Below are 72,089 nucleotides of genomic sequence, written 5' to 3'. Positions count from 1 at the left end.
CAAACAGAACTCAGAAAGTAATAAATAATGTATTATTAGCATAACAATATTATCTTTCACCACGTTTCGAGCCAATGCCCTGGAGTAACCCTTCGAAAAAATGTGGGAAAAAGTTTTATACGAGTACTATTTATCAGATTTAATACAAAATAGGCTGTCCATCAAGCTGTCAGTATGAAATTACATCAGGCCATATTCAGATCGACTGTATCTAACTCGGCCCGGGTGTGTGGCAAACGGTGGATTAGCATAAATGAATTATTGACACCATGCAAAATAAGCGGGTCTCTAAGAAAAAATGTATTATTCAGAAAGGTAAGCCGCGAGTTGCGGATAAAAAGCGAGGTAAATGGTGTGTGGAGTACACTAAAGAGAGTTTGAAGCCTTCGAAAGTTCCGAGTCTACTGATATTCCAACACTTTTGCGATGTGAACTGTATTCTTCGAGTGGCCCATACCGCATTGCTGAGTACACTCGTATGAGTGTTTTTAAGTATATCTTTGATGTGAAATTGCGGGTAAAATTGCAGACTGCACGCTTTTATCTTGCAAAGAGCAGCCTGTGGCAATTTAATAAAGTTGGCAGAGTTTTTAAATGGAGCTGTGTAGCTCAGCAACAAATGCACATTCTGCATCTGATGCACGTAGCAAGAAAGAACCAAGTCTTAATGAGGACTAAAAAAACTGTTCTTAGTTTTATTTTTTCATAACCATCGTTTATTTTTTCATAACGTTTCTTCGCAAAAGTTGAAACAAATCGCACTAAAGTAACATTGCCATTGACTTATGATTAGGGGCTGTAAAATATCGCAATGAACTAAGAAAATAATACGGACAATTAAAATGTAAACGGTCAATGGAAACAATGGTGATAATGTGATATTATTGTTAGGTAATAAGTCTGTATAATTTCAAGCAAAAAGATGACAAAATACAATACTTGCTGGCTTCTAAAGCAATTCTGACAGTCAATAACCTATCTCAACACTATAATTTGAATTTGATCTATAGAGACGTTAGCGTAAGCAGTTCAGGCTTGGGTTTGCGTTCCACTTGGTTTATTAGCGCAGCATACAAATCCCAGCGCAAACTGAGACCACTTGATGCAGAGGGTTGATATAATTGAACAAACAATATTAATAATAGCATAACTCAGCGATAATGTAGATGAAATGTAGCACTTTCAAAAGCTGATTTAGCTTTTAACTTAATCAATTAGTACGATATACCTATAAAATATAGTTAAGAGTGTTTTTCATAAATGCTACTTTTGCCATTTTAGTAGCATAGATTACTCCCCGGTTCAATTTCAGATTTTTCGAAGAAAACTGCTCTATTGCACTATTTAAAAGCTAGTCAGTACGAAACTATGTAAAAATGTTGTTCAAAGTACCTAGCTACGCAAAGGTTCGTTGAGCCTCTAAAAAGGTGACTGTGAAACTAACAACGAAAAAATACTCAAACACTTATGTAAAAGAAACAAAAGCTTTAGAGATTAGCATCGCTGGAATAACACAGGGGAGATTGTACAAAATACGGAGCTTCCACATTGGCAAGTTGGCATGCACGCTGGCGATATGATAACGCCTGAATAAAAATAACAGGCAAAAACACGTTGGGAAAGAGCGAGAGCGTTCTCACCATTCTCACAGGCGCTTATAAAACCCGTATGAGATTTTTTTAATTAAACATGTGTATGCACTTCTAACGTGCACTGAATTGAATTTCAGTGGCAAATTGCTTTTCCGACCGGTAAAAAGCCATGTTCCCGTACGGGTGTTGCTGAAGGATCTTTTCAGTGGATTTTTCTAGTCGTTTAGAGCTCTTTCGAAAAAAGTTCTTTGATCGTGTTGATCGTCGCACAGTGCAACCACAAACCCGGTAGTGACGTTTAAGAAGCAACAGGTGTAGTTTACATTTTACAACGATATTACCCAACATTTAAGTCCGAAAAACCTCTCTCATAAATACGGAAGCGATTAATTCAGCTTTCTGTTCGTCTCCACCTCATTTACGAGAATAAATTCAATATGCTTGAGTCTAGATCATTATAATAATATTTGGATCGCAAAAACACGTCATTAGAGACAATCCATTCATGTTAGCATAACGACCATCGTCATGTTTGTCGCCGAGATAACTCGCAAAAAGTATCCTGTTCACTTAGAGAGGCGACAGCGAAAATGACTCCGACACATCAATGTTACACGCCATTAACATTTGGAATGTCTCTTTTAATATTTTACTCGAAGGTTAAAGAGATAGTATTTCAAAGGAATGTTTTTATATTACTATAATGAACCTGAAATCCCAATTGTACTTATGTTTTACTTTGTAGTAAAATATTTTCAGTTAAATAGTTTTCCCGATAAAGCAACAAATACTCTACTTATTTTTACAGGGTGTTAGGTAAATGGGTATATGAGCCGACACTAACCCATGTTAACATGGGCATATAAATGGTATGATGAAGTCAGAAAATTGATATCTTCATTTTAATTATTTTAATTTTCATACAAATCGGATTTTATAAAATTTATTTTGAATGAAAATTAAAAAAAATAAAATGATAATATCAGATTTCTGACTTCACCATACCATTTATATGACCATGTTAACATGGGCTAGTATCGGCTCATATAGGTACCCATTTACCTAACACCCTGTATATTACAAGATAATTATGTGATCGTATTCAGGTAGGACAGTTTTAATTAAAAACTTAACGTTAAAAATGTAATAAGAATAGAACTCCTATCTTATTATTTATATATATATATTTATCTTCCAATATTTAACAGCTTTAAGCCCAAAAACTCCACTTCAGCTGCTCTCATTTTGCAGATAAAAATAACGAATAGCAACGAACTGCTTATAAATTAAACTCAGGTGTTGCCATAGCCTAAAAAATGCACTGTTACCGTAACATTTTTAATTAAATTTTCACATGTCATTCCGTTCCGTGCTCGGCTAAAAGGGTTCATAAAGGCAAGGGTTGATAAATTACTACCCGACCGCTTTATTTAGTTACTAGTAAAATATAAGGGCAGTAGGGTCGACATCTTACCGCCCCCGTATATTAAAAGCATCCTGGTACGTTTATTGCTCCATGACAGGTAAACACAAAAAGTTGCTTGACTCGACAGATTTTATTCGTGCCTTTGATGAAATCTAAACTCATTCTTTTTGTTTTGGACGCCTTTACCTTTGAGCTTTAATAAAATATATTCGGGTTTTGAGGGCGTAGTAGGTATTTAGGTGAGGATCAGGGACAGATATTAGGTTTATTTCGAGGTAGGCAGTTTCAGGCAGTTTGTAATCAATAATTGCAATTATAACGCTGCCTAATTAATTGTATTCTCTACTCATACGCATGCCCTTAGTAGGGGCTTATGCTTTTGTAAAATGGAAAATTCGTAGGTAATAACGAGTACCTACATAAGTTAGATTTGAAACTGCGCAAACTGTGTCAGTGTTAAAAATGAACTAAAACTGTTTAAAGCCTTATTAAAATTAAATTCCTTTAACAACCTTACTTAAAAAAAAATTGCTAATGTGACGCTATTAACCCTAATTTATGAGTAGTTAATTCACACAATTTTCAAATTGGAAGCAATTTGCAAAATCCTGCATCAATCAGCTTAATTTATGCATAATTTAATTTTAACTAGCCATTGCAAAAGTAGAGTTAGCTATATAAGATCTAGACTTTTACAGTCTTACGTAATACTTATGGAGAGTTTAACGAACAGAAACCTACAATTTACTTTCCGTACATCATTGAAGCTTCCTAATTAAAAAATCTCGTAACAACTATTCCCAAACCGTCAAACTTTGAAAGAGTTCCGAATTACAACGCGAAAGCGCCCTGGAGGCCCATTTGCAGAAACAAACAATACGAATGTAAATTAGGCATCTATATTTAATAATACATCACTAGTCTCGGTGGGAATTTGTAAAGGACAGACGCAGGCCCTCCAATTTACGGGGTATAAAATATTGCAGTGTTTTATTATCGAAACAGTTTCCTGGGTAATGCGAGTACGCGAGCGTGAGGCGCGGAAAAGCACTTGAGAATAGATTTGAGGCCACTAAACACGTATTTAAAGACGAGTGAACTAAAAATTACTTATACGTCAAAGAAAATCACAAAAATTAGAAGAAAGAAAGAAAGATACATTTATTACATTGGACATCACACAAATACAGGCAATTACATAGACATGACAGTGGCACATAATAATGGAAGAAAAAAAATAAAAATAAAAACAAGAGTAAACTGAGCAGTGCCACCCATTGACCAACATATTATGCCCACTCAGCATATTATTATGCCGTGGCCCACAGTGAGGAAGGCCACGGCGCTGGTTTTCAGTATGCCCCATGCCGAGGGAGGGTCACGGACCATTGGTAAAATTAATAAAATATTATTTAAATGACTCAAATGCTACTGCTGAACACAGGCCTCCTCCAAGGACTTAATTAATAACCGGTTAGTATGTTCAGCAGTAGACGTCCTATGGCTGAAATGATGATGATGATGACTCAAAATTTGTGAGGACATTACAAACTTATCGTTGCAACTTTGCAAAGTAACACTTTGTCGTTTAACTTTTGCAAAATTTAATATCGCATAATTTTACTACAATATAATGATTAGGATAATTGTATTAAATTACTGGTATACAAATAACTTATAAGTCCTTTCTTTACTGTAAGAACTAATTGTACTCGTTTAACATAAAAGTACTATAGCGATATAGCAAAACGGTCCTGTTATATTTTAACTTAGGTGTAGAGTTTATTAAGTTATTTAACAAGCTTGACTCTACATGAGATGATAATATATCATTGCCACCACTTTTAAAGTTGTAACATTTTTAAATCGCTGGTTTTGAGGCCACTAAACTAGCTCCATATTGTGCTTTACATGCGGCGGTAAGATGCGGTCTCTGCCACGACGCTATATTTTAAATCAATTTCAAATCGAGTGCAATGTCGCTTGATAGCGTTTTTGCATTTCTTTACTTCGATAGGATGTCTTAATCAGTTGATAAGTTAGTTGTAGTAAGGTGCTGTTAAGTTCGAAGCCAGTTGAGGTCAAATGTTAGTGTGAGAAGTTCGAACATTCATTCCCGAAGCTTTGGAAGACTTTAATTTTTAAGTGTGTCTTATCAGTTATCCAGTTATCATAGAGCTCTACTTAGTAATTGGTGTGATATTTCATGTACATAATTTATCCTAATTTTTTAGCTTTATTTGAGTTGAGTATTTTTTAGTTCAATTTAGTGTTAATTCATTCCACTATCTTTAATCGTCGTGCTAATTTATTCAACTATAGCAGACATTAATGGATTGAATAACATACGAACACTTTCACATCTAAGATTAGTATTAAAATCTACCTAACATAATATATCACAAATTATCACCCTATTCACAAACGATGCTTGCTTAAGTGCAGCAGCAACGCTGTGTGAAGTAAAACGCACAGTGTTGAATAGAGCTCTGTGATTGGTTCGTGTGTCACTCAACCACTCAAGTATTGTCTATGAATAGGTCTTGGGACCCTGTGCGTCCACGCGCACTGTGAGGCCTCATAGTAATGTTTGTGAATACGGGTGTACCTATGTGTTTCCTCCATTACATGTTGATAGCCGGCTCGCAACTCCAGCTGTCAGGATCATCTTCAATACTAAAATATTAAAAATAGTAGTTCCAATTTTATACTTCTTCCAGACAAATAGTCAAGGCTCTTAAAATACATAGTTACTATTTATAGTGTCGCAATTGAAACTTTCATATGAGCAGGGTAATCTGGCACAAACCTAATTTACCGGCCTGCATCCTTCGTTATTTATTACGTCCACTATTGCATTTTGCGGGAGTGTGCAAGGCGTAAGCGACAGCGGGTATAAAGCAAATGTGTGCCAGGCAAGGAGATTTGACTTGGTCCTATGTCCCCTAGATGGGGCAGAGGGCGTCCACAACAGTCCTCCATCTCGTTCGGTCTTGAGCTTCGCGCTTGATCTCGCTCCAAGTCTTGCCGATCTTCTTCGTCTCGTCCGCTACAGTGCGCCGCCAAGTTTGCCTGGGGCGACCAAGTTTGCCTGGGGGGCAAGTAGGGTAGGACCCGCAAAAGGTTCCGAGTGTCAATTTTGTTGTTGCATAGGTTTAATATTAATTATAATTTAATTATTTCTTTTGTTTTAAACTTTCATGGTCACTAACATAATCTCATCTGCAAGTCTGCTCAGTTACTCCGTGACCATGGCGCTTGCAACAGTGCCGAAATGTCGGAAAGTCGGAAAGTCGAAATTAAGGTGCATGGTAGCAATCCCGTCAATAATACCTAATTATTATAATTATTTCTTTTTAAAGTGAACATACAATTCAATATTTTGTTATTATTTTAAGCGCATGTAACAGCTTTTAGTCTGAAAAGCTTCTCTCTTTAGGAACTTAGAACGGCTTAAAATTACTTATAACCGCTTAAGTCAATGCTTTGGACCACATGTAAACTTTTACCTGGCGAGCCACTTTCCTTGTGAGGGCGTAATATAGGCCTTGTCATAAAGCCAAGAGGTCATATTATTATTTTGTTGATCACGTGTTAATTTACTACCCTAGAACAATAATATGGCACGAATATTCTAATAATTGCACCTAAGCATGTAATTCAAAATTACTTAGCAAAGGGGGCCTTTTCATATTGTTAAAATTGTACGTGTGACACTTAACTCTAATGTGCTTTATTATTTCCTACTTTTGTATAACATTTATGAAATCGTCCATAAATAAAATGGTGTAGCAATGCAACACTTACTAACTTAGAATAAGAAAATAATGCTAGTGGAATATACGCTTTAAGACTCTGCTGTAAGGGTATTAAGTAACGTATTAATCTTTCTAACGTAAAATCTCCATACATAAATTTCGCGCCAAAGTTAAACACTTGGAAATAATTAGTTTCCAGGGCAGAGAAAAAGGCAAAGCGAACGTGAATTGTAAAATTAGTTTCGCCTGGAACGGGTCGGAAAAAGGCGGGATAGCCTTAACACCGTTGTGTAACAATTAATTAGAATGTGACTTATACAATTTACACTTTAGACGCCTCTCTTGGTTTTTATTAGACGACATTTGCTTATTATGAGATAGATAGGTATTCTTCTACGATTGCGCAAAATTTTAACGGCAACATTGGAAAAGCTCTATAGCAAGGACGCAATCTCTTTCAACCAACAGTTAATTTGAGTACTGTGGATGACCTAGTAATACTAGAAGATATGATTTCGTAACAAAAATGTAAGTATAATCTGATGATTGGTCATACTTATAAGAAGCCTATGTCCAAGGATTAAAATTTCAGTATGATCGTTTTATGGCTTAGGCGTGAACACGGATCTATACAAGCAAACAAAATGACTATTTTACAATACCCTAACTAGTTACTTAATGAATTACTCTCTCTGTATAATATTGCGGCGTCTCTGACACTGCTTAGTCTAAGAGCAATTAAAGCTAAGTTGAGTCGCTATATTTTTAAGTTCCACATTTTTTCTCAGCGACTGCGAGTTCACATTGCTTAATTTATGTAAATACAAACTGAGGGAGCTTGTAAAAGTTAGTTCTTTCCGAAACAACGTGACGCAAAAAACGCAAGCTCAAATAAGATTAAACTGCAGTTTATCAAGGAAAGTTTAGCAGAAAATAAATAGAGATTAGCAACGAAATACTTTGAATGCAGTCAAATTGGTAAATATTGGTAATTTCCCGTTGGCTCTATCTGCACATCTTTCATACTACAGTCAGCGTCAAGTATTTCGTGACACTCAAAGTAATCAAAGAGTTCGCAACACGTCATCTTTGTTTCAAATTGGAATAAGATACTATCAACTATTTGGTCACTTTTGATGTCGCGAACTATTTGACGCTGACTGTACAAGCGTTTCAAATCCCAACGTTCTTCTTCAATCCAATAAATATAAACTATCTTTTATCAAGTGTTCTTATATCGCAATTTTAATGCATACTCAAGATTTCGTAATCACTTTACTGAAAGTTAAAACACATTGAAATCATCAAGTCAGTCACATTGAAGTATTGACTTTTTATTTCCATAATCCGATTCAACTCTCATAGTCAATACATTCCCACCTCACACGTAACACTGGACTAGTTGCACCACAAATCTAATTGGCAGCGGGATCAGAAAGGTCTCCGGACCAGTAAGATCTCAATTTAGGTCCGTGGCATTTCGCATTACGACACTGTTAACATACAAAAGCACGCATGTGGGCACATGGCTGCCACGCCTTGCAGGAAATGTGTATGGTACGTGCGGTGGGGTGGCCAAACGATCTAGATTTTATAGGACAAAACAAAAGTTCGTACGTTCGTTCGTTTCAACGGCCATCGTCTCTACGAGCTATGTGAGCAGGTAGAGACTGTACATTTCTGTGTATTAAATTATTAAATGCCGATCAATTTTAAATAATTCATTCAAACCAGAGGGTCTGCAGCATGTATTGCGAGCAATACATGCTGTTATCACAAAGACAAGAGAGTTGCTAAGAAAAAATTTAAAAAATACATAGTTAATTGCCGCCATGTTAAAAACAATAAATTAATTATTGAACTTGGCTTGACACGCTACCGCGAGTCTAGATGTGTGTACGTAATTTCTTGCATAGATAATTAAAAACATTTTCTAAATTACAATATTGTGGTTACCAGAATATGCTATATTTAAACACATTTGCAAAACTAAACTGGATTTTATATAACTGACTAGACAGGACTAATGGACATTATAGCGTCGATTTATACATCTTTTAGTGCATAATCATTGTTACTTTACATTATTAACAACTTTTCGTTAATGAACACATACAGAAAAATGCAAAAAGATGCATGAGATCGGTGGGTCTTTTTTCATATTTTTAACTTTGTAAGAAAGGCTATTAAAATTTAAAATTCAGCTCCATCAAAACTATAAACTTACTAAGGCGGTTAATATCAGTGGTTTTCATCTAATTTTGACAGGATTAATAATCCCGTGTTAACTAATGTAGTTTAAATACCTAGTACCTACCCCTAGTACTAAAACTAGTTCAGTAAGTACGAATACTAGCCATTATCTGGAGCATGTGAGCTCCCCGTGTGCTAACCACAACATTTTCAAGCTCTAAGACCGCGCAATGTTCTACTCAATTTCAGGGTCTACGTAGGTTAAACGTTCGTGAAGGTACATTTACTTTTTAAGTGTATAATTTCGCAAAATACAAATTATACCAAACTTTAGTAACTTATAAGTCACAAATTAATTTACTATTTTATTGAGAGTCAATAGGTACGAGTACCTACATGTTTTACTTAAAATCTTTATTTACAATGAGTAAGTATCTATAAAAGCGAAAGGTCACTGACTCACTCACTCACTCATCACGAAATCTCAGAAACTACAAGTGCTAGGAGTTTCAAATTTTGCATGGATACTTTTAGAACGTAGGTGCTCACTAAGACGGGATTTTGCAAAATTCAAACCCTGAAGTGGTAAAACGGGATCCACGCGTACGAACGGGATACACGCCGCTAGTTTTCTATAAATTTATGGTATCGATATCGATTTATTGCTTTAAGATAATATATAGATGCAACTAAGTCCGTGACTGACCTCAATCTCCCCGTAATTGTAGGTTTTAAGATGAATCACGCCTGCCCAGTAAGAACCTAAGAATTTACTCGAGATGCATAGATGATAGTTATTAAAGGAATGCGAAAAGCATGAAACTGTTAATAAACTACTGTATTTTCAATGCTTTTCTGTTTCCTTTCCTTGACACCATTCTTAACTTCTCATATTACTTCTCATACAGATATAAAAATTCATCAAACTTACAAAACATGCCAGAAATGGGTACGGGAACGAGTAGTGCAGAACTTTCCATTATTTTAATTTATTTAGAATCTTAGTATAATCTGCAGACCCTTTTTTTAGTTTAAGAATTTTTGAAGCTTAGATTGTTACATAACACTTCGCTCCTTAGGTGGTTACAGAGATGGTGGTTTGTAAATCTATCACAAGGGTATAAATCGCCTTTTTGTTTTTTTTAACAATGTCAGCTTAAGAACTTTCCATTTCAGCAGCAAAAACACCAGCTTTAAATCCAGTTCCCATAATCAACCCTAAGTTACCCTGTGAAGTGTCTATAAACAATTCCAAACACTAACATACGACTCTCGTTCGCTAGAGCCCGTTATAATTTTACGGACGATAAGCCCAGGGCCACTTTATGAGACAACTCCAAGTGCGAGCTTACTCCCGAATTATGCCCCCAATTATACCAACAACTACACTTTATTGTTGTTACGATACCTCTTAAGATGTGTATATTATATGCATATGGCGAACGACGTCTTAGTGCCTGTAGAGTCAGTAGTGTGGTATACACACTGGATTAGCGTGACACACCTGAAAGTATGGTCCTGCTTTCATAAGTTTATAGAGATAAATATTGTTTTAAACTTTCATGGTCACTATCATAATTATTATTACTGATGGGATTGCTACCATGTACCTTAATTTTTTCGTGACCATGGCACTTGCAACAGTGCCGAAATATCGGAAACTCAAAATTAAGGTAATACCTAATCCCGTCAGTAATAATAATTAAGTTTATAGAGAGTTTCACAGTAGTCTGGAATATAGACTAGTGATTTTCTCTCTGCACTCTGTACCTAGTCCTATATTAAATAAGGTCAAAAGAGTAACTAAATACCTATAACCTTCTAACAATAGGATTAGCTGAAATTACATTTTTGATTAATAAGAAACACAGTACTAAGCTGTAAATTGAAACAATAACTTAATTGGAAAAACTAGTTATTTTTTCAATTATTAATGTTCTAATAGGTAGCTACTACCATATACCACTTGAAAAACGGTCATAATTATACCACTTGTGATTAGTGTAGAAAATTCTGTAGCACATTTTCAATATCTATATCTATACTTATAATAAATCTGTAGAGAGGTCAATAATTCTGTACATGAAATATATTTTCAAAATAACTATCAGGGGGTGATTAGTGATCGATATTGATGCCAAAAATGCAATCGGTAAAATTTTTGTCTGTCTGTATGTTCCTTATAGAAACAAAAACTACTCGACGGATTTTAACGAAACTTGGTACATTTGTATGAAAAACTAGCTGACCCGGCGAACTTTGTTCCGCCTTAATGGCAATAAATAAGCAGACTTTTTTTTTTAATTTCGAACGGGATAAAAAGTATCCTATGTCCTTCTCCTGGCTCTAAACTACCTCCCTGAAAATTTTCAGCTAAATTGGTTCAGCCGTTCTTGAGTTATAAGTGGAGTAACTAACACGACTTTATTTTATATATATAGATCTAAACCGCTTAAGTTAGACGCTTGAAATTTGGCATGCAGGTATCTTAGTAAACTTAAAGCTTAGTTAAAACAGGATATTGCAAAATTCCCACGGGAACGGGAGTTAGCGGGGCAAAACATTTGTATGGAAAAATCTAAACCGCGTAAGACAGATGAAGTGGTTAAAACGGGATCCACGCGTACGAAGTCGCGGGCGGCCGCTAGTAAAACATAATTGTTGTAGGTAAGTATATTGTGTTTGCGACACTACACCGAAGATATCCCGGACGTCAGCCTGTACGAGATTAGAATGGCTCTCAAACAGCTGAAAAACAACAAGGCACCGGGTGATGATGGAATCACGGCTGAGCTTCTGAAAGCAGGCGGAACGCCGGTACTAAAGGCTCTTCAGAGGCTGTTCGATTTCGTCATACTTGAGGGAAAAACGCCTACGGCATGGCACAGAAGTGTGGTGATACTTTTTTTCAAAAAAGGCGACAAAACCCTGTTGAAAAATTATAGACCCATCTCACTTCTGAGCCATGTCTACAAGCTCTTTTTTCGAGAGTCATTACGAATCGTCTCGCTCGCAGGCTCGACGACTTCCAGCCTCCCGAACAAGCCGGTTTCCGAAAAGGCTTTAGTACCATAGACCACATACATACGCTACGGCAGATTATACAGAAGACCGAGGAGTATAATCAGCCACTTTGTCTGGCGTTTGTGGACTATGAAAAAGCCTTCGACTCGATCGAGACCTGGGCAGTGCTACAGTCTCTCCAACGGTGCCAAATTGACTATAGATACATCGAAGCGCTGAAGGGCTTGTACGAAAACGCCACAATGTCGGTCCGCCTCCAGGATCAGAACTCGAAACCTATCCAGTTGCAGCGAGGGGTGAGACAGGGAGATGTCATATCTCCGAAACTGTTCACCACCGCCCTGGAAGATGTTTTCAAGCTTCTGGACTGGAGCGGATTCGGCATAAATATCAACGGCGAGTATATCACCCACCTTCGTTTCGCGGACGATATCGTAGTCATGGCTGAGACCGTGGAGGACCTAAACACAATGCTCGATGGCCTCAGTAGAGCCTCTCAACAAGTGGGTCTTAAAATGAACATGGACAAGACAAAAATTATGTCAAATGCCCGTGTTGTACCCACTCCTCTGAAGGTTGGAGACACTACACTCGAAGTTGTTGACAATTATGTATACCTGGGACAAACAGTCCAGTTAGGTAGGTCCAACTTCGAGAAAGAGGTTAATCGTCGAATCCAACTCGGCTGGGCAGCGTTCGGGAAGCTTCGCGAAATTCTCACGTCCGAAATACCGCAGTGTCTCAAGTCAAAAGTATTTGACCAGTGTGTGTTGCCAGTGATGGTGTATGGCTCTGAGACGTGGTCGCTTACTATGGGCCTCATAAGAAGGCTCAAGGTCACCCAAAGAGCGATGGAGCGTGCTATGCTCGGAGTTTCCCTGCGTGATCGAATCAGAAATGAGGAGATCCGTAGGAGAACCAGAGTGACTGACATAGCCCGCAGAATCGCTAAAATCAAGTGGCAGTGGGCGGGGCACATAGCTCGAAGAGCTGATGGCCGCTGGGGCAGAAAACTTCTTGAGTGGCGACCACGAGCTGGAAGACGTAGCGTGGGCAGGCCTCCCACTAGGTGGACCGACAATCTGGTGAAGGTCGCGGGAAGTACCTGGATGCAAGCGGCGCAGGACCGGTCTTTGTGGAAATCCTTGAGGGAGGCCTTTGTCCAGCAGTGGGCGTCTTTCGGCTGAAACGAACGATATTGTGTTAGGCTTACACGCTATCTCATAACAAAAATGTATTAAACAATATACAAATTGAAGAATCCTTGAAAAAATATATTATGTTATGTTACCTGTGGTGTCCTTGTGGACAAACAAAATTAGAAACGTAATGATCATAAAGTTTTTAACACCACCCTCAATCACTTAGAACTCCAAAAAACTAATTCCATTTTTCGTTAGAATTTTTAATTTTCAATTGAAAAAGTGTCCCTTTGGTGTAATAATTTTCTACAAATTTATAAAAGAGAGAAATCTATAACACTCTTTAGATTAGATTTTGAAGTTCAATGGAGACTTTCTTTCGTCCTGAAAATAATAAGAAGGCTAAAGTAACGACCGAAATTATTGAGATTGACAAGAGTGACAGGGTCAAAGAATGTAATAACTTATTGCTACATTGAGAGTTAATAAAAAATGACATTTAATTTTAAGATTTTAATAATACTATGATTGTAAGGAACAGTTAATGTAAAAAAAGAAACAAAGCTAGTAAAATACTTGTGCAAACAGACAGCACGTTTGAGCTAATCACTATGATAACTAAATAAGCAGTAAAAATATTCAAATATTTACTAGGTAAGTACTTCATTCTGAACCGCAATCACAGTCAATTTATTGTCCTGCCAAATGCGTAGAGATTGTGATTAATAGATACCCAATACCATGACCACAATACCAATTAACAAATTAGGGTTTTGACAGACAGCTATCTTTCCCACTGGTATCTGAGCAGGCAGTTTCATAATTTTAATAAGTTATCAACTAGATCCTAAATAAGCAATATCATAAATTTTTGTTATCTTTGTATCATGGTAGTCTAAACGAACAGCATTACTAGATCCATTACCAAAGTATCAATTTCCGCGAAAAACTAAAACAAAAGGCCCACTTGAAAACAATTACACGGGTCATAAGAAACTGATTATCGACATGCGCAATGCTCTTTCCAGAAAACAAAGCGACTTACACAAGAACGAGAAAAATGAAGTGTAGATTTCTGATTTTACCTCTGAAAAGGCTGTTTTATATGGACATTTTAAAGGAGCTTTATTTTCAGTAGGTACAAATATTTAGGTATACTTATGAATATTTGCTTACTTTTTGCTATCCAAAGCTTAAAAAACTGAGTGTATAAGGTGTATAAGATGTATAAGATGAGGTAGGATTGACTATAACTTTAACCTGTGCTTCCTTTATGTATGTAACCTAACGTAAACGCATGGTAAGCACACTGTATTTTATTTTTCCCAATACCTAGTGTATTTCGAACGTGCGTGGCTGAGCCGACCGCAGAGATACCGAATCAAATTCCACAGTTAAAGAGAGTTATACAATCCTTTGCCTGAAGTTCAGGCCTACAACAAAAAGGTTCAATATTGGGTCGAGAAGCTTCAATCATGGTAGCGTTTCATCCTATGAATATTTTTGCATAGGGCAGACTTTGGCTGAAAGAAATAGCTTTCAATATGATATCCAAGTACCTTAAGGGGGAAGAAAGCGGGAAGATTGGGAAAATATGTGCGATAATATTTAGATCATCTGTCTATAAATTCATGCCAAAGGCTTCACACGAGTGTTGCTTTCCAACACTAGTATGATCCTACTTCCTACTAATATCCTTCCTACTAATATTATAAATGCAAAAGTATATGAATGTCTGGATGTTTATAACTCTTTCACGCAAAAACTACTGAACGGGTTTTGATGAAACTTTACAGTATTATTGATTATAACCCAGACCGATTTGAAAAAATATTTGCTATTTAAATCCTACATTTTCTACTAAGCATAGGCGGTACGAAGTTCGCCGAGTCAGCTAATAAACTTTATAAGTAACAATGTTCGCATGCGGTCAGATCAGAATCAAATGGCTGAGAATTGTCTCCCGATACTAGGTACGATTCCCAAGTAAAGCACACTTTAAAATAACTCTTAATAACTACATTTCTAATTACTTAATAATAACAACTAGGCCACTCTTTCAAACAACATAAAGAAGAATATGCTCGACACATTTTGATATAGTAACAAAAGCAACAAGTTTGTTTATTTCAAAATGTATCACTTATTGAGTAACACTGCCACTCCAGATAGACTAACTGACGGACTTTTTATTCTAGTTTCAGTCAAGTTTGAGTAATTTTGTGATAAAATCTAAATTTTAAGTGGTTCACGTTGAACCACTATGACCTTCAGATTAAAAACAAACTACATTTAAATGCTAAACTGGATTGGTAATAATTATGTTACAAATACCTATTGAAATAATACAATTATTGATAATAGAATCATATAGTAGAATCATATAATTTATGTAGTTATAACAATGTAAACATGCAGTTCTTATTATTAACCGACTTCAGAAAAGAAAGACGTTTTATGTTCGACTATATGGTTTTATTTACAGTTAGTTTTGCCATAATAAGAAAATCAAATTGGTTCACTATAGATACAACTATTTATGCCTAAAATAGCTTCAACTAGATACGACTTTATTGCTCTTGACCCAAATAAATCCATTATCTAATACTACTAATTTATAGTGGAAAAATATCAAGAACCTGTCGCTAACGAGTCTTCTAGAGATGTAAAAGTAAACTTGCGGTTAAAATGTCTTACATAACACTTACAATTACTTACCGGTTTCGAGTTTCATACATTACACTTGTGATGAATACCAAATGTAAAGCGTATCGTGAGAAATTACGGTTTTATGAGCCCATTAACAAATTGCCAGATTAAACGTAAGCAAACCAATTAAGGCTTAATGGCAGATGTTGCAGCATAAGGGCATCCTAAGTTAAAATTACGATGTTTTTCATTTAGTCACTGCGGTGCTGGCAATATTATGTTATCTACTTAAATTTAGTACATATGTGCCACTGCCACAATTTTAACTTTATAGATTGTTAGATAGACAGACTTTAAAGAGTTAATTAGTAAAATTGACGTAGGTAATTAATAAAACTCTAATTATTTACAAGATAATGTAGCTCTAGACCAAAGTGATTGAGTACATCTAATCTCTTATCTGAAAAGGGTAAATTGAAAACTACTCATCCATTTTGTTTTTATTTCTGTCTAAATATAAATAAAAAGGTAGCTCGTGTAGAAAAATAGCTCATCCAATTATTTAAAAGCATTTTATATTTTTTGGCGATCCTTAAGTTTCTCAATAAGGAGTCAATAAACCGAAATTCATTGATCATTTACATTTAAGGCCCTTGTCACACTGACGACAATAAATTATAAAAAAGTAGAGTTACAACTAAATACGAGTTGGCAAGAAAAAAGTGTTTTATACCGATAGTTTTGTCGCTGGGCAGTAGTTCAGTAGAAAATGTGGGACGGGAAATCTTCGCTATAGAGGTTGATCTCTTTTAGATTATTCTGACCACCAAGCGAGTAGGTACTATCTTTGATAGCTCTTGTCACTGCGACAGACTATTAGCGGCGAGATTCTTAGTTGGCCGTCTGAATAGTCAGTGATCAACTATTTATGTCTCATAAATAGATACGGCATATCAAGCTAATGAATTTTTTATAATAATTTGATGTGCTGTCTTTACGTTGAGCCTTGAGCGACAAAATAATCGATAGCAAGTCGTTTTCTTATCGGTTGAACAAGTGCCATAAAGATAATAAATCTCCCTGATTCCAGAGAGCTACGGCCTTCTAAAATTCGACAGACCACCAATCTGGAAAATTCGAGCCAGTGATCTGTTAAACTATATAACTCTTTTTTCACGCAACGCCAGTCCGTGAACAATTTCAAATATCACCATTTTATTTGTAACAGTATTAATCCTTTATTTTATCATACGAATTGGCATTGCATTGGATGTACACGCGAAATGGTTCACGCTCACTTTATACGTTTGTTTGGTAATAGAACTGGATAATGTTATCTAACATAGAAGCATAAAGAAGTTTGTTGAACTGCCAAAAAGATGCAATAGCAGTTTTTGGATATTATATTGGCAAATAAGTGGTATTATGCGCACGATCAGGTCCTAATTACAGGTCATACTAAATGCTCCTAAAAATTAGGGCTTAATGCCAAATGCATTAAGCTATAGTCTAGTCTAAACTGTTGTCAAGTTACGATTAAAATAAATAATTTCAGATATAAAAAAAATCTAGTTAAGTCATTCCCAGGCCACACTAGATACTGCTTATAAGTTTGTTAAAACACTTTCTCCATATTTTTTACTTCAAAATATAACAAAATATTTTTGTTAACTTTGTAGGTTTTCTTCTATGTTCATTTCTATCGCATAGAGGTATGCAAATCCGCCAATAAATAGTTTCCTACCGAAAATCCTCTAAATTGCGTAACCGAATTTAGTCCGCCTTGTTATTAGTCCAGTAGAATTAGCTTTTAAATCGGAAATAATTCCTACAAAAGATTTTATTGTTTTAGTGGCTTCATTGGTTGCCCATTAAGACTCTCCTAAGTTTTCGACTTCGACGGAGTTGTGCTTAAGTGGTGGGGGCCCCCGAAAGAGGCATTTTTTCGGTTTTCCGGTTATACCGCGTAAAGGACTTACCCTATCAAAAAGTGGTCTTCATGACGGTTGAAGGGCACTTAATCCTGCATTGAATAAGACCAAATTCATATGTTTTGGACAAACCGTTCTCGCGCTAAAGTTCGGCAAAGTAGAAAATATACGTATAATTAATGACCCTCTCCACGTCCAATGGTTTGTTACCCACAGGCTTCCAAGTCTTGAAAAGGGCCACCTCAACCAGTGTAACCCTATCAAGGCTTACGAGCTTGATGCGCCTATCCTTGTTCGTCCCAGCCGTTCCTTAACTGCGGTTGCTGCACCTCTTCCTGGCACTCACCTGAACGACTCTGTGTTACCTACTGTGGCTGCCCCTCTTCCTTGTATCCTCCTGCATGACTACGTTGCCTAGCCGTATGCCTGGTCTAAGGTTCGACGCCAAAAATCAACAACAACAAGTTCATATTAAAACGCTGAAGAGTTTTTTGTTTGTTTGTTTGAACGCGCTAATCTTAAGAATTACTAGTTTGATTGAAATCATTATTTTTGTGTTGAATAGCTCATACATTGAGGAAGGCTATAGGATATATACAATCACTCTACGACTAATAGAGGCGAAGCAGTAAAGAAAAATGTTGCAAGCACGGGAAATAGTATTTAAACTATTTTCACTCGTACGAAGTTGATTTTGTGGCGTCGAACCTTGGACCAGGCATATGGCTAAGCAATGAAATCGTACAGGAGGGTACAAGGAAGAGGGGCAGCCACATTAGGTAACACAGAGTCGTTCAGGAGAGTGCCAGGAAGAGGTGCAGCAACCGCAGTTAAGGAACGGCTGGGACGAACAAGGATAAGCGAATCAAACTCGTGAGCCTTGTTAGGGTTACACTGGTTAAGGCGACCCTTTACAAGGCTTGGAAGCATGTGGGTAACAAGCCATTGGACGTGGAGAGGGTCATTAATTATACGTATATTTTCTACTTTGCCGAACTTTAGCGCGAGAACGGTTTGTCCAAAACATATGAATTTGGTCTTATTCAATGCAGGATTAAGTGCCCTTTAACCGTCATGAAGACCACTTTTCGATAGGGTAAGTCCTTTACGAGGTATAACCGGAAAACCGAAAAAATGCCCCTTTCGGGGGCCCCCACCACTTAAGCACAACTCCGTCGAAGTCGAAAACTTAGGAGAGTCTTAATGGGCAACCAATGAAGCCATTAAAGCAAAAAAATCTTTTGTAGGAATTATTTCCGATTTAATCAATTTTTGTGTTTAATTCTACTGGCCTATATGGGGACAATAAATAGTGCAAACGTACTATGTAATTAATTACATTACGTTAACGTTAAACCAAATAAAACTTTAGGTACATTTAATTCTGATACGTAACTAAATAGGTATGTAACTATTACTAAAAACTTAGAGGAGTTTTTTTATTATAAAGTGGTTTAGAATAGGATGTCATTGGCATGCATGGGCAAACTTATCTGTGATCCAGATGTTTGATTAGGTATACTAGGTTCCTAGAAGGACCCTGTATACGAACTACACCCGAAACTACGAGTAGTCCAAGAATAAATAAAATGGTTTAAGATATCGTTTTGGCTTTCCCGTTTTCAAAAGACAAGTTTTTGCAGTAAAAAAAATTTCCATGAAGATAGTTGGCAACTATAAATGGAAGTGTATTTGTAGCTCCAAATATTTACTCCTGACATTACGACCCACTTATTTCAAATACGTTATTTTGTGTGCTTATTGTAGTAATGGAGGAGACAGTACGTAAGACTAGTGTAGACATTACTTTGATTTAGTAGGTATAAATTAAATTAAAGTACATTTAAAGTGTACCCTCTGATGTACCTACTTGTGTCACAAGTGGCTAAGGAATATAACAGATTTATTCATTTGCAAATTAATTTAAGCATATTTTTTTAAAATCCAAGTATCGACTCTACCAAGTTTCCCACTCATTTTTGTTAGGGACCACGACATCAAAAAGTTGTCGCATGAAAAATAATTTCTATTAAAATCTCTGCGTGTACCCATGAGTTTATGCCAAAATATGTGGTAGTAAAACGGCACCAATCGTTGTCCAAAAATAGATTTATCAATACCACCTCAATTTCTTTGTGGCACACTATCGAAAATACAGAAAAAGCCTTTCACCTATCCACAACATTCCTTTCGCTCCTGCTTCCAAATAGACGGCAGAATTGAGTTATAGCCGATTCGTCGATAGTCGATACGTATGCTGTTCTCCGATTGTTACGTCATCGCCAGCTTCGCGCCAACTAAATTGAAACATGTACGGACTTTTACACAAACTCAAAACTAGTTTGTGGACAGAAAAATACAATACGAGATGTAACAAATCGAGTTCATTGTAACTTTTCTTACAATCCAATTATCAATGGTAGAGTAGGTACAGTATTAGACACGACGACGACGCAATATCCTAAGAATCACATTTCTATTCTTTAGGTTGATTTAAACTATGCCCTAATAAAAACACAGAGTGATTTTCATGTGGCCTGTTTGGGTATCGATTCCTGGACCTCCAAATTCAAGAGAACCAAATTCTGAAACCTGTACCCTATTTTCTCCATAATGGGATCAGGAAGCCCATTATAGTACCCTCTATGTCTCTACAGAGGCTAATTAAAAAAATATTGTACAAACTCACGCGTATAAAAAACAAAAGGCATTAAAAACAGCACTTTTCATTAGCAGTGCCATGTCTTTGCTATTAACTCTGCCAACCTTTTAAGTACTAAAAGTAACAAGTACCTAACGGAGTAGAACTGTGCTTCCAAATGGTATAGTGCACTACTCATGCCATTTACCGAATGCTCACACTGAAAGACTTTTAAGTGAAATGCAAGTGAATCACAGGTGCAAAAACCAGGTTGCCAATGATAAATCATTAAAACAACTGTCGCAGATTCTATCAGACTCTATTCAGATTCTATCAGATCAGAAGGCATTTCGACAATAGTAGCTAATTTACTAATCTCTATCTTAATCAATCGCTGTGACAACATAACTATGAGACACACGCCCGGCTTTGCACAATCGCAAAATGAACCAAATATGATGATTTTAATGATTTCGTTTATTGAAATACTTTTGAAATGTTGATGTAAAGATTATTTGGTTTGGTTGTTGACTAACATTATTGAAATCGTCTGTTATCGAGCCAAAATTAACTAGGTTACTACTATAATGACCTGATTGAAAGATTCTAGTTGACCAAATAATGACCTAAGAACAGAAAATTGTGGGAAAGACTGAAGGTAGTGAAGTAATGATCTTTGAAGTATAATAAGAAATTGGATAATCAATCATGTTCATACGAAGTGACTGGCAGCAGATGAAAAAACTGGTAGGGTACTGGTATATACGTATCTTGTCGTATTATGTCTTCACTAATTTGTGTTAAAACTTTAAATCTATACTAGAGACTAACTCCCGTATTCACAAACATTACTATGAGGTCTCACAGTGCGCGTGGACGCACAGGGTGACACACGAACCAATCACAGAGCTCTATTCAACGCTGTGCGTTAGATTTGTTGCTTCACTTAAGCAAGCTTCGTTAGTGAATACGGGCGTTAAGCAAGTTTCAACTTTTCATAGTCCGGTTTTCGTGGTCCGGGTCACATATTATTCTCACAGTAAATAGTAACTTTACCTTAAATAACCGCCTTTAATTTGCCCTAAACCACAAACTGTATTCCTCCATTTTCAATAAATAGGAAAATAATTACTCCAACCACACATTACTCCTCAAAGTTCAGCCTCACAAAACCATTAATTTGTGTTAGAGCATGAATGGCAATCATTTAAGTGTATGAGAACGTGTGAATGTCCACATTAATCACGCCAACGTGACATAAGCAGGAAGAATTAATCTTATTATAAGTAACTTGTAAGTAACGTTACTTAATATGTTTGTCACACAGTTATATTAACTATCGAGATTAACCTATAGGTTAATTATTTTTTATGTTATGGGACTACTTTCACTGCTAGGTATTTTGTTTTAAGGTTATATGAATGGGGGTCATTTTCAGAATAAGTAGAGTAAACAATTGAACCTTTAAGCTTGTGAACTTTTAAGCGTTGAGGATTTCCCATTTATTTCATTTTTTATGTTTAAATAGCTTATGGTAATTTAATTTTGCAAAGTTATGATAATTTCCACCCACAAGGTGGACCGACTAAATCATAAAGGTAGCAGGAAGGCGCTGGACGCTGGCCGCTACCAACCGGACAACATGGAAAGCATTGGGGGAGGCCTATGTTCAGCAGCGGACGTCCTATGGCTGAGATGATGATGATGATAATTTACTGACAGAATAAAATATTATCAAATACAAGCTTTTATTTCTCTTCTCATTCGGTATACTCGTGCCAGAGTGGTCGTGGTCATCATTGTGTATCACGATGAGTGATGTTCCTCGCAATACGGCGCCATTTATTTATTTATTTTATTTATTTATTTATTTATTTATTTATTGCACATAATGGATACACTTTATATTGCTAGGTACTAACATACAAATGCACACCCGGTTGGGCACAGCAATACAAAATAACAGTTATTAAATATTATTAACAATAATTAAATTTATAAATCTTATACGTCTACCTACTTATAACCTATAATACAATTGCAAGTAACTTAAAATATTATAATGTTAGACATTACAGTTAAAACAATATTTACTTATTTATCAACTTAACATAAAATACTATGTTTTTCTTCCATGAATTCCTTAACATTATAAAAACTTTTACTTATTAAAAATGTCTTTAATTTATCTTTGAATATGTGATCTTTAGGTATATTTTTTACATTATCAGCGGACTGCAGCTTTCTGGGCACTTTCGTTAACCGAGCACTTAGTTGCGGCCTTGATCTGGTCTGTCCATCTCATTGGTGATCTACTACGTGGTGTAGTGGCTTTTACGATTTTTAAGGTTATTAAAAAAATTAACCACACTTAGAAAAATACTGGCACACAGTAGTAGTTTACTATGTAGACTGAATACCAAATGTGTCTTGAAAGTCGCGGTTATTAAGTCACCTAAATGCACTTGATAGTTAAAATGCCAGGTCATTACAACGTTACAGAAATCCCTAAACACGTTGCAGATACACACGGGTACGTAGAGTTTCGCAAAGAGGTCACATATCAAAAATAATACAAGTAGACTAACTAGAGCGCTGGTAGAGACGCATACCGGTCGCTGGTATCGAGTGACTGTGACTTAGTCACTACTTAGTGGACTTTGACTACTAGCCGTGTCAACTAAGACCTCATGTGAAACACCTAATATGAAACAGCTTCCAGTAAAAGCATAAAATAAATCTGAAACTTCATTTTTTACGTTACTAATAAATCATATTATTGTCATGTGACTTCTCTATTTCTTTTTGACTGAAAGTAATGACAGAGGGCATTATGAATTCTTCCCTTTACCCAAGATTCTTCTGAAGAAGATCTGTGATTTTAACATTTTATCCCGTTAACACGATACGCACCAGTCATAAATAAATTCGCAATTAAACAGTAATAAAAGTCACAGCTGAGGATATTTGAGTGACCTCCCTAGGCTTGGGACCGGTCCGGTTGCAGCGATGTGCAGTTATTAAACGAGAATCTTTTGAAACTAATATGACACATCATCCGCATCGAAATTTTAACTGTCACATAATATTCGGTACATACTATCATAAAATTAAGTAAGGTACGAGTGTAGCCCGTATTATAAAATGATTTTTAAAATTTTTAATATTACGTTTATCGTTTTAAATACAAAAATAGCAATTCTAAAGATATTTAACTAAAAGCTTTGAAAGGCTCAGATTGGTCTAGTTATTGAAATTAAACTTATCACTGGCTGCATCTGAGGTTGACTTTGAATCGGGTTTTAAAGACGTTTTCGATATAGAGCTTTAATTTTACCAGTTAATCTCGAAAATTTACAATAAAGGATCTTATAAACAAGACTTTGTGATGAGTGCCTAAGTAATTCATTGCATCACTCTAGTTAATACCCAAACCATCTAGAAACTTTAACTAACAAAACTCAAAGCCCGATCCAGTTTTCGATATAATTTAATTTTAAACCAATCAGCCAAACATCATTGCTTCTTGTATTATTCGGTCAGCAAACATAAGCACAATTACCATTAATTTTGCACAGTTATAAACCTACCACACCTATGTGTATAAATATTTTACATAACCGATGAGCTTTCGTTGAGATCATCGACCCGTTACGATAGCGAATGTCATATTATGTAGAGCACTTTTTACCAATATACATCACTCCTGCGCAACAACTTATGTGACGATACTGCGGTCCGACATTGCGGTTTTTTAAAAAACATAAATATTGTGATAGAAGTAATCTTAATGACTTTTTAATTATACTGTACACTTTTATTAGACTATATTTACATGAAAATGAGAATCATTCCTTGATATAAAAACTAAAATCTAGGTGTGCTGTTACTGAATACGATAAAGTTTGTGAGGCTGGATAGATGTTGTTTACTTCTTCACGCAAAAACAAATGAAGGGATTTCAATAAAACTTTATAATGTTAAATATCGCATAAACATCACATAGAGCTTACAACCAGTAACTTTTAGACGAAATCTACGTCACGAGCAAAAGCTGTAAAGAAACGCGCTTTAAGCTTTCGCGCCTACTATCACTCTATGAATTGTGACGTCATACATTTGGTATACACTATTTAGTATTTATTACTTAAATACCTACTTAGGTTTTTAATAGAACACAATTTCAAAGCCTCATCATTTCTGATACAAAGACGGCTAAGGTCTATAAAGTGACCTACTTTGCTGTTTACTTAGTAGAAACGAGCTTTTAAGTAAGTTTCCACCTGGCCAAGTCAATTAGCGATGAAGAACGACAGACGAGAGCTTGGCGGATGTTTGGCAACGCGGCCACGTGCTTGGCAGTCCGACTGGCGTGGATTGGCACGAGTTGGCGTTAAGTAAATTAGGGATTGAAACAAGTGAATTGAAGTTTGAAGGGCCAATAGTAAAGTTACTTATTAGAACCTGCAGAGTTCTACAAACGGACTTTTATCGGCATTTAGTTTAGTCGGGCTGTTATCTATAAATAAGTTTAAGTATGCACATTACACCGATTCGGTATCGGCCGATTCCTCATACAAATTAGAATACTACCAAACTATTGGCCGACAAAAGTCTCTAGATAGAAACAAATGAAAGATTTTACAGTCAAGCAAGAATCTTCGTAAAACGGCGTAGTAAAGACTTTATTTTAAAAATGGAAAATCGAATGATGGAGTATTCATAAATGAAATTGTCAAACGATAGGCCGATTGAACTAAGTGGAAAAAACCGGCCAAGTGCGAGTCGGGCTCGCGCACAAAGGGTTCCGTAGCAGCAAATATAATAAACTTATTATGTCAATTTATACACCTGGTGAATGGAGCCTAAACTCTCCCGATATTTTGCCTTGTACTTTTATGTATGAATATTAATTTTATATATGTATTTATAAATATTCCGAGCTAAAGAGGTGGCAAAAGCAATGGCAAACAAACCACAATCAATAGTATTCGGTTGTCGCTGAACACTTGGAAACTGAATACATGACTCCGATAGATACGGAAACAAGGCTTTTACATATATTTTTTGCGATTTTCCTAGAACACCAACAAGACTATCGTACACACGCAGTATTCCATTAATGTAATAAATACAACTCCAGTGCCCCACTAATCCCACGTCACCGTCATAAATTACTTGAAGGTGCGTCTCATTTTTAGGTACAGGTTCAATCAGTTCAGGGTGTTGAAATAATTCTAGCTCACGCGGTCTAAATGATGTGCACCGAAGTAACTTTTCATGAAATGCGCGAACCACATCATCTTCGATATAGTTATTATAATTCAGAATGTAGGAAAACGTATTATCTAAAGTATCCATTGTTAGATGATATACAATAAGCTTTAGAAATTTTAAAAACCTGCTACGAAACACTAAAATTTGCACCAAAAACAAAGGAATTTATATTATTGGGGGATTTATTAGTACGTGACCGGTTTAATAGCACCTATTAAACCAGTATACCTACTTACTTATTTTTTATAATAGGTACAATTCAATATTAAAAAGTCTCAACGCCAAATTCGACTTGCGAAAGAAGTAAATGGGAACGATGAAATTCTCTTAGCGCGCACAAGTGACAACGACGTCTGCCCTCACGTGTCTGCCCGTTCGGGTCGACGCGGTTAGCTATCTTATCCCCGCTCCCGCGCGAGACCACGCCCCGCAACTCACGCGCTGCAGCGCAGCGAGCGACCGATCTTCTTGAATCGATGTAATAATAATCTATAGGATTAACGCGTTTTAAAAATATTGGTTCGATGGATATGTTTAACCTATTATTACTCAACAATCACATTTGTAATATTAAACTTTATCAAATGCACAATGTATTTAAGGTACATTACTGGATAAGGATTAATGGCGTATTGCTTGAATAAGCTAATATTTCTCGTAAAAAGTACCTACATTATAAAGATTTTATATCATCGCGGATTTTAAAAGGTGTACAATACTGTAGTATATTTTTTGATCTATCTTATAAGGTTCAGCCATCGTTTTCAGTGTAAGCACAATAACTTAACCAAAATTACAGTTAAATCAACCTATCTCAAAAACTATAAGAGATACTTTGATCAAACCAAAAATCGTTGAAAGAGTTAATTAGCATGCATCACCTCTATTTTTTTTAGAATTTTATACCCCGTAGTTATAAAAATAGAGGGGGGGGGACATACTTTTTACGACTTTGAGAGCTGATATCTCAAAAACCGTTCACTTTAAGAAAAATGTTTTTTAGAAAACTTTATATCATTTTAAAAGACCTTTCCATTGATACCCCACACGGGTATGTACATCGAAAAAAAAATTTTCATCCCTCAGTTACATGTATGGGGGGCCCCACCCCCAATTCTTTTTTTTACTATTTAGTGTCATAATTTTGTAGCGGTTCATACAACACATATTCCCATCAAATTTCATCACTGTAGTACTTATAGTTTCCGAGTAAATCGGCTGTGACAGACGGACAGACGGACAGACGGACAGACGGACAGACGGACAGACGGACAGACGGACAGACGGACATGACGAAACTATAAGGGTTCCGTTTTTGCCATTTTGGCTACGGAACCCTAAAAAGGTAAAGTGGTTCGGCCCTTCAGTGTGAGTGGTTTGAGACGCATTAAGTGTACTTGTGCCTTCGAAGATATTAAATGAAAACACACTAAAACCCTTATTCGCAAAGTTTTAAATAATACGAAATATTTTATTTAAAATCGATTAACACGTTGAGTGCGAAACCAGGTCTATAGACCTTGTGTACGTCTCGCTTACCGTGCGGCTAAGAAAATTATAGTCTTCCTTGTCGTGCGAAAGGCATAACTTCAATTGGGTCCGGAGTAGGAAAGTGATGAATATATATCTATGATGTATTCTTAAAATAGAATCCAATGATGTACTTACCTCAATACCAGGTTTTTAGACCTGGTACCGCACGGAAGTAATAAAATGTCTTCACAATGCGAAACCAGGTCGAAGAACCTTGTATCCTGCGCACCTGGTACCGCACCCCACGCTAGCTTCGTGCAGCCAGTGTTGCCTCGCATTCGTAAGAAACGCACATGTCGACATGGCGTCAAGAGAAACAAACATAATCAAAACTGCAAATTGATTATAATTTAATTTGCTACACGATTTATTGCTAATTTAAATAGTTTTTCGTGACAAACATTTGAAATTGTAACTAAATGTTATTAAATAATATGTTTTCTTTAAATATAGCTTATTTAAGTATTTATGCACGTTTGTCTTATTTGTAAAATATTTAGACTAAATTATTAAAACATCTTTGTTTGTTACTTTTTTATTTTTTTATTAAAACTTAATTAAACTATCGATATTTGTATTTCACATCCCTTAGAATACCCACCAGACTTCCCTACTTCAGTGCGGCACAGGGTGCTTAAGCCTTGTATTTTGAATATAGCTATAATTTTTATACTAAACAAGTTATTCACGAACGCCTTCAGGTGTATGTCAATAAATGCATTATTATTAATATTCAAAGGAAAAAAACACAATATCTATTCACATGAAGCCAAAAATAAAATTAATATATCTTAAATGTTACAAGGTCTTTAAACCTTGTGCCGCCACAATGTAAGTTTTAATACCAGGTTTACTGACCTTGTACCGAAGGAATGGAAAGTATTAGAAAGTTACTGCCGCAGCAAAGGTGTTAACAAAACATGTTCATAATTGGCAAGAAATAGAGAAAAACCATTTCTTTACTTTCTCTCCGCTTATATTCAGTATCAAATTAAAATTAACATAATTTGGTATTAAATCGTATTCCCATTAAAACTAATTAATTCCAAATCCAATTATTTTCTAGGGATAAACAAATGTTTATTATTTAAAGGAACTACTCGTAATAGTTTTCTTTCTAGTGCCAATTTATCACGGAGGTTTATGTTAAGAGGCAGAGTGCCAAGTCTCACGAACACAACTTTTTCGTGTTGTCTGCATTCATCAATTACACTCAGCGGCATCTTTCTCCAGTATTAGCAGACATTCTGTAAAGCCTTTGCCACACAGCTGTGTGACATTTTTATACAAATTAACTACCCTAGAACCCTGTAGGCGAAGTTAATTTTGATAGAGCCCCAATACCACATTCTGGTCGCATTGCAGTCACACCTGTATGACAGTACTTAAGAATATTTTTTTACAAAACTAAATATAGATACAGAACACACAATACAAGAAAATAAATAAACAAAAGAGACGGCAAAATTTAAGCGTTATTATCGCTATAAAGCGATCCCTCCCAGACAACCTAGGGACCGCTGTATGTAATACATAAGTTACTTAATAAAGCCCTACAATTGAATCCTATGTAGACAAGCCTTCTGCTGGGAATAAGAAACCCTTCAAGGGTTATCTAAACGGGACTATTCCCACCTCTCGTTCCCACCACTGCAACTCCTGTGTAGCCAGGATCTACAGCTTGACCGCCACAAAAACCCAACCAATGAAGGTCAAGTTTGTCCCGGGGGAAAGTTAAACTGTCATTGGACCCGCAACGAAATTAATCAGAAGAACATAGGAGGAGTTCGAAATTAAGGTTCGACTTCCCTCCATTGCAAAGCGGATGACAGGTGACAAACAAAGGTTTAAAACCTTTAAGAAAAGATTATGCACCACGGTTAAGGGTTATCTACATAACACCTACGTTACAAAATTTATTGCCCTTAGTAGAGGTTGTTCTAAATCAGAGTAATCGTAGGTATACAGAAGATCCTAAAAATTAATCTAACTGTATAAAAATATGTTTAAACGGCCATTCCATCCAATCCTCAGTGCACCACCCTATCAACCACTCCCAAGAGCATATAAGCACGTCATCCTACCCGGCGTGCGCAAACACAAACCACACGCGAAGCTGCGCACGCGTCGCATCGAGTGCGCGTAATCAAGTGATAGTGAAATGAAGTTGACGGTTAGTCGATTCCTTTTTTAGCTCAGTGCAACGAAAGTATCTAAGTTTGGGTTGCGTAATTCAGATATAAGACTTATAAAGATGTTGCGAATTAAGAGCGATTTAGGTGCAGTGATGTGTTAATAATTAAGCATAACAATCGTGATAACAATAACAATGATAGATGATGGTTGTTAAGAAAGTTGACTTCTGCTAATTATTACTTTTTAAAGCAAAAGCTTTTAAAAAATATCAAAGCTTTCATTCAAAATACATTTATCTGATGCGATGTTAAGAGTGGTACAATATTACAGGTACAGTGAGTGCGTTTTCACATTTCCCCGCTGAAAACCATTTCAGGTCAACAAGTTTCATGATATTATAATGTATCATGATGACCTGATTAAAACTGAGAGGGCGCTCTTTCCACGGATAATTATTTTCTTTTGACTTTTTAGCTTTCATTATTAATGTTTAGTTTTTAGTTTGAATGTGTGTGTCAATAAATTAAGTTATTTATTTGTACACTGTTTCTTAGAAGAGACCTACGTGATAGTGTTGGTATAAATATGATTAGTTAACTTGACTTTAATATTTTATTAGGCAAAGTTTGCTAAAATGTCTTTAATCATCAGGTGAGTTTACTGCTGCTAGCAGCAGTGGTGCATGCAGCAGAAAAGGCACCTTCTAAAAGCAAACAGAAGACAGAGGATGCTAAGACAGACAAACGGGAACTAGCTGAAGGAAATGCGGCAGTTGAGAAGAGAGCTCCAGTTTTGCCTACAGGTAACTAATTTACACTTTATAAGGCTGGGTTGCACCATTTTACTTTAACTTTGACAAACGTCAAATATCTGTATTAAATAAAAAACACCGGTTATCGTCATAGTTACGGTCAAAGTTCGGTAGTGCAACTCAGCCTAACATTTGGTAATGACGCTTTATTGAATTATCGAGTATAATGCACGTAAGCTATAACTGATAACAGTGCTAAAAAGTTACAATAACAGTAAATAATTTCAATTTGCATTGTTATTAAGACATTATTTTGTGTATTTTCAGTTCCTAATGCTAAGTTTAATCATGTAAAGTTACATAACTAACAATAATGGTATAATTATTCAGAGCGAATGTTTACGATGTTTATATTGTAGAATCTGATAGATTTAGTGCATATTAAAACAATCGAAACTTTTTTTTTCTTATTTTATAAAACATACAATCCATTGGTTTTAGCTCTACCGCCAGTGACGCCGGGCATCGAATACGCTGACACCAAAGATTCGCAATCCGAAAAGTCTCCATCACAGGTAAGCAATTACTTATTGTTCAGTCAGATAAAAAGCACATGTAGCAAATATATTTGATCACTTTGGAGCTTAGTTATCAATAATTTGTTTTTATTAGAGTGTTGTCTTGTCAAGTATTTTATTTCATCTTTAATTCTTAACACCAAGTAAAGAGTCAATAAATTAATAATTCCCATGGTAAAAAAAATTATTATAAGTAGTATAAAGTGATTATGGATCAACCAAGTTCATTTGTTTTTCTATATTTACTGAACTAAACGAATTAATACGCCAAACGTCGATTAACACATAAACCTTAATTTGTTCTAATTATAAAGAACTTCTAATAAGAAAAATCAAATCGGACTCAGCCAAGTCAATATATTAGTTTATTCATCCATTATTGCTCTCGAGTTCGTCACACTCCTTTGTATAGGTTCAAAGGCATTCTCAAAGCGTAATATGAAATAATTGAATCTATGATGGCATTCAGTCCATGTTTATAATGCTAAGTTGTTCTTGACACATGTTGATAAAAAATTTAATAGATTTTTCCATTCTTCACCCACGTAACTGTCACAGAAAGTCTGTAATTCGCTTCATATGATCAAAGTCACAATAAAAGCATAAATATTAATTTTGTGACAGAAATAGTTACTTTTGCATTTATAAAATCAGTAAACTAAGGATGTAATAAACAATTTGAATTTGAATTGAATTTGACGCCAACATCAACTTTACATAAAAAATTGTTTCATCATAGTTTCATTTAACTCATCAGGTGTGATTGAAGTCAAATACCTTGTTCAAGTGCTTTGTTCTGCATAAAAAAGTGAAAAGTATTGAAGATCATGAAAGTACTTTAATATAAGTTTTTGCGTTTTAAGAATTTGAATTGCTAAAAATCGTGTTTTTAAAAGTCATTATAGTTTTAAACTTACTCATATAAAAAGCTTTTACTGACGTGATTTCTGCAGTCTCTCTTACTGAGAGTTGGTTTAATAAAACTCTTAAAGTTATAAAAATATGCTAATCTGGAGCCATAAATTTGTGCGTTAAAAGATTTAAGCGTTTTTATATGGGTGATAAAGATAGTAGAAAAAAGATAAGTACCTTTAGATATTTTGGTACAGCCTATATTACCTACTTGAAATTGTCAGCCAAATAATTTACTGAAAAAAGGGCTCGGTTCGATCTAGATTACTGTAAATTGGACCTTATTGGAAAATATCTAGTATCGCTCTAATAAAATATCTAGATCCCATATGTTTTCAAACTCTACACAATATTTTAGGGCCAACCCCAAAATTTGTCACCCCAATAACTAATGTAAAAATATTATTAAAATTGGGTTTGACATTTTATTAGACAAAAGTACAGGTTAATAAGTTTAACCAAAGAACAAGAGCTGGCACTGGTCGCAAATCAGTGATACTGATCAGACATAATGAAGCAATACAAAGGCGAATACCCAATAAAACAAGCTGTTTATCGATCGTTAAATGCTAGCACAGTAACCAATACTCTCGCGTACGATAATAATCCATCAGAGTAGAGTTTCACCTTTATCGTGCCACTTGCCCTCACGACTCTACGTCAATCCAAATCTGATCACTCGAAATCACTGGTGGGATAGTAGACCTGTCACGTTCTCGCTGACACGATGATAACAGCAAAGTAGGACCTGTGTTAGTAGTCGTGAATTTCTAGATGTACTGAAATAACGTGTCTGTGTAGTAATAGTGGTAGGGTTGAAATTTTGAAATAGCATTTACTTGGTAAGCTAAAGTGTCTTAAATATTATTATAACAAAAAAGATGCTTACGCAAATAATCTTATTACCTTGAAATTCGCGTAAACTCACACACAATGCTTTTATAATATTTCGGAAAGAAGATGAGAACGTTAATGTGCTTTGTTCTACTATCAACGACGATCTAATGAAGGTCGCGGGAAGCACCTGGACCCATATAGCACAGGACCGGTCGCTATGGAAACCCTTGGTATAGATCTTCAGACTTTGTAGTTATATAAATACTGTTCTCAGTTTGAAGAAATTCTTAGTAAGGCTTTTTAGACAAAACAATAGTAATTAAGGAGCAAAAACAGCGTTTTAATTGCCTGAATTTTATAACTATAAAGTTGTTTTAAAATCGGGTTAATTTCGCGGAGGAAGCTCCAAGTTTTGATGCGCAGTGAATCTGCACGGCGCTGGCTCATTCGGAGTTTCATTACTTCGGAACTTGCTTCTACTAGGAGGTTATTAAATTATTCTTACAAAGTCATCACTTTCAATGAAACAAAACTTACCATCCATTTATATGCTTGGAATTAAAGTTGCCGGGCGATTTACCTTTGAATGAAAAGCATATTTTATGCTTGTAATTATGTGTATTTTGTGACTGATTTTATTAAGTCAATGAATTGCGCTTTCAAAAACTATTAAGTGTTAATGTAAAGATTCAACACAGTATTACGCCTCTACAATAAAGCTATTATATTACTAGTCATTCCCAAAATATTCCTTTATTTGCGTGTCAATCCAGACCCGTAATTTTTCTTCGTTTTCCCTAAACGCACGTTCCAAAGACGGTCGATCTACATTTCCATGACCTCGAAGAATGACATCGGAACAATGCATCAACTGGCATGACGCGGGCACCTCAAAAGGAGACTTATGAGGGAAGTTTCGACCAAAAGAAATTTAATATAAAAGTTGTTGCCGCGCCTCAACTGGGCCGATAAATTTTTGTTGCGCAAAATTTTTACGGCTGCCAGTTTTATGAGCGTCGTCGTTTTTAATTTTCGCCACGGTTTGAATAGTTTCGTTTGGTCTGCAAGACGGAGTTTGATTCGACTTCAAATTAACTTTTTTTCAGTTCCTAAAGTTATCATGTCATGAATATCTTTGGATGACATTTACATGGACATAGGAACTGATTAAAGAAAATGCAGTTTGCAAAAAACAAGATTTACAAAAAAAAACGTTTTTTTTATCAAAACAAAGCTTGTTTTTCACGTCATGTAACAATTTCCAAAACAAAAACCTAATATGCTTTTCCTACTTTATTGCCTACTAGCTGACCCGGCGAACTTTGTTCCGCCTTAATGGCAATAAATAAGCAGACTTTTTTTTAATTTCGAACGGGATAAAAAGTATCCTATGTCCTTCTCCTGGCTCTAAACTACCTCCCGGACAATTTTCAGCTAAATCGGTTCAGCCGTTCTTGAGTTATAAGCGAAGTAACTTAAGGTTAGACCAGACCAACGCGTGCAGCCGGCGTGCACGATGACGATGGCGATGGCGACCAGACAGCGCGTATGAATTTGTAGCGATGTGTTCACATCAACGCGTCCTGTCATTGGTCGCGGCGATCTATGCAGCGTCTGCACGCAGCGATCAGCGATAATCGCGACATTTGACACTGTGACGTTTCTGTTTTTTAAAATTGATTTAATAAATAGTAAGTAGGATCTGTTAAAAAGTTTTTACACAATTAAAAATGAATTATTCATAACATACCACTAGTCTGACCTACTTGAATAATAAAAAAGGTTTTAGAATAAAGTATCAATATCAGAATTTATTTTTATGTAATAAACAAATTATTCTAGTTTTCTCGAGAACCTGCTTCTTCAACTTCATAAGTAAAATTGGGATATTATCTGCAGAACAAAATAATTGAGAATGTACATGTCTGCAGCTTTCTCAAAAGCCCTAGAGCAATTCTAAGTATGCCATAAATAAAAACCTAATTAGAATCATCAAACGTCTCAGTCATTAATTTAGTGCCACTAGAAACACCTAGTTGATCAAAACTGATGTCTTTTTGTATTTTTGGGTTATTATTAAAGACAAAAAAGATATTTGGACTATTATGTACTCTGTGGTTTGGGTGCATAATGTAATTTCCTTTGCCTTAAAAAAAGTAAATGTCAAGATGACTGTTGCACCAAAAATGAAAATGAAAATTGATTTTGATAGATGTTGTGTTGAGTTCTGTGTAGTTTTGTGCGATTTAACGATAAGAACGACAGTGGTAAAAGGTAATGGGGGCAAATTTTTACCCTCAAGGAAAAAGATGAATTGGTTATAATCTTACTTGCCCACAAGGATACTGTACGAGCACGTCAGCATCGACCGCGACCTACAACATGCTAGCCGACTGGCCCATGAACCCTGGACGAACGTGCACCGTAGGCACTCTACACCGACGGCACATTGGACTGGACACATTGAATTGTGTACATTATGTAAATCTTGTATATAGCAATAGCATGACAGTAATAAACCAGATATCAACCGTCCGCGTTGTGTTTCATTTCCCCCACTGAGGCCAAGAAAGCCTTAGTGCAGTCCTCCTTCCTATCAAACCTTTCTTTAAATCTAATTAAAAGGTATTGTTAGGGCTCTAGGGACTACAAACGAAGCCAGAAATATAGCTTGGTTATGAGTAACCAATACCTACTACCTATACCGCATGTAATCCTGTCTCATTCTATAATATATGGCCGCCTGAATAAACTTGAGTGAAAAAGTGTTTCCATTGTCTCAATTGCATCAAAAGCTCCAAACAAATCATTTAATTCAGTTTCCATTTTGCCGAATAGGCGTGATTGACAATATGCGTGACAGTTGTGGTGACAGTGACAACCTGCACGCGCAGTGATCGCCATCGCGGTCGCGGCAGTGTGAAACAACTTTTGCACGCGCAGTGGTCGCCATCGCCATCGCCATCGTTGCACGCGTTGGTTTGTCCGAACCTTAACACGACTTTCTTTTATATATATAGATATCTTTTCAGCTGCAATGAAAGCTTGACTGATTTTGGCAGCATAATAACAATAAAAAGCTAACAAATTCCCGTATTCCCAGCCTGAATATTGTGAAAATAAATACAAATATACACACAACATCAAGTTGCACAGTTTATTCAAACAACATGCATGTTCCGATATTTGGAGGATCCAATATACCGATACATCGTTAATCCACAAGCAAACAGAATACGATACTAGTGCGCCGAACGAATTGTATAAAACATTTGCACCCCAAAAATTTGATCAAAATAAAAACTAAAATATTTAACACGAAACAAGTTCCCAAACCCAAACCTTTGAAATGAAAATTCCTTCGTAATAAAAATGAATCGTGGTCAACAGAGAACATAGAGGATGCAACTATTCCCAAACTGCATTGCTGACTTTTGTGAGGCTAAAGAAGAATTTATAAGCCCAACGAATGGTCGCTACAAAAAGTCAAAGTCAAACTTCATTCGGCGCTCTTTTTTGCAATGTGAACGGATCACGCGGGACTTTTTTGCCAGAAACTATCAATCGAAACCTACGTTATGAATTTCTTTGTTATTCCAATTTTTGATGCGTGTGTACAAAGTTGGCTAGGAATAACGTGTACACAAGCCGCTATGGAATATACAAAAAAGATAGAGCTGGTTTAGCAAAAATATTTTGAGATTGTTTTCGATGTTCTTCAATCTAAAGTAACAAAACAATGCCTGAATTATTGTTTCTTTTTTTTTTAATATATTTCGTAATACCTCTGGTCTGCCCGATCACTCTATACAATGTATAGGGGTATGTACAACCATAAAAACATAGCGTTGCCAACTAATGACACATTCTCCAAGAACTGTTCACAATTGTCGAGGTTAAAAAGTAACAGCAATGGGAACTGGCACATAGCTACAACGTTGATAATTACTGCCAACACAATAATAAATGTTACATTACCATTTATTGTAGAAATGTGACATTATAAGTTCATGGCTTGTACACTAACCCCCTTACTAATAAAAAGTTGCACAGTTGTTGAACACTGTTTTAAAATGACATTTCCATACTAAACGTCACTTTAAAACACTGTTCAACGAGCGTGTAAGTTTTATTAGTAAGTGGGTAAGTAACAGTGCTAAATATTTTTTTATTGACAAGTCGCATCTACTTTTACCACAATAAGACTTTTAAAATATAGATTTCAATTTTAAAATTCCTTATTTGATACTTTTGTATGAGTTACACCATTCGGCATCGAGTTCTCGACCCAACTTTTACAAAGCACAAAACGCTATTCAAATAATATTATAAAATGCGAAGAGTTTATTGGGATAGGATATGTATAAATAAATCCCATTGTCAGTGGCAAACCCCTTCAATTAATTGAAATAGCTTATATTAATTTAACTTTTCCGGAAACGGATGTGTACTCCCGAATTTCAAGATGGCGATTAATTATGAGAGAATTCGCTCTGTTCTCTATTAGAATGACGTAATAGGCTAGTTGCCTAAAAAAATTTTTTTAGTCCGTAATGTTTAATATCAAAAAATATTGGACACATATATTTTTATTTGTCAATCTAACAAATAATTACATAGTTATGGTGCGTTGAAGTTGCGCACGACGTCACAACGTGCGGCATTTTTAAGCAAGCGTTGACGTCACGGGCCTCTTCTTATGAACTTTGGGGCGCTTTATCTCTTTAAATTTTCATTAGTTTGAAAAAGTGAAAAATACGTGTAGAGTATTTTTTTATAAGTTAACTGACGGACTAATTAAAACTCTTGCTTTTTGACCCAGGCAACATCCCCATTGAATTGCGTAGACATTTTTAGCCCTTTGAGTTTTACCTACTTGGCCCTTGATTACGTTTAATAAAAGTTCAGAAATGAACCGCTAGTTAAATAGACATTGGTTTTAAATTCCTCAGAAAATAGTTTTCTATTTTTTGGAGGTAATATTAGATTCTTTGTGGGATATTTACAAATTCTAGTCTCAATGATGAGACTTTTATCTCAATTTTGACCACCAAAAACGGTATTCACGTCTCTACAATAATTTCACTACAAAACTCTCCCTTATTACGTCTGAAATAAAGGTGACCTGAAGGTTCAAATAATAATTCTGATGTGCGTTCTACGTACAGGCGACAGCATATCAAGATAAATACTGTGGCATCTGTGTAGTTGCAATAAGGGCGTTTTTGCAACCAAAATGTTGCTGTCAACTGTACAAGGACGGCCATGATGGATCATGCGATCATATTATTGTTCACTCTTTCCTCAACTGTCAGACGGAGATTACAATATGACGGTTTATTAGAAAAAATAATTAGCGCAGGCTGGGTAAGGATTCTCTGAAAGGGAGGTTCAGATGCTTGATGGTTGTTACTATGATTGTGGTTATGTTGTTGATGATATTCCTATCCCCAGAACTATTAACTTGGGTTGGGTTGCGCCAATTTACTTTAACTTTGAGAAACGTCAAAAGTCTGTCAAAAAACATCCGTTATTGACACTAGAGTGCTCGCGCGGGTGACATATGTCACCCAGGGTGTAAAATTTGTAAATATTTTTTCAATGTATCGAGCTACAGTGCTGCCTTCTCATGTATTCTTCAAGCATGTATTGTCGCACATTTTAGTAGTAACGCCATCTTGCTAGACGCATCAACGTGAGTGCAAAAAACATTTAAAGTGTTTGGGTGACGCATGTCCCCCGCGCGAGCACTTGAGGAATTGTTTGATCCCCTATCGTCGCGGTTTAAAATCAAGTTTACTTTTATGTAAGCTCAAAGTTATAATATTTAACCATTTTTTAAACATTTACAATAATTATATTGTTTTATAAGCATAAACTGATGCAAGAAAGTAGTTGTTTTAGATTGTATGCAATGTAGTAATAATTACCTAGGACTATAAAATTAAAAACCAGGATTCTTCTGGGCTTGCGAGAACACCAACTAGCACAAAACTTGCCAGTATTGTGGCAAAGGACGATGTGTTTATCGCACAAAAGCAAGAAATCGAAGCACTCGTAAGCAAATCTAACAAGTGGAATAGGCGTTTTTGTCCAGATCATCAAATCATATCGTGCCCGAGTTGTGATCAAAATGTCACAGAATAAGATCAATCTATTGATTAACTTTCTAATTAGGTGATATTTTTGCCAAAATAACGGGTCAAACGACTATTTAAACTACTTTGGTCTCTTCGACTCTAAAATATTTGAAAAATATTGAAGTATTTCTTTTGGTTTATAATAAGAGTTAATGAAAGAATTTCTCACATTTTTTAAATTATTTAGTAAGAAATATAGTTGATGTTTAATATTATAAATTGTTTTACTTGTATTAAATAAGATTAGCAAAAATAAACCCATATCATAATGGGGGACATATGTCACCCGCGCGAGCACTCTAGGAGTATTTAGGGGCGCGAGCACTCTAGTGTTAAGTATGTATACATAGTTTGTGTTAAAGTTAGGTGATGTAACTCAGCCTTAGAATATGTTTAGATCCTGTCCATTAATATGTGATAAATAGTAGGTTACCTTTTAGGCCTTTTACATGTAATGTAGTATCTTCAGTTTTAATATTATCAGACATCTTCTGCACTCATTGACTTTTCAACCGACTTCAGAAAGGATTCAGTTTTTAATTCGACTGTATGTTTTTTGTCATCAAAACCTCCAATGTCAGGAGACTCAAAGCGGTAAATTTCTCAGTCAATATCCCATCCACGATTGTTGCCAATCACTCAACTAGTATATTAAAAATAAAATGATGAATGGGACAGAGAGGACTGCATTTTTGAATCACTGTCAAACAGAAAGCTTAATTACCGGAGCTCTTACCGTTATTAAAGGGCCTATAGAATAATCGACAACAATGCTCATTCCACGATTTTAATATTCTATTTTAAGAACGAAATACTTATGCTGTATTAATTTACTACCTATACTTTAAAATTCTCAACAATTAATTTGTGTAAGTTGCTCTTTCACACATAAACGTATGAACTTTTACAATAATGGTGGCGTATGGATATAATTTTTAATTGACTACTGTGTGCCTACCATGAGTTTACGTTAGGTGAGCTCGCTAGCGAATACGTCAAAAAATTCTATGAAGATTTTATTTCTTGATAGTAGCCACTAGGGGCGCTGCACAATATGTCATACATTTAAATGTCAATTTTTTACGCAGTCGCTAGCGAGCACACCTAACGTAAACTCATGGTAGGCACACTGAATTCTGACTCGATAAGTTGGTTGAACGTTTCAAATAATACTGAACACAAAAATATCTTAAAATGTACTTAAGTAGAGCTGAAATATCGCTTAAATTCTTATTAAAGTTAAATGGTTCAATCCTTTAAATCTTTCCATTGTTACAAAATAATTAGGTACACACATTACACAAAATATCAAAGCAAATAGCAAATTACAAAGATCGTTTGATCTGAACAGCCAAAATACCAGTCTAGACCCAGATCGATAGTTAGCCTTAAAGGTTCTAACCTTTATCCATTCACGAATGCCATCACATTATACAATCTAGACTCAAAGGTAGCCCTTCTTTGGAAGATGATACAAATATCGTTTTACATAGTTGTTCAGAGCATAAAGACCGCCACTGTTAGGTACTTTAAATAGAAAATGAGAAAAATTTGACATTATTACATTGTATTTACATGGCCATAATGTTCTTACATACTTGTTATTATTTAAATTCATAGTCCAAATGTTCTTAGTTGATGACTAAACTCTAAAGTTAGTTTTCCGTAAATTGTCGTCTTGCCTTTTGAATTGAATGGTCCTACGCTGCGACCTTATAGGGTTTATGTTTCTTCAGTATTCAGCAGCCTAGTCTAGCCAAATGCTATTTAATAATTTGTAGAATTCGATTGTCGATAACGATAACAAATCGAGTTGAGGTAAAAGACATTCGCCAATTGTAATTTCGACTACGAGTATATCATTTTGATCATCATCATCATCATCATTTCAGCCACAGGACGTCCACTGCTGAACATAGGCCTCCCCCAATGATCATTAAGATCATTCAGATATAAATGTTATGTGACACTCTAAATTAGTCGACTAGCTAATTCTACATTTTTGATTTGGCAAAAGCCGCTAATTATTAATCTCAAAATCCCTTCATAATCACTACACAACTACACTAAATACTATAAATAAATCTGTAAAGCAACTGGTAGTGAAATTATTCGCCTGGAAAGTGAATCGTAACATTACTTTTTACTGCTGACCTGGAATTAGCCGCGAGAGTGCCCGTTGAAATAAATGTCAAAAACAACCCTCAACTTGTTCCGTTTGATCATTTAATTTGTGATAACGAAATAAACTGCTAACACAACTACTTGACCCTCTGTCAGAAACAATGTGTGTCAAGCTAGAACCGTTCCTTGGCTAACCCCTTATTTGTGTTTTCACTTAATTTAATAAGGCATCTTTAAAGTAGACTGTTTCAAGAAAAGCAATTATATTGTTATGGTTACAAAGGATTCCACATCTAACGCACAAACGCGTGTAGGCCTTTGATGCAAATCGCGAAATTCTAACGATACAACTACTTACGCACACTTAGCAACTATTGGTAGCCACAAATTGCTACCACTTTTAATTAAATCTTTGATAAGATAGATAAACTCTACAATAAAAATAATGATGACAAGTCAATGGTCTTCAAACTCGTCTTATCTTGAATCTCATAGAGAACTGAAAAAATACTTGTCATGCATTAGCAATGGAAGTGCTGAATGATCACAAAATTACAAATTGTAAAAGCTGACTTGGCTCTAGTATATGATGTACAAAGAGTTAGAGTAGAGCACCAAACTTGGAGGTATTATTTTGATTGGACGGAGGTTTATTGCATTCTGTATAATTTATGGAAACTGACATATACTTATTTATACTTATACCATAGTGTGCGTCAGTAACCCAGTAACCCCGCGTTCCCCTGATTGCCCGCGGATCCCTACGCGTATACACCTGTCAGTTATACGTAATTGGAATGAGTTAGAAACTTTGTGCCTACATTTAACATGTTTGCTTTCACGGCTCGACTTGAAAGACCGACTTTATCAACTCTAATGGGTTAAGGGACCTGTAAACGAGAATTTAAAATGTTTCTTCATTTGGCTCGTTTAGAAGCTGTGTGGCCCTTCTGTCTGGGGGATTTAAAATTCAGTATCATTATGAAGTCGTATGGTAATTATGTAGATCTATCTTAAAAGTCTCTGTCATTAATGTTCAAAAAATACATATGTTTTTGATCCACTGAGATTCACACAATTCATCTAATCACAAAAAACATACGCTCATATAATTCCACCCCATAAAGTTGACTGAATCCACTCACCATCAATCAATCTGAGTTAACATACAGCTGGTATATTGCATTTTTTACATCGCAATATACGATTCGACTGAGAACCGCCTATTGTATGTAGTGATATATTCTCTGATATTTATGTAAGCGCTGGAACTTGAGTATTTATTAAACTGCTGAAATAAAGTGAGTGTTTACCCGATTGCATTGAGAAGGGTCATGTTTGACTTCAGTTTGGTGGTAGGTGATAAGACCTATAAGATAAAACACGATTATGTATTTTTACCAAAACTGAGCTGTGTAACTAGGTGGTGTTGTGAGGAAAAATACCGCCATTGTACTCTCTGGTAGAAGGTATATTTCCATCGCATTGCAGAATTTGTAAATGTAATATGTTTTCGTAGTCTCTAACTAAGCCAATGCTGAAAAAATCCCACTTCTGAATAGGTATGTGTATACTTCGTCTAATTACCTTACAAACAGTAGTTTTCCTACAAAGATTAGGTTACGGCTTAGATCCCCATTTTTTTCCAAAGAGTGAGTACATTCAGAGTCTTCCGCTAATAAACATTTCACGCGGCTCTTTTGATACGTAACATGTTTTCCCGAAAATTGTATTAGGTGCTAAGTAAACATCCATCTACATCTTTGGCAGTATACTATGTACAATCGACGGCACATAAAAATAAACACCGTGGCATTTTATGTTGTTGTAATAAGTTCGATTTTGCAAAAACACTGCAGTCTTATGTGCTGTCGACTGTACGAGAATAATAATAAATGAATTATTATGCTTCCGGGAATACATTTATCCTTCTTAAGTGAGAATAAGGGTGATTACAATATACTGCTACTTTGCGTGACTCGGCGCTGCATCTGCTATCCACGTTGTGCCATATTTCAAATAGTTTATCTCACATATTTTCATCAAATCCTAAATCTGACGTTTTCAGCTTAACGAGCAGAAACTAAATTCTAGGGTATGCAAAAAGCGCCCTCGTGTTTATCTAGCTATTTTCAGAAGCGATTCAACTGCGAAAAACGATCATTATAATTAATTAATATTTATGTAAGTAATTGTAGGTTAATTGATTTTTTGTGAAAGGTTAATCACAATTAACCCGAGTTGGCCAAACCCGTACGTTTTAAACTTAACTGCAACGCAGCTATTTGTCAAACCCAAAATTTTAAATTACCTTATAACTAACAGAGATGCACGTATCAAATGCCTCCCGTAGGACTTACACTGCTTTTACAACCCTGATGTACTCGTACTTTTGCTATTTGGCTACGGTTCAAATGTAACTTTAACCTTTATCTTTTAGGGCTTTTTGAGCTTGGTTCTAGTATTTTCACAATTTCCGTTTCAAGCCAATACTTTATTTTACACATAAAATTAACTTCGTAAAACTTCAATCAAAGAATGGGAGAAACTTAGTCACGATAACCATGCAAAATGAGAGCAGAATTTGTTGCACAGAGTGGTCGTGTACCGGTTACCTTGAATCACGAAAGAAATAATTGATTCTGATATTTTACTAGTCTTAAATATACGAATATGAGTGTTAATTTGATAACTAAATCCATCGCCAACCTCATCCCCCATCGCTCGCAGTTTGACTCAAAATACGAGAAATACTCATGATAGCTATCACATCCTTCATTGAGCAATATTTTTGTTCAGCACAACTTAAAATACTTACTGCTTATGTCATTTTCTTATTACCATCGATCATAATTAAACGCCATAACACACGGCTGCGCGTACGCCGCTAGTGCGCAACACATGACCGGTACCACTTTCACAGACACGCCCCGATCTGTATTTGAATTGCTCATATGTTGATACAGGGTATGCGGTAAATTGAGCCCTCAAACGTTAAAGTTTCTTAATTAGGTATCCCAGCATCTGTCGCAATCATTTTCAGTTTAGGATATCCTGTCCATAAGCAGCTAATACAAATCACTACGAATGTGCATAAACCAGTATAATTTAACTTCGCCCGCGGAATTTCAGTCTGTCAAAAAATGTCATGAAACTTAATATGAAAAGGCCACTTTAATTGAAAATAAGCTGAAGCTCAAACTAATTCTCATTTTAGGGACAGAGTCGAAAAACTTCAAAATCTTTAACAGCCTACAACCACTGGCATTGTAACAATCGGAAACTGATCAATCAATAAAAACATTTGGCATTAAATACACACTCGTGAGCATTTTGTATGGATTCTTTCATTTCTCACGACTTTAATGTTGCTTCCATACAATCGGCTTTATCCGTCTGTAAAAACCTGTATTTTTGTATTGTTTTATTGTACTTATTGCAAATGGCTAATTCTGAAGACTTAAGTATCACTTTCCTACTATGATTAGTAATCTTATAGATGTTGATTTTTTGCAAAATTACCATATTATGTGACATTTTTATATTCGAAGTTGCATGTGAAGGAAACATTATTTATAAGCACTTACTTAGTTACGAACGAAATGTTAAATTAGTGATAGTACTTGACTCAATATTATGCAACTATAGTCTACCTTTCTATTTATAAAACGACATTCTTTTTCGAAAGGTCGTCTGAAAAAGATCGATTGGTCCCTCCAAAAATTCCTAAATTATGTGACTTTATATTATGATATAAAATCACATAATGATGATATATTATGATATCTTATTAACATTACACTAAAGATCATTCTCAATTGCGAATTAAGGTCACCCTCACCCTGTACTATATTTGTCAGTCATAAATGGTAGCTCAAAAACATAATTAGATGCTAACTCCATTTATGTTAAAAGAAACTACTTACAGCTAATCAAATTAAATTCGCCCACTTATACTCGTAATAACATCAACATAGTATACGATTGTGTAACATGTAGGATGTGATTCAACCGAACCAGTTCTGGTGGACATGTCGATGAAAGTTTTTATTAACATTACACCGTTTAATTACCACACATGTATGATTCATACAACCGTGTGATCAAAGTTGAATGTAGACATCATTTACTAGCCCTACGCAATTTTATATCTGTGTCATACGACATAAACGCCCGTATTCACAAACGATACTTGCTTAAGTGAAGCAGCAAATCGAGCGCACAGCGTTGAATAGAGTTCTGTGATTGGTGCGTGTGTCAACCTATGCGCACTGTGAGACCTCATAGTAATGTTTGTGAATACGGGCGAAAGTTCACATCCTATCAATTTAATTAACATATAGGCTATAAATTTATGCCGATCTGTGACACTGAATTCCACGCGGGTGAAGCCGCGGGCGGAAAGCTAGTAAGAAATAATTACTTAATATACAGACAGATTCAATAGAACTTTAGATAAAACGGGCAAAATACCTCCACTTTTTTTCTCAGAAACAAAGAAATTCGGTGCTACGTTTCCAGCTCTGGCTCAGCTCTGTAAACATTTAACGCTTTAATAAAACCGTCTGGTTGATTTACAAAACCAGCCATTCCTCAGACTAATTGTCTTTTTGGGAGATAGAAAAGAAGTCTGCAAATAAAGCATAGTTTGTGTTAAAAAGAAAATGCATGTGCAACAAAGGGGACGTCAGTTGAAACTAATTAAAATTCAGCCCGAATCGCTCAGGAACCTCAAGAATTCTAAAGGATAAGCACGCCAGAAACAACAATTTTAATGGGAAAAAAAAATGACTGCTCTGGTATCTGGGAATTAATTGTGCAGCTTTTTGGGCAGGCTTAATTAGTGAAGTTAGAGTCCAAAGAAGTACAAGCACTACATTTTACACACTATGCCCAGGTTCCTGAATTGGGAATTACAGCTAGAGCGTAAAGTTCATACTTGATTCGAAGATGTGTTTATCTTCGCTTAAGCTCAAAATTTCAATTCAGAAACCAGAAAAAGAAAGCTCCCCTGGCTTACCTGGAAGTCTTTGAATAGACTTTGGACGCAGGTTGGCCGTAGTAAGGACGAAGGATAGTCTCTCTCTAACTTTATGTCTATCAAAATACCTAATAGTATTCTGTCTCACGAATAAAATAATAGTTAGTGGTCTGACAGACAACTATGTTAGCTTTAAAACCTTAAACTTAAGGACTTATCCCACCACACTCCCACCACTGCAACTCCTGTGTATCCAGAATCTACAGCTTGGCCTCCAATGAATCTGGAGACATTAATCCCTAAAAGCCTTAAAGTAATTATTAAAATCTTCTAAAGTGAATATAATAATAAATCACTGCAATAGGCATGTCTATTAAAATTTGTTGTATAGTCACGTGATCACGTCTAAGTCACTGAACCAATTTTAATGAATTTAGATATCAACAAGGATTGATTTTTCAAAGATTTATTGAGGGAAGGGCTAACTAAGTATTGATGGCAATGGGGAAGACTTTTTAAGAGAAATCTTGCAGTTATCCTATTACCCAGTTATGAATTTAACAAATTTTACGTTTCTAATGCTGATAAGTAAAGTGTCTATCAAGCATATGGGACGCTAGACAATCACTTTCTTCAAGGGATTTTTTAAAATATATTTTTAAAATTTAATTAGTAGCTAAGTATTGAATAAATAAACTGTTCTCTCTTAACTTTGGCGGTGCTCCAAAATACCTAGCAGCGTTTCTGTGAATTTGTCACTGGCCACCGCCAGGCGGCGCTGCGATATTAACGCGCCCTTTTATCAGCGCCTCGTCGGAATTCTAGACTGATGAATTTTGATGAATCCACTGAGAGCGCCCTCACTCAAATATATTTGACAAATTGAAAAACATATTACTGCGTCGCCCCTTTGAACTTCCCACGGCACGCTCTGTGTTATACTCAATGATTTTTTCCGTAAATTATACGTCTAATCATTCTGTTTCGTGTTCCGGTTCAGCATTTATTCGCAAATACGAATTAGCAAGTCATTTAATTTTGTCTTTTGCATTCTTAAGTTGTTTAACAGAATTTAAATTGTCTGTTTTAAAACTTGCTAAGGTAGCTTTGGCTTAGTCGATTTCCTAGTCGTCTTTCAGTATTCTAACATAAAAACCAAAATTACGGAACAAATGTTCACGGTTTTGCGGCAAGAGTCGTTTCATTGAGTTAACTACTCTCTATTACACAAAAGGGGAAATCATTGATAAACCTTTTTAAGTAACTACGCCTCTGAGATTAATATAATCATGATGGTACTAAATATCTATTGACTTTCCGTACCGCCCTAATGATATAATTAATTATCCTCTCTAATGGTTAAAAATTACACCCGAACACGAAAGAATGCTGTGCTGCGGTAATTATCCCGACTAGGGAGTAATCTCCCGGATCTTTTTCCGGATAAATCTGTCAATTTGTCCGGTTTTCTGCACAACACTCTCAAACCCGATGCAAAATACTTAATCCCTTTATTTATTAGTCAGAAGCACATATAAAATGAATCAATTAATAGAAGTCAGAAATTGTGAAACATTTCGGCTTAAATGTCACATAAATGTGTTTGAAATGTCACATTAAGTAGATGTAACAACACTTACGCAGATCATAAAACTTAACAAGTACCTACTCATATAAAACAGAAACGAATGTGAAGTACGTAGCTTGGTGAAGGGTAACGTAATTTGCCGCCGTTATGGCTCCGGGTACCCCAATAAAAACACGCCCGTTAACCAAAATTCACACGATCACTTCATGAATTACTAATGTCACTTACAAATTAGCAATGCTATGAGAATTTTCCTAACACTCTTTTTATTATCTCAAATCGAAAGTGCATTCGAAATTAGATTTCTATTCCAGATCCGGATCGCTTCGCTATGTCCCTAAATTACTTAAACGAACGACGGCATATCAAGCTTAACGATGACATATTTTTATTTAGTGGTTATGTGCAATTTTACAACAAAATAATAATAATAGCCTGCCATCTGCTGACTGAACAAAACAAAAGAAGTGCGATTCTACCTAACTGAAATCTCAATTTTTATTGAGTAGAGTCACACAACACAGCCTATAGAAGAAAATGTGCAACGATTCGCAAAAGCATTTGAATATAGACCGATATCCCTCGCAGCTATATTTAAATCAGAGGAAAATTAAGAGATCTGCCGGGCATAAAGTCAACTGTGCATTTTCGCAAACAATGATGTATTATACACCCAGCGCTATTATTCCGACGCGCAAAGAGAAAAAACGCCATATGCAAAAGCACTTGGAAAATATTTTCCATTTTCCTCCTCCTACTCGAACGACAAAGGCAAATTAAAATGGTTATAGAATGTTAAAGCATCCAAGGTGATTAATTAATTAATACCAGGAAGGATTCCCATTTGTATTGATTAAGAGCGAGCTTTCGCTTTTACAAAAGCCTTAATACTAAATAAAACAAATCCACTTCCAAGGAAACTCGTATTAATTCGTACAAAGGCACACTAAACAATATAACCCAAAGAAATTCTTCAGCGCCAAATACTCCGTTGACAAGACAGACAATACTCCAATAAACCTACATGTGTACACATACCAACATTTTCGACTTGACAAAATTACAATAAGACGATGTCGGCATTCATTAAACAGACGTAGGTTTCACCCTATCCCTTGTCATTTGCTATAGCACAAAGCAGTCTTAATTAATTTCAAACTGTACATTTGTAGTCTCCATTTAAACGATTGTTCGAGGAAAATCGTAAATTAAGCTGGATCGTTCTGTCGCATCAAAGACAGATTTGTAAGACTATTTTTATTATCAGCCGAGCCCGTATTTCCTTTTTTATCTTAGGGTGAGTACATTCTCCGCATCTGCCATCGCTATTATTTTTTAGGGTAGTCGATACGTCGATACTTTAATGTATTTTAGGCCCGTTATCGGCTGTACCGTTGGGAATTAATTGTGCCTACTAGGCAGTTATTTACAGCAAAAAAAATAACGATCCTTTAAATTCTCAAGAATTGTTTACGCAATCTTACAATCCTTCAATTAAGGAGTCCCAATGTGGGCTCATTAGAGCTTTTTTCACCCTTCCCGTTATTTCAGGTAGGTAAGTACATGAATAAAATATAATCAGATGGTCTGAGGAAATGTGGTCCGTGTAATTTGCGGTACGGAAGGCGAAAATCGCTCGAGCACTCCCTCTCAAAGATTGCGTCATAATCCCTCAGAGCGTCACGGCCTCTGCCGTGCCCGTAAACCCTGCTAGTTATTGCACTCCACCAAAAGAAATCCCCGTTCCAACGCAATTTCGGCCCGAATAGCCCCAACTTTACAACTGGGTAGGGACAATTTGGCCCTCATTGTCGACTTATAAGAGCTTTAAACGGTTATCTAGTGCGTTATAGGCTTAGTGCCAAATTTTGCATAATAAGAGCTCGTTTACTTTAATCCCTACGGTCCGCATTCGGGATTACGTGGTCACTCGATGATGTTTTAATGATACGGCTGAATGTGCATTCCTATGTCAATCATGATCATCGCTTCATTTTGGAAATAATGATTTATGCAATCAGCTCGGATGTTCCAACAATGCAGGTTACCAGTTCAAATCCCTCAAGAGGCGTTTGTGTGACGACGTAGATCAATAACGTATAGGTATTTGTACACTATTCGCTTTACGTATTATGCTCTGTATAGTTTGGATAAAAAGATTATAAGGAAATAATGGCTTGCTCTACATAACTATTCATAATTATCGTTGTTAAATTAATTGTGCACACCTTCCAACAGGTTTAAACTTAATTTACACCAGTTCCGAAACGCATAACTAAATTAGAGTTGAACTGCATCTTTAGTAATTAATTATCTTACCTGCTCTATTCAATCGTCTGCAGTCTCTGCAGTTTTATGCTTGAGCTCTTATCACAAACACCTGAGGGGTCAATATTGAATGAAAGGACCAGTCGAACGTTACTGCTAGCTTGGCTGTGAACCTAGATTTCCCTGGAGCTGGAATTATAATGCTATTAGGAACCGCAACGTGGCAATTTGTGGCGGTCTAATGTTTGCCCGATTGTTCCCGCCAGTTTTGGTCAATGTAATTTTAAAGGACTGATCTGAAATGTAATTCAAAATTGGCGTGTACGTAGATATTGAGTTTGGTCGTGATTGCTGAATTTTCGTGGTTTTTATGCCCATGTTTCGTTACTCTGCCCCTACCGGGCTATAAGATTTGCAATATTGCGGTATGGTTTCTCAGAAAATAGATAATGCCACATGTAATTATCCTATACCTAATGGCACAATCACACAGAAAAGGGGATCCTCTGATACATAAGATTACCATTGAGTACGCATAACGCCGTTATACATACACACGTATCTAAAAAAATAAAAGAAAAACGCTTTTCCTTACTTTTCTTAAATGGAAAGTCACTTTTACGCAATTGGCACACAAATCACGGAGAGGCGGTCGAAGAGCCGTATGCATAATCTAATCTCAACTTTGGACAATTTCACATTTACGAAAAAGATTCACTGCTCCCAAATTTGATACATAATTTATGTTAATACTCAGTATAAAAAATAAATGACACAAGAACCTTAATTCCTATGTTCCTTTAATAAGATAATCAAAAAGAACAATACTCGGTTTCACCTTGTACAGGAATAAGGCGTTTCGTAATAATGTAACATTTGTTTTTTTTTTCATAAATAAAATTATCATTTAATACCAAAAAGAGACAGAACAATACACGTATCTGCCTATGAATACGGATCCAAACAACGAAGTCTAAAAAGATTTCACGTCGCAAAATAAAAAGGAGACTGTACTTAATATAAGTCCCTAAAAAGCTCTGTCCATTTACATCCAGATTGATAAGGGACAATCAGCCTATACAACAATAGTTTACTACTAATAAGGGCCTATAAATAAGTGCTTAGTACTAATAAGACCCAATCAGAAAAATTACTGTAAGTTCTATAAGAAATAAAAATATTCCTTATTTATTCGACAAAAAGGTTCGATAAATATTGTTCTAAATAAAATGTATTCCACGGAATTTTTGATAATACAGCCAGATTTCCGAGTACGTAACACCCTTTAACTCACTATGTATTTTAAACACATCAAATATTTTTTAAACCTACCAGTTATGAATCACAATAGAATTCAATGAGGGCTATCGTTTTTATACTTGACAGTTGGCACCCCTGGCGATTGACAGGACCTTACTCTACAGTGGCGCCATCTTGATGAGTGCAAATGCGATAGTCCTCCTACCACTTTCGCGCTCACCAGTTGGTGCCACTGTCTTCGCTACTAGCAAGTGACAGGACCTTACTCTACAGTGGCGCTAACTGGTGAGCGCTAAAACGATAGCAAACAGTAACAAACTGTATCATTGAAATGGTACAGTGAAAAAAATATTTGAAAAAAAAAGAAAAAGAAAAAACATTGTTATTAGGGCAGGTTCATAAACAAGAATACCAATAAAGGTACCCAAATACAAAAAAAGAAATTGTCTTATATGCGATAGATTCTGTATACTTAATGATGCTATAGACCTTGTACCAGTGTACCATATAACCAGCAAGGCTACGGCCCGTTTGGCCTCACACGTCCAGCCCAAAGTTCGAGTAACGTTCCAGGTTTAGTATCCTTTGTGCGTGAAACTTATTAAAGTGATGACTCACAGTTTTCGCTATTAGGAATTCCGCAGGCGAAATTCTTGAAACCTAATTTATTGCCTATTACGGGCTAGTACTTAAATAAGCTTTGAGAAAATGTTTACTTAATGATTGTAGCTCTACAACGGCAAAATTTTGACAGTGGGCCACTTAATGGATAAGCTATTTATCAAAAGGGCCAATCTAGTTCCTACAATATAAATCTTATAATTTATGGCCCGTATTTTGGATTTCTTGAGTGGATACTTCATTATATTTGAGTGAGAAATATGAATGTGATTAAGAAATAGGAATTAAATTGAACAAAGGCTTGAGTATTGAGTGATATTTCAAAATACAAACTTTCTTGTAAAGTTTGGTACACCAAAAATTTACAAATCGCGTGACCTGTCATTGGTCGCGCGACCTGTTAAATTATTGGCCTATGATCGCGCCGGTGATGGCGATCTGCACGCATGGTCTGGTCGAAGCTTTAGTAATTTAAATGAATACATAAGAAACATCAGCTGTTGCAAGATATCTTTTTTATCTCGGCCAGATACTAAAGAAATTAGTTCACGCCGACAATCCTGGACGAGTTCCGTGACACACTCCAGCCCCGGGTGTAATATTATGACACTAATCGCCTTATCTTGCCGGTGGTGGAAGGCCCTTCGTCCGCGCCCGGCTCGCCAATGATTTTCCCGCTTCGAAATAAATTTAACAGCTACGACATTGTAAAGGTTCTATAAGAATTTTATTTAGAAATTGGAGCTATTAATAATAATAAATCAGAGTCAATATTATGCAATAACAAAGAGCACAAAGCAACTCTGCATTTACTATATTATGACTAAAATGGTTCGCTTTACATCATGCGACCATATATTTTCCCCGTTTGCCCCCTATTTCTATAAAGAGAGAATTGAATTCTATCAAGTATTATTGGAGTATTCCCACTAAAAGTTATGTCGTGATGTTTCATGGGGGTGAAATTGAAATCAAGCTATAAACATAGGCTCAGACTGAACCGCACTGCTCATAGATATGAAATGGATGAAATATAAAACTCATACAAAATATTTTATCGATAACTCGTTATTCCTTACGTTACGTTACGTGTACGTCTTTCCACATAACCAACTTCACCATTATTTCCATATTTTACAAAATTGATTTATAATCATCTTTCTTTTCTTTAGCTTTCCCTAGCCATCTATTTTTACCACTTGAATTAAAGCAATCTTTATACGAGTCTTACCAGAATACGTCTTTTTATACATTCGTAAGCCATATCCACTGATTCGGTGCTGTTTTGGTACATCATAACCCTGAAGGCAGTTTATTTCGAATGTGCCTCATCGCTTTTGGAGCGGTTGCTTTTTATTTTACACTTTGAGGTAATGTAATGTGACAGGTCAGGTCACACTTGGAATAACTTTTTTTTATGTAACTAGTCCTCTCAAGGAGTCACGACTTTTTTATATTTATTGAGCGACCCTTTTGCACCCATTCAAGGCTGAATTTACCACAGGATCTTTTAGTAGGGGCTATATAAGCTAACGTGTGTTTTATTGTAGTTGCTTTTCGGAAGCACGTACTTTTCTTCACATACAATTTGCTTCCCGCGTTACGTGGCAACAGACTATTAGTGCTATGTGTATCTACAGCTGTTTTATTACGACAACCGACTCTAAGCGCGCGTTATGTTAAAACAAAAGGTGAATTCCGCTCTCTTTTGTTTTGTTTAGTTTTCCTTAAGTACACCCGATACGATTCATTTCTGTGTCAGCGGAAAATTTCAAAGGTACAGATGAGATTTTCGTGAGACCAAGTCAGTTTGGGAACGTTCTGGTTGTGACATAAATGTACGTGGCCGAAACAAAAATGAACATTGGACCGTGAAATGGAACAAACGGGGCATAAGGCAGCGCCGGTGCCGACTTGCCCACTCTTCGGTAATTGCCTTAAAGGATCCTTTGTTTGACGACTAGGAAATGATAAGTTAAAACATTGCGATGCGTTTTAATGGAAAAACTAAAAGGCAGATTTTTTCATGTAACTAGGTAGTTGAACTTAAGCTGTTTTAGAGATCGTCAAGAACTAAAAGATTGGGCCCTAGGAATAGGCGGATAAATCGTAATGACTTGAACTGTATTTGCGCTATAAACGAAATTTAGGTCGTTGGTGATCACGTTAACAAGGGACAATGGATTAGTAAATTTATTGACTCTTGAAACCTCGGAGTTACCGAAGCGTACCCACAAAAATTTGCATAGAATTTTATCACCCTAATCCCATTACGAACGCAGCACCTCTGCGCCGTACTCTAACTTGTCTCTTGTGTTCACTAAAATAGAGTTCTTGTTACAGCAAATCTACGCGACTCCATTGCCTCAGATCGCTAAGATTTCTGACTTGCTGAGTGGACAGGGGCCTCCATTCCAGGCCGCTATAGCGAGCCATCTCTACGCGCCCGTGTCAGTCTACCAACCGAGGGTAAGTTATTACCCCATGGCATAAACATTTTTACTGCCAATAAATGCTGATAATGGTGCTTTGAACCCCGTATCCTGTAATGCAGTCGTAGTCGTAGTTCCTCCATTGATTTTCCTTATCTTGTACATTTTTATGAGCTTGCAATCTAAATCAATATTAGTTTATCTACGTCCTTCTTCCAATTCATCCTAACTTTATGACTATCATAAAACATTATTGAGATACTTACTTGTTCGTCGAATAGAGGAAAAGTCTTACGTTTTATCAATAGCCTACTCTAAAATGTGTGACAAATTCCAAGTTATTCCCAACAATAGATTCGCAAAGTTTCAAAACAGTTCAGAGGGACATTCAAAGAGCAACGAACTTTAAGCAGCATTAACTAGCGAAGCTTTCTTGTTTATCTTCTAATCTAAACAACTTTATTACAGCTCAGCGCGCCGACAACTTACCAAGTATCTAATCCGATACCATCGCAATTAGCGTACAGCGAACACAAGATATCGTACCAGCCACCACAAAACGCTATACAGTACAGCCAGCCGGTTCAATACAACCAGAAACAACAGGCCCCTAAGCAACAGAACTTTGCCAGGCCAATTAATTACCAACCTTACCAACAACAGATTTTCGTTCAACCTCAGCCAGTAGCTTATACTCAGCAGCCGCAACAAATAACATACTCTCAACAACCCCAACAAATTGCTTACTCTCAGCAACCTCAGATTCTGCAGATCCCTCAGCAAGCCTATCAGCAAATACCCCAATACCAATACCAAGTCCAGAGGCCGATACAGTACAGTCAAGATCCTGCCCCACAACAGTTTGTTCAGCAACATGCGTACAGTTTACAGCAAAACTTGGTCCAAGTCGCTCCTCAGCCAGGGATCACATATGCTCGCGAAGAAGAAATTGAAGTCCAGATTCCTCAAAAACGGCTGCAATCGCAGGAACAACGTCAAGAATCCAAGTCTGCTGAACAACAAGCACCTGCTCCTCGGAAGGTACACAAATTAAAAGTTTTTAACAGACTGTATATTATAATAACACAGTGGACTACTATTCCACTTTGTTATTCTGATATAACATTCTGTTCCAAATCTTCCTTACAGAGTCACGTCTGGATATATTCTTAAGATTCTACAGTAAATTATAACATAAGAAATTACTCAAAAATATAATTCCTCCTTCCTTCCTTGAATATTATTATACCTGTTGATTTATTGTGATTTTTAGGGGAGCATATTACTTTATAACTATCAATATCAAAACAACAAAAACATCTAACAACATATTTTTTATCTATCTATTCCAGAACTACAACTCTCAACCCCAAGGCGCGGTGAGCTACGCCAGCTTCTCGCTCAGCCAGCAACCACAGTCGTTCTCTCAGCCTGAGAGAACGCAGCCTGCACGTGCTCAGTACCAGTCGCAGCCTCAACCTCAATACCAAGCCCAGCAGCTGTACCACCAGCCTCAGCAACAGCCTCAATTACCCGCCCAATACCACATCGAAGTCCAGCCCCAATACCAAACCCAAAATACTAAACAACAAGAATCAATTGCCACTGCAGCAACTAAGTCCCTCCCTGTTAACCCTGCGAGGCAGATCGCCTACTTCAGACCAGGTCCATCTCTTCAACAAATTCAGCCTCATTACCAACACCAACCTCAGGCGTATCCCCAAGAACAGGTCCTTATTCAGAGTCCCAATCATGCTCCTCAACCTTACGCAGTAGCTCCTTCGTTCCCGCCAGTTCAGTACTTCGGAAAGTTCGCCCATTCCATATTTGGTGGTCAACAACATTAATATCAGCTAATACAGTCTTTTGCTATTGCATAAGTAATTGTAGTAAAATAAACATAGAATACGTCATATCCTTAATTTATAGACTGTATTTATAGGTAGTTAGTTAAGTAAGTTAAAATGCGCATCATTTTGAAGTAATGTAAAATTAAATGCAAAAATATTTACGAAAGTGTCGAACAAGAAGGGTGCTAAAGTAAATACTAAAATTGTGATGCCATATTTTCTTTAGTTATAAGTGTTTTTAAGTAAACATTGAAATCCAAATTATTGTTTCATTATAGAACTGAATTTACGCAACGCTTTAAGAGGGGATTATAACTCCATCCCTTGCTTTGACAGTGAATCAACATGCCACTGCACTATCAGGCCATCCTAAAACAACAGACTATCCGGAACACAACAAAGATTGTTCCTAAGTTCAAAAAATCCTTGTAAAAACTTTGGGAGCTCCGTATTTATCGGTTACTTCGAAACTCGGTCGATTTATCCCAAACCTATCGGGAAACTTCGAGTTCCGGGTCTCCTGTAACCCGGAGGGTAGTTACGGGTTGAATTTACCCCAAACTGGATGGAACTTTAGTAAATCTCCACGTGGCGCCTAAGAAAATCTTTATTGCTCCAATGAGTGGGTACATTGTACCCATCTCATGTTTGATGAGGGTAATAATACACTCCTTTTGTTACAAAAATAATCACACGGAATGATCTCCTCATTTGCTTCAAATTTTATCATTTTAGTGGCATATAAAATCTTTTGTAAATGTAAACTGTAATTGGTGGTTAGGCCTCGACTACACTGGATGCGGGCGGCGCAGGAGCGGCGATCGTTGTGGAAATCCTTAGGGGAGGTTTTTGTCCAGCAGTGACGTCATTTGACTGAAACGACCGAACGAACATTATCAAAAGAAACAATCACAATAAATAATACGTCTAGAAGAGTCACGTAATAAGTAACTAAAATGTACGAAAAAAAAACTGAAATAAAACTAAGAAGAGCTTAACCGTAATTATCAAATGAAGACCACACGGGAAAAACAAAGAAAGTCAAAAAACTACAATTAAGAGAAAAACAGTTTTAAAGGTAGTTTGAAAATCTATATTTCTTTCATTTTAGACTCTTTTATGTGAGATATTGAAACAACTTATTACTGTGTTAACATTATGCTTTGACTGTACTTCTAAAACTCGATTTGTTTAAATAAGTTTTAAGTTATGGTCCATAATATAACCGTTTCTTGCCATGGACAAACAAACACAAATTGAACTATTACAGTTGACCACGACGATTTTACCCAATTTTCTGATTTTTGATATAGAATGTTTCTCTAAAAAGCTAACAGATGGCATTAAAAAGTAAGTTTCACAAAAAAGGTGACATTCATTATTTTTCCCGTGTGGTCTTCAAATATAAATTAAGTTCTTAGACAGGAGTACCTGTACATACTCTATAATAAACACGTATAAATAGCGTAGTGGGAAATCGTACTATACTTGCTGTCCATATTTATAGGCTGTCTCAAAAAAGTATCTTAGTGGATGTGTAACGCGTATCTGAAAGAAGTTTGAAATGCAAAACCTACATAGGTAAATTGGAGCTTACAGAATTTTACAGCACATACATGTAATACATAATATCGGTTTTGTTTGGGATTAAACCCGTGATTTATTGGTCAGAATTGGTCCTCGGGCTTATTACCCATTCATGGAATTGTAGCGGTTGTAATAACAAAAACCTGACCAGGACCATAGGCAAAATCTTCAGGGCACTGAATGCGAAGTACAGATAATAGAAATCCCTTTCCCTTTGTAACATTGAGCCAACAGGCAATTTAGACGAGCCAGTGAACTTGAACATTTACTATTTTAGCTAAAAATTAAATTAATTTCACGATAGAAATGTTTTGATTTTACAGTCTTCACTTATCTTTTTGATAGGTATTTCACCTGATGCCTCATGAATGCTACTCACATGTTTGTTCTGGTGCATATTGCGGGTGCAGGTTTGAATCCTACTGGGATCAAATGTTAGAGTTATTAAGCACAAGCACATTTACCCGGAGTAGGTATGTAAGAAGCTTATGAAGCTTTTATAATAATATTAAGTATGTTTGTCTAATTGTTACCTAGTTTAGTTACCTATTCCTACGTTAGATCAGCCAGCTCTGATTATGTAAGTAAATAAGTGATGTTTGTGAAGATACCTAGTTGTTGGGAACCGATTGGTGGACCAACCTCTTTTTTATATTGTCTTTGTTTTTTATACTTTTTTTATTACTTTTGATACCTTTTGTTTTAGTATTGAAGTTTAGTGTTTTTTTTTTTTTTTTTGTTAGCCGTTGTGGGCATATTTTTGCAGAAATATATCTTCATTTTAACCGAAGGATTTTCTTATTTCCGCACGCCCGAGCGGCTGTCCGCAACACTAGTTAGAACATTTTTTTATTCCTAGCAGTCGATAATAAAGATCCTATTGAAATGAATTCCAGAATAAAGTTTCCTGTTAAATGAGGTACTTACAACAACCTTAATGCTTACGTAGGCGAAGCTAAATAGGCCCATCTTAGAACTATCGCACTAAGACCCACACCTAGATTTAATTAAGCTGATTGAGTTTCAAGCGAATCACAACGTCCCTAACGCGGGAGCGAAAAGGTTTGGGCACGATCAAAATATCATTCTGATGCTAATTGTACAAGCAGCACATCATCCTATACATATTTGATGCAAAATAGCACTTATTGCAAGTAGATAAGATGCCACAGTGTTGAGCTTAACGTGCCGTGGTTCCTACGCAACCCGTCCCTCCCAACAATAGACCCAAGACAATATGCAGACCGCTTATATCGCAAATGTCTCATAGTATAGTAGACTAGCTTTTGCCAATGGATTCGCCCGCGTGAAATTTTGTCTGTCACAGAAAAACTTTATCACGCGCATCCCTGATCCAAAAACCGCGATAAAAACTATCGTATCTCATTTCTCTATACCAAATTTCAACAAAATCGGTTCTGTGGGCGTGATAGCGTAACAGACAGACAGTGTTACTTTGGCATTCATAATATTAGTATGGATAATTAAGGGAATCGGCCAAGTCGCACTCCGTTAAGCTCGCGTGGAGTGTTGACGCTTAGGTAAGTGTATTTCTAGTGCCCCCGCTATTTGTTGGTACATATTTGGGATTAGCGGGATCAAGGAAATGATATGCTGAGAGAGCAATATTGGTAGACCAGATACAAAAATTTAATGGTAATCTTATAACTTCAGATTACTTCAAAGTCAGAACTCTACGTTTAAATAATTAGTTTAAATACTGAAGTAAAGACATTCTGCCCTAGTGTAACAGCAGTCACTGACTTTAATATGCTTAAATATCAAATACTTACTTATAAAATGTAGATAGTAGGTACACCACATTTTCAGGCACCGTTGATCCGCGTTGAGCCCGAAAAAAAGCACAGAGCTTAATGAAGCCGAGCGTGCAATTTTAATTCACACGTTTTTCATAACGCTGTTCAACGAAATACCAAAAAATATTTAATCAAAAATGTAAATTATATTATCATCAGTCCACACTCCTTTAATAATGAAGGTAGCAAAATCACACATTCGGAGTCAGTGGTTTTGCATTTGAGACGGCGCTAAGTTCCATTTGCATTGCATACAATTCTAATCCACACCTACCTCAATATTGCGATCCGTCACCTTGCTTATGCGCACATGCTAAATTATAATTTAGTCCTTTTAAGAAAAAAAACTTATTTTGAAAAAATATTCTGGATTCTGTGATTCTTATTGTTTCATTACAAGCTTTTTATTACTTTCACATGTCTGGTGTCTGTCGTCAAATCTTGCAACTTAAAATTGACCCACTTCCCGGTCTCCTATTGAGCTGAAATTTTGCATACATGTGTAAGTCCGATGACAATGCAATATTATGGTACCATTGAGCTGGTCTGATGATGGAGTCGGGAGGTGGCCATAGGAACTCCTAAACAAAACGGCGGAAACTCATCGAGTTTGGGTTCGTTGGATTTGTCTTTTCGAGCACTTTAGTGTTAGATAACGTCCAGGGTCCTGAGATTAAGATATAACTAAAAAGTGTAAAATAAAATTATAATAAAAATAAACTTTTTTTAAAACAAGCTTTTATTCTGAATTTCGAAAGCTTGTAGCGCAAACAGAGAAAAAGAGGAATAAATTCCATGCGCGATACAAACTTTCGAAATTCAGAATAAAAGCTTGTTTTTAAAAAAGTTTATTTTTATTATATTTTTTTTATATGTATTTTCACGCACACAAGACATAGGTCTTCTTATAAAATTATCACTTCACGGGATTTATTGCAACAATATCTATTTTAACGGTAAATAATATTTACCCTCCCGACGTTTCGGCTCGGTTGCACGAGTCATGGTCGCGGGCAGACAGGCAGGTGATAATTTTATAGTAAAAAATGCAACATAATAGTTTAAAATATTATATAGGTCTTCTTGTAGGTATATACCTACCACGTATACTACATAAGATAACGCAATAACGACGCGGCGACGATTTTATTTGACTGAATAATTAACTTTTTTCGGTTTCATTACATTAGGCATTAGGTATAAACATAATACCTAATGCCTAATGTAATGAAACCGAAAAAATGTTATGCTAACTAATTAGCATGCGATTAAGCTTAATCTAATTGAATATTGGTGTTATTTCTGACTACTTAGAAGCTTTCAAAAGTAAATCAACAAGCCGTCCTTGTATTGTAAATACCCTTAAGGAATATAATGATACATAGTCATAAAAATTCATAAATAAAAAAAAATATTAAAAATATTAATAAAAAAATAATAATTATAATAACAAAAAAAAATAACAAAAAAATAAAAAAAGAACAAAAAAAATATATAAAAAATATATAATAATTAAAAAAAAAAAAGATCTTGTAAATATAACCATCATCATCATTTGCAAATATAACCATCATCATCATTTGTAAATATTGTCTCGCATCAATGTCTTTTTCAGTTTGCTCGTAGAAAATTGCGAGAAACTATCCTACTCTCTCAAAACTTAATAAAAGTAACCTAATAATAACAACATCCAATTAAAAAAAAATGATTCTGGTAGCAAAATACCAGTTAAAAAAAAAAAAAAAAGCCGTCCTTGTAGATTCAATTTGAAATACGAGTTCAATTTATTAAGTAGTTGACATTTCTATTCCTTTTCGTGCTTAACGCTCAAGTAGAATTTTATGTTAGCTAGTTTTGCTTCAGTTTTTCATCCAAATAAAACAGCACTAAAACTGGCATAAAGCCAGGTGAACAATTTATTTGTCAAAGTGGACAGTTTTATTTATTCTGCGGACAGTCCTCAAAGTGTTACTGGTGGATGCATGCGGCTATTTTATCTTGCGCCTGAAATACCTATGTTTTTCTTTTGTGATGATATCGAATAAAATAATAGCTTACAATGTAAAAATAACTAAAAAGTTACATTTTGAAAGAGTAAAATTGGCTCATATTTTTTACACATAAAAATCTATGATAATAAAAGTTCACGAAAAGATTTGCTGTAAAAACGATTTTCACAGTCAGGTCATAGGTTTCGTAAGCCACACAAAAACGGCTTTGACAGCATATGAAAGTAGGTAATGTCAATTGACAAGTTATTCTAGTAAGCTTATTTCTGTAATAGGTACTTTCATGTAAAGAAAGTGTTGTTTTCCAATCCTACATCCAAATGAAACAGAATCCTCTATGAATTCGATCTCATGAGATTATCTATCGCTTTCGCTTGTTTCTCGCAGACTTTCCCAATCTAAAGGTCCGTCCCTACCCTAAAGTAACCTCTGCATCGAGCGTGAAAACGCGGCGGGCACCTGCCGTTAAAATGGCCATGTTATTTAAAGCTAGATTTTTTTACATAAAATATGTATTATACCATTCGAAAGAGCAGAAAAAACTAAGAAAAATTGTATATTTAACTCAATTCACGTATCTTGTCAGTTACCCCAAGTGAACCTGCAACCTGTGATACGAGGGCTGCACTAAAAGTATCGGGAATGGAATATTTCCACTGTTCCAGTCATATTAAAATCTATTTAATTGCAAACTCCAGGGTTTTAAAAATCGTATACCATTTATTTATTTAAAAAAAGATTCTCGGTCGTATCACAAGGTCTTGTCAAACTTGTTTAGTCGTTGAGAAAATGGAATTGACTCGAGAAAATTCACGAGCGATGATTTATTATGACTTTTGAAGTGGTTTAACACAAAAACAGTGTGTTGACCGGATGATTTCTGCATTTGGTAATGAAGCCCCATCCAAAACCACAATTTATCGCTGGTTTATTGAATTTCAACGTGGACGTGTCAAGCTCAGTGATGATCCCCGTCAAGGTCGTCCAAAAACTGCAGTCACCTAAGAAAACGTTGATGCTGTGCGTAAGCTGATTGAAGAAGATCGACATGTGATATACCGCGAAATTCAGGCAACTTTAGACATTGGCATGAGTCAAATACAAATAATCTTGCATGAACAATTAGGTGTAAAAAAGTTGTTTTCCCGATGGATACCGCATTCGCTCTGTGAAGATCAAAAAGCGGCTCGCGTTACTTGGTGCGTCAGAACTCTCGGGAGATTACATGCAGGATCCTCAAATGCTGTATACAACATCGTATCAGGTGACGAATCATGGATATACGCGTACGAACCCGAAACAAAAAACCAGTCACGAGTTTGGGTGTTCGAAAATGAATTAAAGCCAACAAAAATTGTTCGTTCACGGAGTGTTGCAAAAAAAATGGTGGCCACGTTTGTCTCCAAAACCGGCCATGTTGCGACTATTCCTCTTGGGGGACAAAGAACGGTTAATGCAGATTAGTATGCTAGCATTTGTTTGCCACAGGTCGTTTCTGAACTCCGTAAAGAGAACTGCAACCGCCGCATCATCCTCCATCACGACAATGCGAGTTCTCACACCGCGCACTGAACAAAAGAGTTTTTAGAGCAAGAAAACATAGGATTATTAGTCCATCCGCCGTACAGCCCCGACCTAAGCCCTAATGATTTCTATACTTTCCCTAAAATTAAGAATAAATTGCGTGGTCAGAGATTTTCATCACCTGAAGAAGCTGTGGAAGCCTACAAAACGGCCATTTTGGAGACCCAAACTTCCGAATGCAATGGTTGCTTCAATGATTGGTTTCGTGTATGGAAAAATGTGTCAAAGTTCGCGGAGAATACTTTAAAAAGCAATAAATACATTTTTAAATAGTAATGTTGTTTCACTTCCTTGATTCCCGAAATTTTCAGTGCCGCCCTCGTATGTATACTGTGGGCTGATTGTGAGTTTACATAAAACTAGTGAGTACGTTTAAAAAATGTATGAAAATTTTAGTCTTTGAAAGTTTCCCGCTAGGGGCGCTGTACAATCCGTCATACATTTGTCATTTTTTGACGCGCTCACTAGTGAGCGCGTTTGATGTAAACTCACACAAGGCCCTCTGCTGACAGAAACAAAAGGCGAGCTATCTACCGCCCTACGCAGCGGATGGCCTAAAGGGCGCAGCAACGTTTGGTGAACACAGCTCTATGTTAATTCAACGCGTATGTAAATCAAAGTGACCTCCCTTTCAACAAAGTCGACCTCGCCATTCTTTGTCCGATTAGCTTTTGGACTAGGTAAGTAGGTTTTAAGGTTCGCAGATTGTGCGACAGCTTTTAGAGATATTCAATAAATAATAATAGAGGCCATTACTGTAATTTAAAGGCTTCGCCAAATAGAACGCGTCTCCGCGCTTATAGAGTTGCAAAGCGTTGCGTACTGCTAGTGCCGACATGAAGTGTGTATGTGTGCATGTAGTGTTTGACATGAAATTATCCATATTCTACCAAATCAACACAACACGACACGGCTAACGCTTTGCGCATGCTAAATACGCATTACATTTGGCAAAACCTTAAAATAAGTAAACCTACAAGCTGTCCTGTATCTGTCAATAGGCCGTACAGCTTACTCGATTTCAGAAGATAAAAGTTAAATAAAGATCCAATCCCACCCTAGCCTACGGGCGGCAAAACCGTAAATCCGCCACTGCCTAAGTGTATTTTAGAAAACTGAAAAATTTTAATCTTTTTACTAAAATGGTCAGCATTCATTTACATAATGGAAGAGCACAAGAAAATGATATCTTAATCCTTCATTCTTTTTACTACCTCGAAAGCAAAAAGCCTTCAGTGAGGAAAATCTACCACTCTACTTAACAAGGTTAGCGATAGTAGCGTCTAAAAAGTATTTAACATAGAAAGGTTTCAGCGAGCATGCTTAAACAGGCTTGGTTTTACTTCTAATGACAATCAAATTTTAAGAAATTCGTTGCTATTTTGGTGAAAATATTTTAGCATTTTTCAGTGATGTATAAGGTCCAATATTATCCGTATTTACGAGTACATTCACGCAGAACGTTGAGAAAACTTTAAAGGAGAAAAATATTACAAAATATTTCAAATAGGAAAATGCTCTCTTCTGATATACCAAAGGTATGGAGGGAAATGCATTACTATTCTGCACTCACGTTGAACTGAGGAATCGAATAACACCGGATGAAATTTTCATCGGTAGAGTGCGAATGCAAATACGGCCGGATATGAAACTACGAGCCGTAATGCAATAGATACTGAGGAATAGAGATCGCTTATTGATTTCTTAATTGTTAAAGTCAAGTGAGAGTTACAATCACCTAAAGGAGAGTTCTGTGCATCATCAGATTAAAAATTTGCGATCGCAGTCCAAAATTGGCTTTATTCCAAAATTAAATTTATGTTTAACTCGTCTTCTACAACACCTTCTATTCCAAGATGGACATGATGACATGACATGCATACATTATTACCTGTGGGCAAAGAAAAACAACGGAGAACATTCATGATTTTAATTAACAGTTCAGACAAATATTTTCATAATTAATTCCCAAGCTTGGCAAAAAAAAGTACACCAATTTCAAACTACCCATCTCATATTTATGTTGACGTAGCTGTGTTACGTTTTGTAACAGAAAATCGATGTCAATTAATATGGAAACATGACAACATAGCGCCAGTCGCCGCTTCCGACTGACGTATCAACCCGTAGTACAGGCGGAGATAAAATTTTCATCGGCCGACTGCAAAAAAGAGCGGAAATGAAACTGAGGCGCACTGCAATAAATGCGTCGGACAAGATAAAAACAATCGCCCGTCTGTTTGGATGCGGGAGTGCTCGGTGGATTGACGACTGACGTTTTATTATCGAGGTTAAAAGTTGAAAGAGAAAATGGCGGAAGTTTTCTGCACAGATATTTTCAGCACATGAGTAATTTTTTATGTGTTTTCTGTATCGAATTGGCTTTGGAGACCATTTTATTTTGAAGTTATTATCAGTGTAAATAGATTGGCTAAGAGCTAATTTGTAGTAGTATTTTTTTCAAATTCAAATTCAATAATAATAATAGGTTTTTTCAAGTTAATTTCTTTTAAATTGTTGTGATTACAGAAAGAGTTCATCCTATATTTTAACTAGCTCAAACAATTTTGACTCCACACTCGTCTATCCAAATATATGCACGTACTATGGAAGTGAATTTATACCCAAATCGAGTACCAATTCGACCTGAAGGACAACCGATATCGGCCTTTCCCCAACACGTCGCCAGCTCTAGTGAGGCCACTAAGTGCGTCGGAAAACAACAGTTTGGTATATTAATAAAGGTAAACAAAATACGCAGTTAGTCTTGCTCTTCCTCTATTGTGTAGAATAACGGCGAATGTCAAGTTTTATAAGCCTTGCCTTGATGATCGTCAGTCATCAAAGTCGAAGTTTAACAATCTCTACGATTTATGCCAAAACTGATGGATGCATATACGTACAATTGAATCATATTCAGTTGTTTGTGCATATTTTCTTTAGCTTTTTATTTACCTTAACATTTGTTAAGCATCTACTGTATATACGCACGTTAAGTAGTTTTCTATCACTATGTTACCTATTTGCTTTACATACCAAATCTCTGGCGGCATCTTTGAACCCATCGTCAAAAAAGACCGGTAAAATGTAGGTTTTCGTCAAATACTTAACATACAAACAGCATATTTTAATGCTAAATCTAGTAATTTCCTTCTCAACTAAGCTTGTGACATTTGCATTTAAGTATTAGACTGGTCTTAGTACCTAGTTGCTCTAATCTAGGAGTGAGTTAGGCCCAAAAAATACAAAAATTGTGACCCACACAGCAAAATAATGATTGTTGTGAAATATGTAATAGCAAGTGCCGATTGCGCGGTGAAGTGATCGATCAATCCATTTGAAAGTAGAATCGATTTGAATGAAGGCTTAAAAACAAAATTAAATATCGGTGACCTTCCCTTGCTGGATGTTATGTTTGGTTTTCATTAGATAGATGTAGATTTGACAAAATGTTTTTACTTTTAGATCCTTCATTTTCACGGTCATGGCATTGTGAAGGTAGTAGATGGTATCAATAATTTCGATAACACTGACACCATTTTGAAAATCTGTTAAAAGCTGACCCAGAATTGGCAACAAAAGTGGAATGTAGCCCAAAAATAAAAAGACAAATTATCGCCCAATCTATCTTTTCGATAATTTCGGATACAACGGCTTAAGCTGCAGTGGGCTATCCGTTAACTGGAACCAGTTAGAATCAGTGATAAATGTCCAGCGGGTCGATACAATATAAATTTGTATCCTCAAGAGTTGTAGCCCCACCAAGGTGGCCGGCACCCGGTCGGAGTCAAACCGCAGACGCCGCGCGCGTGAGCCGGGTGCACCGCCAGATATTTTAAGAATGTGACAGTTTTAACTAAAATATTTTTCTGTTATCAAGAAGTGTCATTGTTTTGAAGGTGCACTTTTCAACGGTGAGTGATAATTAGCGCGGACTCTACAGTCATTCATAAAGTCGGTAGCATTTGGCAATAAAATAAATAAAGTCAGATAATAAATTGAGTCAGTGTTATGAACATTAAGTATAAACTTCACTTCGCAATCAGCAATAGGTTTCTTAATGTCCTCTGGGCACATAGACCATTCGGTATTAAATTTGTTTGCAAGATTGCCAGTTACTATTGTCGTGGACTCCCATCACTACTAAGAGTAGTTACTATGTGCCGACTACAGTTAGGTACATCGAGGTAAACACTAAAACTTCATTTAGTTATTTGCAAATACTTATTGCAACATTAATGTGTAGTCTGATGAGCTGTTGACGGTACAAATGCATGTCAATCCAAAAATGTATAGCTAATTTACGAGATTAATGGACATGAGACTTTACCCCTACCAGATTACAGTCTTTTATAAATTAGAAAACATGGTTGACAGGTCAATTTACTGAAAACGATTTTCGTACGGTCAAAATTGCGGGCACTGCAGCTAATCTTATTAAACAACTAGCTGACCCGGCGAACTTTGTTCCGCCTTAATGGCAATAAATAAGCAGACTTTTTTTTTTAATTTCGAACGGTATAAAAAGTATCCTATGTCCTTCTCCTGGCTCTATACTACCTCCCTGACAATTTTCAGCTAAATCGGTTCAGCCGTTCTTGAGTTATAAGTGGAGTAACTAACACGACTTTCTTTTATATATATAGATATTAAATGGGTATTGTACTTTCCGTTGCGTTTTTAGTAAGTTAATTTTACGAGCATTTCTATCTTTATGTATTGTTTACATCTAATAAGGTTCTATTAAGCACTTGATTAAATCGTTAAAATGAAAATAGATCAATGCCTGTCGAATTTATGTAGGAGGCCCTATTAAGGACTTAAATACATACTTAAAATTGATTCAATTTCGATCCGATATTAAAGGCAGCCATAAAATTCGTCGCGGATGAAAATAAAACCTTATCTTAAAAACAAATTACGCACTAACCTTTGTAATTTCGATAATCCGTACATTTTTGTACAATCGTTATCATTCGCAAATTATAATCTCAGGATTAACCTATGGACTTAAGGCACAATACTTGTGATTAAATCCTACTTACTCGTAATTACATAATATTTTTAAATAGTACGAGTATCATACTCCCTTAACCCCTCTCGTCGTCCACTTTATATTATTAATGTATGTATGTATTAGTATAAGTAGTATTTTTTTTTTTAGTCTGGTAGTTTATTACCAGATAATTAGAGATAAATGTAGATGTTGACTTTCTTAAATAGGTTTTTTTTTTTTTTGAGAGAGAGTGGAAATGTTTATGTATCATCATCATCATGTTTTTTTTTTTCTATTTGTATAGTTACTATTTTGCACCGCCTACTCAAATTCTCTGTTTAGCTTAAAGGTTAACTGGTAGATAATGCCACACGGCATTAAGTTCGCATTTTCTACCGCATTTTTTTGTGTGGACATTACACCAAACACTTGTTACCACCGGGAGTCGAACCTAACTACTGTTATATTTATAGTTAATAACAAACCTTGCACCCGTCGAATACACATCACACATAATGGAGCTATCTGTTAAACATATATCTACTTACATATATTTACAAATAGGTACAGCCTAAAATCCAATTATCATTTACCTAAACTGCCTATCTCACACATACCCGAATTGCATGCGACCGCAAATTGACCAAGTAATCAAACCCACCTGGAATCCTTGCAATACCTGGGTATTACCCAGTATACCTAGATGGTAATCAAGCATTTAATACCTCTGATCGGATTAACTGGAACTGAGAAACTTTGATGAGGGTAGGAATTCAATATAGAGTGTTTAATGGTTAACTATTACCCTATTACCAAATAGCAGTCACGATGTATGTAATAATGTATTTGGTTGCTGACAGTGATATCGACCAATTTTAATACATAAAAGTCAGCCTACCTCTAAATAAAAGTATTATTCTGTTTGAAAAAAATACTTTTGCGCGCATAGGTATTCCACGTCCAATTTTTCATACAAACTAAATTGAATTTGGTACATTGGCTTTAAATTAAAAAAATATGTGTGTCACCAGGACTAGCAGAGTTCAATAAAATATGTTTTTCAATGTTTGTTTTTCCTATGAATATACTCGTACTCGTATGTTACCTAAACTACTGCGTACTTTAATTTTATTTATTTACATTGTTTGATACCATATTACCAAAACTAAAATCAGAGATACGTTTTATTATGATTAGAACTTAACATTAGCCTTTACTAAAGTCTTTTAAAAATTTGAGCTTTTTAGTTAACTAAAACCTGTGCTAAAACTGAGAGTGAAGACAAAGTTTATCCCAAAGAAAAGTTTAAGTATGTACGCTACAAAACTTAATAAGTGTTCGAAACTTTAAGAATCGACTTTACAGTCCGTTACTACAGTTAATAGTATGACCTCAACCTTGATGCTCGAATGGATGCAGCGTGTCCCTAAAGGTACTGCATTCCGCATACACCAAAATTGTAAAATCGATATCTTTTAATATCGGTATCAAAGAACGTCCTTGCTTTTCGACCGTCGAATTGTAAAGTAGAGCGCCAAAGCCGTTCGCAACCTGTTTGCCCGATCCATTATTATTTATGCTAATATTAATTACAGGCAATGACACCGAACGGTGAACAGAGGTGATATATTGTTGCGAAAATAAATCAAAATAGAATGGTGTAAGTGTGAAAGTTTTAAAATTAACTTATACACGACTTTGCACTTTCTTTAGTGCGTTTAAGTTTAATTTACAGATTTCTTGCATTTTGATGAAGTAGAAAAGCTGCCAGTTCTTTGAAATTGTATTGTATTGTATCTAATATCTATTAGATCTTGATATTTAATGCCAGGCAAAAAAAACAAATAAAAATTTTATAATATAGATTTCCATTCCTATTAGAAATGGCACAAATTACTCGTATAAGTATGTAACTTTAGTTTTAATTCAAACGACCAAAAACTCAATTTGCATTAGTAATTTAGAGCAGTGGAGAACAAATGACTTGATGATGATGATTCAAAAATATCCGGCAGAAAAATGCTTGTTTACAAATAAAGGACAATAAAGTACGCAGTAATGTCATGTTTGACCTTTGATCATAACAATTACACTTGATAACGATTCCAAATCTCTTGTCTGATTCAAGCTGATAGCGAATCAATCGCTATTGTATCCAAGTGTGTATCGATAACTATTTTGATAAGTAATAAATCAAATAAGTAGTTCATTATAATGATAAATACACAATTTATTCTATATTTTTCCTGTGCTGGCTGTTAAAAGGCCTAACCAAATGTTAGGGAAATGGTAATTTAATCTACAAAGGTACAGGGACCCCTGACTACCAAAGGGCTGGATCATAAATAATGTAAATGCTTACTACGACGACTCATCGGTTTTTCCATAGATCTTTGAGTTATTATTTACCTACGATTTACAAGGAACTTCTGTTCGAGACAAGACTAATCCTTATTTTTTGGGTAAGGACAATTGCGATCTCTTCGCGATGCCTATATCCAAAAAATATTATAAAACCTTCAAGTTCATTTTGGGCAAAAAATTTAGCCTAGCATTCCTTCTTCCAGGTTCATTATTTGCCCTATTCAAATTATTGTATGTATGTACTTGAAAATCACAATGTTTGAAATTCATGCTCCAGCTGGGAATCAAAGTCAGAATATACAGACAAGAAAGTAAAATGCTGTAACCAGTAGACTACAGAAATATTACTACACATAAATAATTTAGGACAACGTTCTGACGTCACATTACACAGATAATGGCGTCTAGCCTGACCATTAAATACACTATATCTGTAAGAAATATTAAGCTAGTTAGTCCCATTAAAATAATCACAGCTCGTTTGTATTAATAAAAGCAAATTACATCAACTGCCGCAACAAAAACGAAGTCTAATTACTTACTCCCAATTTATCTGCATGTGTGAGACAGGTTAATTATTTCGTCTAGTACTTATTTATGGGGCAAATTGTATTCAATACTTAGGCTGAGTTGCACCACCTAACTTTGACCGTAACTCTAACGATAACCGGTGTCTTTTGTATGGAGTTTGACAGGTTTTTGACACGCGTTTGTCAAAGTTAAAGTAAGATGGTGCAACTCAACCATCTCTTTCTCTCTCATCTCATCCAAGGTAATAAATATCTATTAATTGTTTTATTTATAACAAAACAGTAAGAACAACTTAAGAACTCAAGTAGGTAGGTTCAAAGTTGATTTAGTTCTTATCCAAAACATTATAAATAAATATTATTGTCCATTGACAGTCGTGCCCGCAACTTCACACGCTATAAATCGTTGTCTCTAAGTATATTTTTATTTGTTTACCAGTCTACCGAGATGGAAGATAATTATGGTATTATTTCAATAAGGACTAATCCCTACCCTCGTTCCCAACAATGGACTTCGACAATTTTATAGTTACCTACATTCAACAAACCAAACCTAAGAACATACTGATAACATTCCTGGAACTAATCAGTGTCTCATTTTTAGTTAAGCCAAGTTTTATTATGAGTAAAGATAAGTAGGTACTAATAATAAAACTGTTTGCAAAATATTTAATCAGAAATCGATAGGTACTGAAGATAAGACTTAGATAGCAAATTAAATCAATATACTAAAGTCCACACCACCTAGTTATAACCAAACTAATCAATAATGATAAGATTGTGCGTTATTTAAACACTTGTGTTTTTCCTTGCAGATAATGTCAAGACTGATAGTTTTGCTGTTAATTGCGCATTTGCAATTAGTTATCAACGTGCCTCTAAGCCCCAATGAGAAGCAAACACAAACCTTCAAGATCGACCATAGCAACCCACCGAATGCAATCCCAAGTCATAATAATGAGAAACTCCCAATACTAGTTCCTGTGGTCCAGCCCCATCACGTGACGTTCGTAGAGCCGAAACTGACAAACGTCAGAAAGAAGAAAGGCCCGAACTTCCCTCTAATTCACCACCATCTTCTGGCGCCAACGACTTTGCATGTCATACCGATACACTCCAATTTTCATCAGAACTCTATACATGCTGGCATCAACCACATAATTTCAAACAATAATGTGCCTATCGTTTCACATTCGTATTCACATGGTAGCTCAAACGCAACTCATCCCACACAATTGATACCAATTTTGATACCGATACATACACACCTGGTCCCGTTGCATGATTTGACGGTCATACCATTGCATAGAGATGTGCATCATGTTGATCAAAAGCTAAGCCATTATAGGGCTTCCATGGAGAAGAAGGACGCGGATGAGGAAGAACCAATAAACAGATTTAGGTCGTTCTATGGCGGTTTTGGGAACGGACTCTACATCGGAGGCCATGGCGCTGGTCATGGATTTTACTCCTATGGTTAGGTTTATGTACGATATAGATGAATATGAAAATAATTCAACATGACGTTAAAAATATGATTATCACACATGAATTTGTA

At 35.9% G+C, this 72,089-nt stretch overlaps 2 protein-coding genes across 2 annotated transcripts in view; both read left to right on the top strand.

Annotated features, from left to right (window-relative positions):
• The first annotated feature begins 29,261 nt into the window (after positions 1–29,261).
• LOC114353354 (transcription factor SPT20 homolog) lies at positions 29,262–55,883 on the top strand. The gene is made up of 6 exons (XM_028305326.1): positions 29,262–29,339; positions 29,954–30,104; positions 30,555–30,628; positions 53,706–53,831; positions 54,263–54,835; positions 55,147–55,883. The coding sequence occupies exons 1-6, from the start codon at positions 29,328–29,330 to the stop codon at positions 55,639–55,641; spliced, it is 1,431 nt and encodes a 476-aa protein (XP_028161127.1). The 5' UTR covers positions 29,262–29,327; the 3' UTR covers positions 55,642–55,883.
• A 10,534-nt stretch (positions 55,884–66,417) lies between these two features.
• LOC114353293 (uncharacterized) overlaps positions 66,418–72,089 on the top strand; it is a 5,849-nt gene continuing 177 nt past the window's right edge. The window contains exons 1-2 of the mRNA XM_028305235.1: positions 66,418–66,555; positions 71,347–72,089. The exon at positions 71,347–72,089 is cut by the window's right edge and continues 177 nt beyond it. Coding sequence (XP_028161036.1) covers positions 71,350–72,012 — 663 coding nt within the window. The 5' untranslated portion in view covers positions 66,418–66,555; positions 71,347–71,349 and the 3' untranslated portion in view covers positions 72,013–72,089. The remainder of the gene's footprint in view (positions 66,556–71,346) is intronic.

Source organism: Ostrinia furnacalis, unplaced genomic scaffold (assembly GCF_004193835.3).
Source record: "Ostrinia furnacalis isolate ACB-3 unplaced genomic scaffold, ASM419383v2 OfSCF0166, whole genome shotgun sequence".
Lineage (NCBI taxonomy): Eukaryota > Metazoa > Arthropoda > Insecta > Lepidoptera > Crambidae > Ostrinia > Ostrinia furnacalis.
Note: the sequence above shows the minus strand (reverse complement) of the source record. Positions and strands in the feature narration are given on the sequence as shown.

Bases quoted from the DNA above. Each gene is read 5' to 3' on its own strand.
- LOC114353354 (XM_028305326.1), top strand. The intron at 30,105-30,554 runs GTAACTAATTTA...CATTGGTTTTAG, and splicing joins AGCTCCAGTTTTGCCTACAG to CTCTACCGCCAGTGACGCCG. The intron at 54,836-55,146 runs GTACACAAATTA...TATCTATTCCAG, and splicing joins AAGCACCTGCTCCTCGGAAG to AACTACAACTCTCAACCCCA.